Source organism: Rhinolophus hipposideros (genome assembly GCF_964194185.1).
Source record: "Rhinolophus hipposideros genome assembly, chromosome: 6".
NCBI lineage: Eukaryota > Metazoa > Chordata > Mammalia > Chiroptera > Rhinolophidae > Rhinolophus > Rhinolophus hipposideros.
Genome location: NC_138052.1, coordinates 2,260,821 through 2,332,909, shown reverse-complemented (window position 1 = coordinate 2,332,909; position 72,089 = coordinate 2,260,821). Strand labels below are relative to the sequence as shown.

The following is a 72,089-nucleotide window of genomic DNA, read 5'->3' as shown; positions in this document are numbered from 1 at the left end:
CAAAGGAAACATTTAGCATTTCATCGGAAAGTGTATGAAATGCCGCCTCATTACTCATACCCAAATATCATCGTAAGCAAATATGTGCTTTGGCTACCCACGAAAAGAAAGCAATTATAGTTTAACAATTAGCAAGATTTTCTCCTGGTGTTTTATTGTTTTGTGTGTGTGTGTGTGTGTTTTAAATAAGTCACTACACATTTCCCTGCTTCTGTCATGTAGAATCCTCTATGTCCTTTCCTGGTCTACTTCATGTAATTAACTTATCCTGGAGGTCACTCCATAACAGTAAAGAGAGACCGTATTCTTTTTTATAACTCCACAGTTGTCCATTGCATGCACCAGGTTATTTTGCCAGTCCTTAACTGGTCATGCATTATTCCCAATATTTTTCTTTTGAAAATAATGCAACAAAATCTTTGTGAATACCTGGTTTCGTATTTGTGGGGTATGTCTTCGGGATAATTCCTCAAAATAGGATTTCTTGATTAATACATCTGCATTCTTGTGAAATTATGACAATGTCCCCTTCATGCGGTCCAGCCATTTTGCATTTTCATCCACAGTATACCAGGGTAAGGGTTTCTTCACAGTCTTACCAAAGAATGTAATGTCAAGTTTACAGACTTTTTCCAATAGGAGAGAAACCACAATATACTTTTATTTTGCATTTCTCTTATGTGTGAAGAGATATTTAAATGTAACCTGCATTTCTTTTACTGTGACTTGTCCATTCATATCTTTGTTACTTCTTCTAGATTCATTTAACTGCTTTAAGTCAGCCTATTTTAGGCCCTGGCTTTTTTTTTTTCTTCCCCAAGCCGCTACTGGCTCTCACCTTAAATACTGCACCAGCCTTTTACCTGGTCTCCCTGCTTCCACCCTCACCTGTATGACAGTTTATTCTCACACAGTAGCGTCTCTCTCTTTCTCCCCTTCCTTCTTTCCTTCCTTCCTCCCTTTTTCCTTCCTTCCTTCCTGCCTTCCTTCCTTCCTTCCAGAATTAACATCTTTTCCCTGCATGTGATTCCACAATGGTTTCCCATTACAACTAGACTACATTCATTTTTTTGACAAGGCCCACTAGGCAGGAAGCTGACCCCACCACATTCTTCCTGGCATCCCTTTCACTCTGCTGCAGCCATCCCCGTGTCCTTTGCCGGCACCAGTGTACCCATCTGAGGAACTCTGCATGGAAGCCACTTCTCCCACGTCCTCACATGGCTCCCTCTCATTGTTAGGACTGCTCAGTGTCACGTAAAGAGATCAGCTGTCACCAGCCATGTAAACTGCCCTCCTCCCCAGTCCATGACCCTCTGTGATTTCTTCCCGACACGTCACCACCTGACTTTCTCGATGGTTCATGTATTGTCTGCCCCTAGGCTCCTCTAGAACTCAAAGACCTGAATTACGGTAGGGGCTTTGTCTTGTACACCACTGTTTATCCTGCATGTGGAATGGCGTCCAATGAACATCTGTTTCAGTGGACCCCAAACCAGTTAAGTTTCTCCCCATTTTCCCATATTTTCCAAGATGTCAATGAATGCTGTCCTTTGACTTCTCGTGTAAGACCATTACTTTCTGATCTCTTAGAGTAGTGCTTATTGTGAATTAAAGACATGAGACAGGCGACTGAGAAACACAAAAAACCTAAAAGAGAAGTCCTAGTGTTCTGGGAAAAATCAATGGTAACTTTAATTTGGGATAAGAACATTTAATGTTAAAATACCCTAACTACAAAATAGCATTCTAGTTAGCTTATAAGAAAGGATTCCATTGGATCTACAGGGAGGTATAATGTGTTTGTTTTCATCTGTGTCCCCAGAATAAAGCATTAGAATGGGATTACATACAGTGTTACTTTAAAAGATGCCCAACGATAAAGGGTGGGTAAATGAATGACGCTCCAACCATTTGCTGGCACGCTATATAGTTATTAAATGTTACGGAGCGAGTCCCCAAGAAATGACCACGGAGCCGAATTGGACAAATTAACAAGGCCTTTATTACAGATTCGAATCTGGGTTCAAGCCTCCACTGACATAGCAGTGAGCGAGAGCCCTGAGCACTGTTTCCCATCCCTATTTATTCTTTTCTGTTACTTGTCCTTTTTCTGATTTATGTGCCTTGGAGAAAAAAGGGGTGCTGGTTATTATTTTTTAAGGGGATGTTCTCAGGGGTAGGTTTTCCTTAAGGGAATGTTCCCAGGGGTAAGGGGATGTTCTGCTTATCTTTGCTGCAGCAACAGGATCTGCTTATCTTTGCTGCAGCAACAGGATATCTAGTTTTGGGGTAAGCTTAACTGGGTACATGGTTTTAACGGAAGATATGTTCGGGTGGCCGAAAATTTCCCACAGCACTTTTGCTCTGAACTGCTTATCTTCCATTGTTAGGTAGCTTGCCTAAGTTGAATTGAGGCACGGGGTTGTGTTTTTTCTTTTCTTGACCTCCTTGTCACATTCCCTACTGGTCTTACCCGGGAATCAAATCATTGATTCTCGATCTTCTTCTGGGAAGTTAGTGTCATCTAGGGCTAAGTTTTGATAGTGAGTACGAACCGTGAGGACCTTGACAGCTTGGACCCTAGAGTGAACTAGGTTGACCAGAGATGGAAACATGCAGGGTCCGATAGTGACTATTAAGATGAGGAGAACTAGGGGCCCAGCAGCCGTACTGAGAGTAGTGAGGCATGGGGACCAGGAAAATAGGTTCGCATACCAGTTTCCTTGCCTGGCTCGCTCTTCCTCTCTCTCCTTGAGTCTCCGTCTAAGCTGGCTAAGACTTTTTTATGACCCCAGAATGGTTAGTATAGAAACAACAGGCTTCTCCCCAGGGTGAGGCATAGTCCTCCTTGTTTAAGGAAAAGGAGGTCGAGGCCTCTTTTCTTCTGGAGAACAACCTCGGCAAGGGAGCTCAGAGAGCTTTTAAGTTTTGTAACCGTTCCCTCAAGGGTACTGAGGTCTAAGTCCACTTGTCTAGTTAACTCTCAGTAATCTTGGTCTTGTTTTACGAGGGAGGCAGTACCGACCGCAGTGGAACCGGCGACACCCAATGTGATCAAGAGTGGGATTAGGACTGGGGCCCTCCTGGCCCTATGGGGCTCTAATCCTAGATGTTCTCTACCCCCTTCACCAGAATAATAATAGACCTGAGGAAGAATACGGGTAAGGATACAGAGCTCTGGAGAGTTGTTGTTTATGATAGCAGGGAGGTAAGCACAAGGGGTGATACCCTCCGTGCAGGCTCACCAAGTCCCTTCGGGAGCGACGAGAAGGACGTTTTCCCCGTCGGTCTCTGTCTCTGGAAGGATGATGGTCTGAACACAGGAGGATGAATAAGGAGAATCCTCTATGCGAAAGTTGGCTGGGAAAAGGCATGTGCCTTCTCCTTGCAGGTCGTCAAGAGTTAGTTTTGGGTGGGCTCCCCACGGGCAGAAGTGTTCTAGGAGAGTCCCTGGAGAGGGGGTCTGACAGGTCCCCGGGGCGTCTGGAGCCCCCGTGGCGAGCGACCCTCTGGAATCTTAGGTGCTGGTTGGTCGTGGTCCAAGGGGCTAGGGTGACACAGCCCCAGGCAGCGCAGTAGAAGTCGTTTTTTCCCCCACATTCGCTAGGCCCTATAGGCGGCTAGTCGATGTTGTGAGCCGGTTGTCGGGACCGTCCCTTAACCGCAGTCGGGGTGCTCAGGATCACCGTGAATGGGCCAGTCCATCTGGGTTTAAGCTGGCCTGGGTTGAGCTTCTTGACCCAGACTAATTTACCAGGTTTAATAACAGGAGTCCTCACTGGGCTGGAAGTCTCCGGGTCTCTCTCCACACACCGCAGTCTGAGCAGCGTTCCGTGTTACCTGGAGAGCCTGTAAAGACTTAAGAAGATTATGGTTTTTGATGGCCCCCAGCTGTTCTTCCCCAACCGGGGTAGGAGTGGAGGAGGATGCCCAAACATTATTTTATAAGGAGTAAAACCCTGGGTATACGGAGTACACCGGGCCCTCAGGAGGGCGAAAGGGAGAAGACTTACCCAATCACCGCCAGTTTCCAGCTTTAATTTTGTTAGGGTTTCCTTAAGAGTCCAATTTATCCTTTCTACCTGGCCAGAACTCTGTGGTCTATATATGTAGTGGAGTTTCCACTTAATTTTTAAGGTGGAAGCCAATAACTGGGTGACCTGGGCGGTGAACGCCGGGCCATTGTCAGATCCCAAGTATAGCGGTAGGCCAAACCGAGGGAGAATTTCAGAAACCAATTGTTTAACTACTACCTGGGCTGTCTCTTGTCTGGTTGCATAAGCCTCTGGCCATCCTGAGAAAGTATCTACCATGACGAGGAGGTACTTGTACCCTCCTTTGGCTGGTGGCAACTCAGTGAAGTCTAACTCCCAATGTTCACCTGGGGACCCTCCCCTAAACCGGAGCCCAGGTTCCTTGACGGGAGTAGGGTTGGAGTTCACTTGAGCACAAGTCTGACATCTCCTTGCGATGTCCTGGGTCATCTTATAGAGTCCCTTTATGAAAAAATTTTTTCTCAAGAGTTCTGCGAGCTTGGTACCACCTAGATGCATACTTTTGTGGATCTGTTCGGCGATTTGTCTGCCCAAGCTTTGAGGAAGTAAGGTCCTTTTATCTGGGAGCTGGATCCATCCTTTTTCTGTTTCGGTTCCTCCCAGTTTATATCCTAATTCCCTTTCTTCTGGTGTGTAATACGGGCCCGGAGGGAGGGTGACCTCATGGAGGCTCAGGACTTGTAGGGGCCCTACTGGTCTTTTGGCGACGTCTCGGGCTGTCCGGTCGGCAAACCTGTTTTCCTGTGACACTATTGATTTGTCCTTTTGGTGCTGCCGGCAATGGATGACTGCTACTGCAGTAGGACCCCAGATGGAGGCCAGTAGGGTCAGGATTTCCTGGGAGTTTTTAATGTCCTTTCCTCCTGCCGTGAGGTGGGTCTAACAGGAGGACCTGGTATTGGGTCACTCTGGCATTTGACAGCCACCTCTCTGGTGGAGACCGCAGTAAGCCCTCAATACCATGAGGGGCAGTGACCTGGAGGTTCTGCTCAAACGTTAGTTTCAGAGGCTTTTTTTTTTTTTTACCAAGAAGGCAGTGGCAGCGATGGCCCGGAGGCACCCAGGCTAGCCAGCAGCTACGGGATCCAGTCACTTAGATAAGAAAGCCACGGGGCGTTTCCAGGGCCCCAAGGTCTGGGTCAAAACTCCTTTTGCGATCCCCTTAGACTCAGCCACAAATAGTTGGAAGGGCTTCTCCAGGTCAGGGAGAGCTAGGACGGGGGCACTCACCAGGGCTGTCTTGAGTGCGGTGAAGGCTTTTTCTTTGTTTTCTGTCCACTTGAGTTCTGTTTCCTTTCCCCCGGTTGCTGCGTACAGAGGCTTGGCGATCTCAGCAAACCCGAGGATCCAGAGTCTGTAATAGCCCACGGCCCCAAGGAATTCCCGTACTTGCCTCTTAGTCCGTGGCGCGGGGATTTGGAGAATCGCCTGGATCCGGCTCCGGGATAAAGTGCGCTTCCCCTCTTGGATAAGATAACCCAGATAGGTGAACTTCGTCCTGCAGAGCTGGGCCTTTTTGGCAGAGACACGATACCCCAACGAACCCAGGTTTTGGGGAAGGCCCCCCTGAGTAAGGGCTCGGGGCACTCGGAAATAATTAAAAAGGAGTAGGTATCTGTCTTTTCCCCGAGATTGGAGACCCAGGCTGGGGACCACGGATATGATTTGGACTTCCCAGTGGCCCCTCGGATGAGCACCCTTTCTTTCGAGAGGAGTCCTTCAGGTTTCAGCAAAACAGAGTGGGTTGTCCCAGTATCTACCAGAAAGTCAATGGGCTTTTACCCCCACATTCAGCATTACCCGGGGCTCCTGGGGGGTAGGGGAGCCCTGACCCTCCCAGTCTGTCTCTTTTACTAGGATGGGAGCGGCTGTGTCCCTCCCACTCTGGGGTCTCTTAGGGCACTCTCTCTTCCAATGGCCAATCTTTTTGCAGTATGTACACTGGTTCTTCCCCAATTGTTTCCGCTCTTTCCTTTGTTCCTGGCCAGACGTCTTGTCTCTCCCTCGTCCCTTTTCTCTATCTTTCTGTATTGCAAGTAGGACTTTAGCCATTTTTTTTGGTTTAAGACCTGAGATGGGTCTTCTCTATTTTCAAAAACTTTCTGGGCCTCGGCCAGCAACTCAGACAGAGACTTCCCTTCGAAGCCTTCTAACTTCTGTAGTTTGCGTCTAATATCTGGGGCTGACTGGGCTACTAACTGGACTGCAAGGGCCGCCCGATTGGCTGGGGCGTCAGGGTCCATAGGCGTGTAAGTCCGGTAAGCTTCACATAGCCTCTCGAGATACGCCAACGGGCTTTCAGTCAGCCCCTGCCTTACCTCGGTCACCCCAGATAGACTGGTGGGTCTCCTAGCCGCAGCTCGGACACCCGAAAAGAACCTGGCGGCAATGGTTCAAAGCCCCTCCTCTAACCAATGAACTACAGCTTCAGTTACGACAGGTGTGGGAAAGACAGCCTCCACAGGATCAGGGTGAGCGGAAGGCTCCCTGCGGGCACCAAGAACCCGCCTTTTCCCCTCGGTCCCAACTCCCTCCCCCTCCTCTTCGGCGAACAGAGCGCTCAGCAGCAGCCACAATCATCTCACGTGGGCTGGCGGGCGAAAAATACCGATTTAAGGAGAACAATAAGACCCTGGGGGTTCTGGGGAAAAAAAAGGATTCTGATTTTTCCAATTGTATAAGTCAGAAGTGGTGAAGGGAACATAAGTCCGTAGCAGGACCCCTCCCGGACCAGTTTTTCCCACCTCCCGGAGGGGTAAAATAGGAACTGCCTGAGCCTCTCCAAAAAGTGCCCCCGAACGGGTGTGCGAGGAACTTAAAGAATTGCGGGGGCTTAGAGGGCTCCCTTCCCCAGTGGAAGAACCAGGCGAACTCGATTCCCCAGCCGGGCCAGTCGAAATCTGGCTCCCTCGACCTGCGCCCCGGGGTTCCCGCTCCCCACTGAGGCCAGCCAGAGACAGGGAGAGCGGGCCGGGAGGAACCCGGGCGGATCCCGCCCCTCCCCGCTTCCCCACAGCTCCCCCGACAGGCGCCGCCGCTGCACGGGGGTGGCCGCCGATGGGGGACAGGATCCTCCCCTGGGGCTGAGAGAACCGGCGGGGCAGGAAGAGGCTGTTCAGTCCTGGGTCTCTCTGTCTGGCCCAGGGACTTAGCCAACAGAACTGATCGTTTTCGCTTTTTTTTTCCCGATTTCTGGGGAGGGCAATCACAGGCCTTCAGGTAACCTGGATTGTCAGTTACAATATCAATCCAGATATCTATGTAGGGAATTTGTTCGGGGTGGCCGGTCTTCCCATAAGTGATTCGCCGAATTTCGTAACAGAAATCTAGATCGAAGGTCCCCGTAGAAGGCCACCCGACCCCAAAAGTGGGCCACTCTAGTTCACAGAATTTCCGGAGAGAGAAGGCGTCCACGGGCACCCCGTAGCCGTCTGCCCTCCTCCTGAAATCCTGAAAGTTCTTAATAACACAGTCCAGGGGACTCAATCCCCCGGCTTGCGAATTTCCCTGACCCACGTTCGCTTGCGCGCCAAGACAATAGACACTCAGACAACACAGAACACAAAAACAGATCCAGAATCCCAAAGCTGTCCACAAACACGACAGTTGACAGGATTGAGATTGGAGACTGGGGCGGCTGGAGCCCCAATCTGCCCAAACCAGGACCTCGACGGTCGTCACCGTCTAGGCCGTGGACTGGAAGTTCCGCGGCGTCCCGCCTTCCAAACGTCCACCACTCAGGGTACGTACCAAACCAGAAACAAAACAAAACAAAACAGGAATGACAGAGGCCTGACTTACCGGGCGCCGCTAGCTAGTTGGTCCGGAGGGAGTCTCCACTGGTCGTTGATTCAGGAATTTAGGTGGTTACAGGGGAGCCTCTGGGCTCCCTCTAACCTTGAGGAGGGGGCTCCAGGGCGTCCCGGTGGCGATCTCGCTGGGGCCTCCAAATGTTACGGAGCGAGTCCCCAAGAAATGACCACGGAGCCGAATTGGACAAATTAACAAGGCCTTTATTACAGATTCGAATCTGGGCTCAAGCCTCCACTGACATAGCAGTGAGCGAGAGCCCTGAGCACTGTTTCCCATCCCTATTTATTCTTTTCTGTTACTTGTCCTTTTTCTGATTTATGTGCCTTGGAGAAAAAAGGGGTGCTGGTTATTATTTTTTAAGGGGATGTTCTCAGGGGTAGGTTTTCCTTAAGGGAATGTTCCCAGGGGTAAGGGGATGTTCTGCTTATCTTTGCTGCAGCAACAGGATCTGCTTATCTTTGCTGCAGCAACAGGATATCTAGTTTTGGGGTAAGCTTAACTGGGTACATGGTTTTAACGGAAGATATGTTCGGGTGGCCGAAAATTTCCCACAGCACTTTTGCTCTGAACTGCTTATCTTCCATTGTTAGGTAGCTTGCCTAAGCTGAATTGAGGCACGGGGTTGTGTTTTTTCTTTTCTTGACCTCCTTGTCACATTAAAGGCATGCTGTAGGGTTCCAGACAGGTGCATGGAGACAGAGCCTGGGGAACTCTCTAGGTGTCAAGCACAGTTCCAGGAGCTTTGGGTTATTACTCTTCTTTATAATAAAAAGGTATAAAGCAGCACACAAAGAGTGACCTAATTTTCATAAAATAAACCAAATGTGTTTATGCGCATACAAACAATTCACGGAGAGTCAGAACCAAAATATTAATAATAGTTCCTGATGTTCTGAGCATAAGTAAATGACTTTTCTGTATTTCCTAAATTTTTTACATCAAGTGTTTATTGTTACCAAAAGAAGCAAAAGTGAAAAAAGACAGAGGGTTTAAAACAGCTACAGGAAAGAGGAAAGATCTGTTGCTCAGAAGGTTTCCCACATAATATTGCCAATTCCCTCTCTACTCACTCCAGGGGTAGGGGAGGAAGGGGTCACTTGACAGAGCACCTGTAGCCAGCAAATGAGCAAAGCTCATGAGCTCAGAACATAAAGGTTGTATGAAGAATTGATGGATAATAATAAAATTGAGTAACGGGACCTCAGAGTCTTTTTTTGTTACTGATACTACCATCAGGTACATCAGATACAGTCAGATTAAGGCGAGGTGGTAGAAAAGTTCCTTAACTCTATGTGAAATCTACACTAGGTTTTTAGGAGTATCTCTCTGAAATGGCTTGAAGAAATCATGCTCTTCTGTTTCAGAAGAACAAGGCAGAGCATTATTCATGGATGATTTTGTGTCATAATCAAAATAATTCAATTCTCCATTGTAAAAAAGCCAAAATGTTTCACGTGCAAGTAGGTCTTTCGTAGTTTACAGAGAAACCTTAATAAAATTGTCTGAAATACAGTACAAGCAAACTTTCAGAGTGCTTACACTTTATAGTTGGTGTTGTGACCTTGTTTCTACAGAATCTTAGTAATAGGGAAATGCTGACATTGAGGATTCTCCTATCACTTTATTGAATGCCAAAAAAAAAAAAATTGAAAGACAAATTGAAACAAAGTTTTAAGTATCATATAAAACATAAAAAGGTAAATTCTATACTCCCAACTTCTATCGTTTTCAACTTTTCTGATTCACACTCCTCCTCATAGTCCTCTGCTTAATCCTTCTTCCCTTACCTGCCCTCTTGCCAGTTTCTTCTAACGTCCCTGTGTCCAGGGCAGTCTGGGCATCAATTCTAGGTCACCAGAATAAACTTTTTAAATAAGATCAACTCATTTGCCTGGTAAATGGATGCCATTTCATACCTTCTATTTTTACTCTCATCCATCGTAATAAGTTTATAGACATAGAACAAACAGGTAAATGTTGCTTCTGAGTTCTGTACAATCACTTTGAATGGAAAGAATACTGGAGTAAATTAAGAAAGGCCCACTTCAGGGTTAAATGATAAAACATAAGATGCATTCTGAAGAGTTTTGTCAGCACCCTCAGAACTGATTATAGCATGTCCATCATACCCATGTCATCCTCTTCTGTCCAGTAGGCAGCTGCATTACACAGTCATTTCAGATCTCTAAGTCTCGGTTTCTTCACTGGCAATAGCGGGAGACTATACACCCGCCATATTTGTACTTAGAAGGGTGTCGCGTCCCGCGCAACAAGGACAGTGAGGAGGCGAGAAGGGGCGGTTTGGGTTAAGTTTTTAAGAAAGAAACAAACAGAGACTTAATGTTGTTAAATCTCTCAGAAGGCCAGGGGTCTCTCAGTCTCAGAGGACTGGAGCCCTGAATAAAGCTGACTGGAGGCTTTTATTGATAAGTATACAAGGGAGTAGCAGTGTTTTTGGCACGGTCTGTGAGACTCACTTATCACGTTATAGAAACATCACAAGCCAATTATTTTAACCTTCAAACAGCCGAAGCACAAGTTCCCATGATGTCTTACCTAAGGTCTGTACCTTCTCAGGGTCAAGTCTCTCATATTGTAACAGCTCCATAGAAATAAGTGGAGAGAACTGATCTTTGTTGTTCTCTTGACTTCTGTCACAAACAGCTGCAAGGGAAAAGCCAGGGCCTGCAACAGACTTGCCCAGGCAGGGGGAAGGGGAGGCAAGGCCCCTTCCCTTATTCTTTTAAGGTAGCTCATTAGGGGTCCCCACTCGGTTCCGCCTGGCTTAGGTTATATCTCCTGTGAGATATCTTACCCGTCTTTGGCTGCAAACCCTCTTTTGGGGATCAGACAGAGAGACATAAGGTGTAAACACAAGGATGGAACAGAGTCCCAGAAAGGCACAATCTCACAGAGTCTTCTTTCCTTAAGGAAAGACATGGAGGGACAGTGGGCTAGGCTGTTGTGCGACTACAGAAGGGCCAAGTGAGATATATCAAAAATGCATTGTCATACTTAAAATAATTATATAAAGGTCCTATTTTGGTCTGTCATCCAACACTACCCATCTGCTAATCAGTTTGTAAAGTCACTCAGAGGCTTAATTTACAACATCAAGCGGAGCACAAGTTTTCTCAAATACTTACTTGCTTTGTGTTCCAAGGTACAATTACTTTGCATTTAAAGGTACAATTAATCAATTCCCATAATCTGTTCATTTTTTCACAATATTTGAATATTTGAATATTTGAAAAAGGAATACTTCCCAGTTACAAAGCCATTTTCATCATCTGGGTGAATCCACAGGCTTAATTATTCTAACTTTGAAAGAAATTAAGAGCTCAACTAAAGTTTAAATAGAATAAGAGCTGTAAGACATTTCCATGAGATAATGAAATAATGGTTGGCATTTAAATGAAGCAAATGGACCAAAGGTGCCTTAATGTTTCCTACTTCAGAAGACAGTCTTCATGAGCCCCCTTGTATGCAGAATTACTGTAAATCAAAGATTTCCTCTCTTCCTCCCCCTCCCCACCCCCCAGACATTTACCTCAACAATCTTAAGGGAGAACAGAGTTCTATTAGCAGGAGGGGGCATGTTAACTCCCAAATTTTTACATTACAAAGTAAACTCTAAAGGTATGTTTTCTGCCCTTCTAAAACTTTTGACCAAGTCTCAGGAACCACCCCACCTCTCCTTTAGAACAGGCAACGTAAAAGTGAAGTTAAGTCACTGAAGTAAGACTCAAGACATATTTCTGGCAAAGTGGGACTTTTCAAGGAATCGGAACTCCGTCGGTTCTCCTTTGGGTAAAAACCATCCCCCGCGGCGCTGGCAGTAACAGGTCACGTCGCTCAGTTATTTTAAGTTCCCTCTCCCACCATTTTCTTTCCTTCTGTGTTCAAATTATACTCGGAAGGAATAACGAGGCTTCTATCCAGGCAAATGGAAAGAGCTCTCAGTTAAGAACACCATTGGAATCTCCTACGTCATCAATAGCTAGTTTGAATGTCAATAACAAACCCTAAAATGTTTACGTTTGAATGGTCCCGCGGACCATTCAACTAACTACCTTAACGGGTGGGAGCAAGGGTCTTACCCGGATAGGTCAGCACAAGGAAATGGGATGGGTACTTGGAAGCTGGGGTGCTCAAGTTTTCGATGGCAAAAGGGAGAGAATACACCCTTAAGTCTTTAGAAAGTCCCACAGAGCCATAAACAGCAAGGGCCGAGACCTGGAGGGTCTCAGGCTGGGGTGGGGGTGGGAATAGGGCAAATAACTGGGAAAGCACCTGGCGGGACCCGATGGGGATAGAAGAAGGGGAGGGGACGCCAGGCAGAGTGAGCCTTCGTCTCCGGTGCCCAACCCCGGGACAGCCTGCTCCGGGCAGGAAGGAGCCCGAGGCGGCGCCTCCCTTCCGAGGCCCTGGGGGCGGCCGCAGCCGGAGGTGCACCCGAGCGCGGACGGCGCCGCCGCCTCCTCACCTTCGGGCATCTCCGGGTCGCCCCTGTGCCGCAGGCGGCGGCCACGGCCGGCTCCCAACTCCGGGCTCGGCGGGCTCGCGGGCGGCAGGCGTCCGCGGTCGGGCCCTCGCAGACCTCGGCCTCTAGTCCGGCTCCGCCCACCCGAGCGCCGGCCGCGCTGGGGGCGGGTATTAGGGCCGAAGCCACAGGTCGGCGTGCTCCCCACCGGGCGCTTCCACTCCGCGGCCGCTGTGGGCGCCCTTGCTCAGCCCAAGGCCTCGCTGCGCTCCGCAGTCCCCTCTCCCCAAACCAGGGCGCAGCGCCTTTCCCGTCGGTAAAATTGGGGCCAAACACCGTCCCCCACAGCTTGGAAACTCGGGGATTCACCAATTCTCTTTTCTCCCCTGTGTCTCCCTTTCACTGCAGGAGTTGCCACGTTTCACTTTTGTTTCGCCAACAACAATGTACAAATGTACAAAGCACGATTTTCTCATACAAAAAGGAGAACCACAGACTAGAGGACCACGATCCTGACTTGATGAAGATGATGATAGTTAACATGCAATGCGGCAAGGCCTTATCATGCGCCGGGGCCCCTTCCCAGCCCGGTGTTCATTTCACCGTCCAAACAATCCTCAGTTTACAGATTTGACAGAAGAAACTGAGACGCAGTGGTTAGGTAACATCCCCCAAGGTCCCAGGAATGCTCAGGTATGCGCCCAGGATTTGATCCCACATGGTGTAGATTTCTCCACAGGCACTTGATTGTGATTATCAGAAAATAGAGGTGGAAGTCAAACTTGGGAGGTAGTGATGTTGTGTCAGGATTTTTTTGGAAAGAAGAAAAATTTTTTGATGTGGATTTAAAAATATTTCACCTTCACTCTCATGTGCCAGGCACTGTATATGTGAAACACTCCTGACCTCAGTGAGCTCAGGCTGATGAGAAAACAAAGGCTCCGAGAGTCCAACTGTGTGAGGTCACACTGTTGGAAAGTATTTAAACCTGGGACTCAAACCAAGATCTTTCATACCCCAAAGTAGATGTGGGGGTAAAGAGTGTGAATTTTATCCTGGAAACATAAACCAATGGAATGATGTGAAGCTGAGGTTTGGAGTGGAATCACTCTGGACAATAAGGCAGACGGAAGGAAACTACAAGACTAATGAAGACATTTTACGTTCATCCAGGGGAGAAATGAGGGTTCAGACTAAAGGCAGTGACTGGAATGGAGGGAAAGGACTTCAGACCATTGGGGAGGTAGAAGAGAAGTACTTGGTGACTAGATACGGAGTGAGAAGTGATGAGGGGAGGCAAGAATGGCTGCTAGGGTTCTGGCTTGGGGACTGTTTAGATAGCAGTGACTTTCTCCTAGACAGAGAATGTATGAAGAGAAATCGGTTTGTGGAGGAAGATAAATTTTGGCTCTGTTAAGTAGAACATTGAAATGGAGCTCTCTTACTCAAAGTTGGATATAAACCTTTGTCTTAAGTCCGTTTTGTGATATCCCAACATATGGTTTCAAAAACAGCACACATGTTAAATCAAACTATGAAATTATTTGGGCAAATTTTCTATAGTTGACACACTAAGAATATCACATTTTATTTTGATTACTTTCATAAAGCAATTTGGAATATGGGAATATGTTTTTTTGTAATTAGATATCCTATGTGAAATAAAACTGTTAAAACATTTAAAATTGTGTTCTCATTAAAATATGTAGAAAGTAATTGAAGGGTATAAAGTGATTGCTTTGAGAATATACAAACAATAGAATATACGTAACCAAGGAAAAACAAGAGACTTGGAGAATACAGAGATTAAAGTGTCATTTAAATGAATCCTGCAAAAGTGAGCAGTGGAAGTCAAGAGACTTCACCGTTATCAGAAATGGCTCATCAGGTGAACCCCATCAGGGTAAGGTCACACCTGCCTTTCACTCCTGTTACCTGAGCACTTGTCTCAGTGCCTGGCTGATAGACACTACATATGTAATTCCCTAAACAGAATCAAATATCAGGAGGAGAGCAAAGCTGCACATGCTACTGGCTGTGGCACCTGGGTCACTGGGGATGTGTGCCAGCAGGATGGCAGGCAGTAATTGGAGGTGAGAAAGTGAAGACAGGAACTGAGGATTCTCTGCCCAAACATTTCACTGAGAAGACAGATGTGGTGGTAGTTAGAGGGAGATACACTGTTAACATTTTTTATTTTCAGATGGAAAAAAATGTGAGTATATTTCTACATTAAAGGGTGAGAGCCAATGGAGAAAAAAAACAATGTGAAGTCAGAGAAGAAGGGAGAAGGAACAGAGCAAGGTCCTTAAGAAGGCAGAAGGGGATGCTCTCCAGAGCAGGTAGATGAGCTTCAGGCTGATAGAAGAGGAGGAGGGAGAAGGGACCTGTGTGGCCACAAACACATTTCTGGAGGAGGACAGATTTAGAAAGAAGTCATCTGGTGACCTCTATTCTTCCCTATCTTCTTTCTTTTTTTTTTTTAATTAAATTTATTGGGGTGACAATTGTTAGTAAATTTACAAAGATTTCAGGTGTACAATTCTGTATTACATCATCTATAAATCCCATTGTGTGTTCACCACCGAGAGTCAGTTCTCCTTCCATCACCATATATTTGATCCCCCGTTACCCTCATCTCCCACCCCCCACCCCCTTGCCCTCTGGTAACCACTAAATTACTGTCTGTGTCTATGAGTTTTTGTTTCTCATTTGTTTGTCTTGTTTTTTTGTTATTTTTGGTTTATATACCACATATCAGTGAAATCATAGGGTTCTTTTCTTTTTCTGTCTGACTTATTTCACTTAGCATTATACTCTCAAGATCCATCCATGTTGTCACAAATGCTCCTATATCATCTTTCCTTAACGCCGAATAGTATTCCATTGTGTATATGTACCACAACTTCTTTATCCATTCATCTATCGAAGGACATTTTGGTTGTTTCCATGTCTTGGCCACCGTAAACAAAGCTGCAATGAACATTGGAGTACACGTGTCTCTAGAGAAATGCTTTCAGATTTTTTGGGTAGATACCCAGGAGAGCGATTGCTGGGTCATATGGTAATTCTATTCGTAATTTCTTGAGGAACCTCCACACTGCCTTCCATAATGGCTGCACCAGTCTGCATTCCCACCAACAGTGTATGAGAGTTCCTTTTTCTCCACAGCCTCTCCAACACTCGTTACTATTTGTCTTGTTGATGAAAGCCATTCTGACTGGGGTGAGATGATATCTCATTGTGGTTTTCATTTGCATTTCTCTGATGATTAGCAATGTTGAACATTTTTTCATATGTCTATTTGCCATTTGTAAGTCCTCTTTGGAGAAATGTCTCTTCAGGTCCTCTGCCCATTTTTCAATTGGGTTGTTTGTTTTTTTGTTGTTGAGTTTCATGAGTTCCTTGTATATTTTGGATATTAGCCCCTTATCAGAGGCACTGTTTGCAAAAATCTTCTCCCATTCAGTTGGTTGCCTCATTATTTTGTCAATAGTTTCTTTTGCTGTGCAGAAGCTTTTCAGTTTCATATAATCCCATTCTTTTATTTTAGTTTTTACTTCCATTGCCTTTGGAGTCAAATTCATAAAATGCTCTTTGAACCCAAGGTCCATAAGTTTAGTACCTATGTTTTCTTCAATGCAGTTTATTGTGTCAGGTCTTATGCTTAAGTCTTTGATCCATTTTGAATTAATTTTGGTACATGGTGACAGATAGCAGTCCAGTTTCATTCTTTTGCACATGGCTATCCAATTCTGCCAGCACCATTTATTGAAGAGGCTGTCTTTCCTCCATTGTATGTTTTTAGCTTCTTTGTCAAAAATTATCTGTCCATATTTATGTGGTTTTATTTCTGGGTTCTCAATTCTATTCCATTGGTCTATGTGTCTGTTTTTCCGCCAATACCAAGCTGTTTTGATTATTGTAGCCCTGTAGTACAAGCAAAAATCAGGGAGTGTGATACCTCAAGTATTGTTCTTTTTTTTAATATTGCTTTGGCTATTCGGGGTCTTTTGTGGTTCCAAACAAATCTGATGATTTTTTGTTCTATTTCTTTAAAAAATGCCATTGGGATTTTGATGGGGATTGCATTAAATCTGTATATGGCTTTCGGTAATATGGCCATTTTAACTATGTTGATTCTTCCAATCCATGAGCACGGAATGTCTTTCCATTTCTTTGTGTCTTCTTCAATTTCTTTCAAAAATGTCTTATAGTTTTCAGCATATAAACCTTTCACATCCTTGGTTAAGTTTATTCCTAGGTATTTTATTCTTTTTGCTGCAATTGCAAAAGGAATTGTTTTTTCTATCTCTTTTTCTGAGATTTCATTGTTGGTATATAGGAATGCAATGGACTTTTGTACGTTGATTTTGTAGCCAGCAACTTTACTGTATTCATTGATTGTTTCTAATAGCTTTTTGGTGGAGTCTTTAGGGTTTTCTATATATAGCATCATGTCATCTGCAAAGAGTGACAATTTAACTTCTTCATTCCCAGTTTGGATGCCTATTATTTCTTTCTCTTGCCTGATAGCGCTGGCGAGGACTTCCAACACTATGTTGAAAAGCAGACGTGATAGGGGACAACCTTGTCGTGTTCCTGAACGTAGAGCAAAGGGCTTCAGCTTTTCACCATTAATTATGAGATTAGCTGAGGGTTTGTCGTATATGGCCTTTATTATGTTGAGGTATTTTTCTTCTATACCAATTTTAGTAAGTGTTTTAATCATAAATGGATGTTGTATCTTATCAAATGCTTTTTCTGCATCAATTGATAGAATCATATGATTTTTTCCTTTAGTTTGTTTATGTGATGTATCACATTGATGGATTTGCGAATGTTGAACCATCCTAGTGCCCCGGGGATGAACCCCACTTGGTCGTGATGAATAATCTTTTTAATGCATTGTTGTATTCGATTTGCTAGAATTTTGTTTAGGATTTTAGCATCTGTATTCATCAGAGATATAGGTCTGTAGTTCTCTTTTTTTGTGTTGTCCTTACCAGGTTTTGGTATCAGGGTAATGTTGGCCTCATAAAATGAGTTAGGGAGTACTGACTCTTCTTCAATTTTTTGGAAGAGTTTGAGCAGTATTGGTATTAGATCCTCTTGGAAGGTTTGGTAGAATTCACTGGTGAAGCCATCTGGTCCAGGACTTTTGATTTTGGGAAGGTTTTTGATGACTGATTCAATTTTGTTACTGGTGATTGGCCTGTTAAGATTTTCCAGTTCTTCATGATTCAGCCTTGGAAGGCTATATGTTTCTAAGGACGAACTTGTCCATTTCTTCTAAGTTATTAAATTTGGTGGCATATAGTCCTTCATAGTATTCTTGGATAATCCTTTGTATTTTCGTGGTGTCCGTGATAACTTCCCCTTTTTCATTTCTGATTTTGTTAATTAGTGTCTTCTCTCTTTTTATCTTTGTGAGTCTAGCCAAGGGTTTGTCGATTTTGTTAACCTTTTCAAAGAACCAGCTCTTTGTCACATTAATTTTTTCTATTGTCTTTTTGTTCTCTATTTCATTTAGTTCTGCTCTGATTTTTGTTATTTCCTTTCTTCTGCCGACCTTGGGTTTCGCTTGTTCTTCTTTTTCTAGTTTTTCAGGTGTAACATGAGGTTATTTATTTGGGATTTTTCTTGTTTCTTGAGATAGGCCTGTAATGATATAAATTTCCCTCTTAAAACTGCTTTCGCCGCATCCCAAAAATTTTGGTAGGATGTATTTTCATTGTCATTTGTTTCTATGTATCTTTTGAGCTCTCCTCTAATTTCTTCTTTGACCCAGTCATTCTTTAAAAGTATGTTGTTTAATCTCCATGTATTTGTGTCTTTTCCTCCTTTCTTTTTGCAGTTGATATCCAATTTCAAAGCTTTGTGATCAGAGAATATGCTTGGTATGATTTCAATCTTCTTAAATTTGCTGAGGCTGATTTTGTGTCCCAATATATGGTCTATCCTTGAGAATGTTCCATGTACACTAGAAAAGAATGTATAGTCTGATGTTTTAGGATGAAGTGCTCTATATATGTCAATTATGTCCAATTCATCTAATGTGTCATTTAGGGCTGCGATTTCGTTATTTATCTTCTGTTTGGATGATCTATCCATAGCTGTCAATGATGTATTTAAGTCCCCTAGTATAATTGTGTTTTGGTCAATTTCTCCCTTTAGTTCTGTTAGTAGTTGCTTGGTATATTTCGGTGCTCCCTGATTGGGGGCATAAATATTGATGACTGTTATGTCTTCTTGTTGTATAGTCCCCTTTACCATTATGAAATGTCCATCTTTGACTCTTGTTATCTTTTTCACCCTGAAGTCTGTTTCATCGGAAATCATTATGGCTACACCTGATTTTCTCTGGATACCATTTGCTTGAAGTGTCAATTTCCACCCTTTCACTTTGAGTCTATGCTTGTCCTTGTAGCTGAGATGTGTCTCTTGTAGGCAGCATATGGTTGGGTTTAGTTTTTTGATCCAATCTGCTACTCTGTGTCTCTTTATTGGTGCGTTCAGTCCATTTACGTTTAGGGTGATTATTGTTACGTGAGGATTTTCTGTCATTCTGTCTTTAGTTTTCTGGTAAGGCTGTGTCCCCATTGTTTCTTTGCCTTTTTTTGTTGTCTATTATTTCTGTGTGGTGGTATTCTATGATGTTTTCCTCTGTTTCTTCTTTTATTACAGTATATATTTCAGATCTGGATTTTTTTGAGTGGTTACCCTTGAGTTTATGTAAAAGAAAGTTTGATTTTTAGAGTATTCCAGTTTCTTCAGTACGCTTACTTTCTCTATTCCCATATTCCAGTTCAGGCCTTTACGCTCCCCCTTTTTATGTTTCGGTTGCCACAAGTTGTCCCTGTTGATGGTGGTCTAATAGCCTCCTTTAGTATTTCTTGTAGTGCAGGTCGTGTATTAGAAAATTCCCTCAGCTTCTGGATGTCTGGAAAGGTCTTTATTCCTCCTTCATATCTAAAGGAGATCTTTGCTGGATATATTATTCTTGGCTCATAATTTCTCTCTTTCAATAGTTTGAATATTTGGTTCCATTCCCTCCTAGCTTGTAGAGTTTCTGCTGAAAAATCTGATGATAATCTAATGGGCTTTCCTTTGTAAGTTACCGTCTTCTTTTCCCTGGCTGCCTTGAGGATTCTTTCTTTGTCATTGATTTTAGACAGCTTCAATACAATGTGCCTTGGTGAAGGCCTGTTGGGATTGAGGTAATTAGGTGTTCTATTTGCTTCTTGGATTCGAGGATCCAGTCTTTCCACAAGTTTGGGAAGTTCTCATCGACAATTTGTTTGAATATATTCTCTGTTCCCTTCCCTTTTTCTTCTCCTTCTGGTATGCCCATTATTCTTATATTGCTCTTTCTGATGGAGTCAGAAAGTTCTTGTAGAGTTCTTTCATTTCTTTTAAGTCTCAAGTCTCTTTCTTCTTCCTTCTGTGTCATTTCCAGGTTTCTATCTTCAATATTACTGATTCTTTCCTCCATCTGGTTAACTCTACTACCTAAGCTGTTTATTTCATTCTTAATTTCTTCTATTGCATTCTTAATCTCCAGAAATTCTATTCATTTTTTTTTTAAATTTCAATCTCTTTCGTAAAATATGTTGTTCTTTGATTGTGTTTCTGAGTTCATGAAACTGCCTGTCTGTGTTTTCTTGCATCTCATTGAGTTTTTTCAAAACTGCAGTCTTGAATTCTCTGTCATTTAAGTCACATATTTCCATATCTTTAAGTTTGTTTTCTGGAGACTGTTCACTTTCTTTCTGAGCTGTCCTGTTGCCTTGGTTATTCATGGCAATTACTGATTTATTATTTCTCTTTCTAGACATCTACAGGAGTGGCTTCTGCAATAGGTTGATAGAAAGAGGTCTTACTTTTGTTTTCCAGTTCTTGTTGGTAGAATGTTTTATTTTTTTCTCTGACTGCAGCCTTTTTTTTTTCTCTCTCACACGGTAGTGCTATGTTTTCTCTGCACTATTCCAGCTTCTCACACAATGGGGAGATTCCCTGGGATACGGGCTTCTCCTCTGTTAATAGTTCGCCTGGGTCACAGGGCACAGTGACTGTGTGGGTATGCAGAGGGCTTTTTGAAGTTCCAAAGCTCTTCTTGCACCAGATTCAGAGCCCGTATGTTTCAGCAGTTCTGTTTACTCTTGTAGGGATCTACCCAGATAGTTGGGGTGGGGTGAGTTGTGAGACGTGGCCCAGAGTAATAGCGGTGACAACCACCACAGCCAGTACTGCTTACACAGCTTCCTTCCCTTTGCCGGAACTAGTTGGGCTGTGAATCTGTGTCTTCGGTCCACAGTTCTCTGAACGGCAAATATTCTGGTCTTTTGATCTGCCACTGCTACTGTTCCACTTCTAGCACTGAGCAGGTGGGGGCAGGGCGAGCTCTGGGAGGGTAGGGAGGGGGCAGCTAGTCTCAGTGCCTAAGGCTTCCGTTCTCTGCTCGGCAGTGAGGGCTTAAAGCACAGTTTTCAGCCTCTTCCCTCAGTCTTTTCTCCAAAGTCTGTGCCATGAGTGTTGGGTTCAACCGTGTTATATGCTGCCCCCTCAGTCCTGTGTTGCCATAAGTGGAGCCCTAGCAGTCCGAGTTCTTCCCTCTCCCGCAGCTGCAGTAGTTCCAGGATGCAGCAAGCTTGGAGCACTGAGCTAGGTCTGCATCCTGCGCCAGCGCAGCTCCGTCACTGCACTTCTCCCTTCCCTTTTCCCCCGCTCACGTGATTCGCCCACCTTTAGGTGAATTCAGTAGTGGGCCTCTTTGTCTTGCCTGTCTGATGTGCAGGGAATCCTTTGTGGAGTTATTGTTGTTCAATTATTTGTAAATTCTAGGGGAGCTTTACAGAGGCTCACCTCACGCCACCATTTTGATGACGTCACCCCCTACATCTTCTATATGCTCACTATCTCTTGGTTGAAGTTTTCACTAAGGTCCTTAAGCATTCTTATAACCAGTGGTTTAAACTTTGTCTTTGGTATGTTGGTTGCCTCAAGTTCATGTAGTTCTTTTTCTGGGTTTCTCCCATTCTTTCATTTGGGACATGTTTCTTTATTGCCTCAGTTTAGCTGCCTCTCTGTTCATTTTTATGCATTAGGTCAATATTCTATGTTTCTCAGTCTTTCCCGGGTGGCATTAAGTAGTATGTGTCCTGTGTGGTTCATTGGTGCAGTCTCCCTGATCACCTGTGCATATGTTTCAAGAATGTCCCTTGTGTGTGTTGTGTGTATTCTTCTGTTGTAGCTGAGTCTTGATTGCTTTTGGCACATGAGTCGGTGGGATTTACTCCCAGGCTGAATGGCTGTAAGAAATGGCTTCACTCATAGTGTATGAGCTGCTGTGTGGAGGCTGATCCTTCAGAAGGGAATCACCGCAGCAAGCTCTTGTGCCTATTGTGGCCATCTTTTGGGTGTGCTACTTGTGGGCTGACTGGGTAGTGCCTTTGTGTAGTCTGAAGCCAGGCTCTGGGTGTGTTGTTTCTGGTGTATCTTGGGAGGAGCTCCTATGCAGGCTAATTTCAGCCTTGCCTGTGACGAGCCCAGGGCTACCTGGGAGGAGCTACAAAGATATATGTGGTTTATTGCTACCTGCACTAGACTTAAAGACATTGGTGGGTGGCCTCGCTATGAATTGAAGACCCCTGCCCCAGTACTGAGACTGGGGAAGCTTAGCAAAGGCCCAGAGCCCCCCTATAGTGTTGCCACCTGCTGGCTTCCCATAAGGCTCAGTGCCCTTGAAACAGTCTTCCAGGTTGGGCTGGTTGACCCAGTAATGAGTGTGTTCCTGGGCAATGCAGCACTAGCAGGGTGGCATAGGCACCAAGGGCATCACCAAGGAAGTTTGCATGAACACATTTTACCACACCAAGTGGTCTCAGATTTGGCCCTTTGGGGGAGGGTGAAACTTAGAAAAGACAGCATCCTCCTGTAGGTTACACATGAGGCAGGCTCCACATAGGGACAATGGCTGCTATCCCTCCAAGCTCTTACCCTATATGCCTCTGGCACCTGTTGTATTGCCGTCCCTCCAGCAGAGCCCCAGTGAATGTTTGCAAGCCAGTGAGTCTGTATTCAGGCCCTTTAAGAAGATGTCAGGGTTTCCCACTGTCTTCCATCTCACTGGGCCAGACGGACAGTGTCCTCACTGATTTTCAGTGCCAGATGTTGTGAGGACTGCTCTTCTTGGCACAGGACCTCTGGGCTGGGGAGCCTGGTGTGGGGCTTGGACCCCTACCACTCCAGGAGGGACGTCCACCACTGATGAGTTCACCCACTCCCTGTGAGTTTTGGGGTCAGCCTGTTTTGCATCTCTGTCCTCTCATGTCTCGATGTGGCCTCTTCTTTACATCCTTAATTATAGGGATTCTGTTCAGCTAGTCTTCAGATGATTCTTGAGTATGATTACTCTGTAATTTAGTTGTAATTTTGATGTGCTCCTGGGAGGTAGTAGGCATAGCATTTACCTAATCTGCCATCTTTGACATTCTTCCTGGTCTAACTTAGTTTCATTGTAAATGAGTCTGTTGAAGAGACTTGTCTAGAGGTCACATTCACCTAAGAACTCAGCAGCAGAATCTGATACCTAATGTATCACAGTAAGAAGCAAGGTCCCTGAGGTTTGGTTGCTACTCAGAAATTTGACTCACCTTGTAGAATCATGGATTTAAATTCACCCTCTCTGCTCTGAGTTAGACTTGAAACCCTAATGTATTAAACCCCAGTCTAACAAACTTTCACTACGTTGTTCTCATGTTAATAACTGTCTTAACGGGAATGGATTAAAAGTATAATTATTATAGAATTATTATCTGAAAACAGGGTTGACTTGGTTTTATTTAAAACTAACCATCTGAAAACTGTCTACAATCCAAAAAGTAAACATTCTTATATTTTCATTTATTCTTTACCCTGCTGTGAGTCTTCCATTTTATGACTTTCTTCCAGTTAATAGGTCACAGTAATTTAATGAGGCTGTGTCATCATTTTGTAGAGCAAAGTGGGTGGTAAAGAATACTGTTTTGTCAAAAGACTCTGTGGTAAACTTTGGGGTGAAAAAAGCAAATGTTAGTCTTTTGTTTTGTTTTTCAGGCTTGAAATTGTGAGAGTATTCATGGTATGCAACATGGACACATGTGTCACGATATTCTCTTAAACCTGTTTAATTTCCAGGACTTTGTTTTGCTTTGCTTGCATTGTGGAGAAATTTAAAAAAACTTTGGAAAACACATTTAAAGAGATTTTATTAAGCAAGATGGCAAATTCTAAAACTATATACACTAGGTATACACACAATGAATACTAAATCAACACACTATTTTTAGTCAACATTATTAAAAGAGATCCAGCAATTTTGTATGGCAATTTGATAGTTTTTCTCCCCAGTAACAAGATGTATGTGATCTTTTTTCATGGAAACCGTTTTTTAAAAAGTTACAAGCATTTTTAATTTAATGTACTTTGGTGTCTTCTCAGAACTACAGTATGATAAAGAAAACACAAACTCTTTTAGAGACACTCTCATCTTCTGGGGATTAAGTGAAACAGCTTAGAGAGAAGCTGGGTCCTTGTGTCAGCAGTGACTTGTTCCATGGTCATTATCATCTCATCACCACACCACCATTGGGCTGGATGCTGGAGAAACAAACTATGAAAATGTGCCTTGTGTCACTTATAGCTTATAGTCACAATGCTTCAAAGAACACACTTTTATTTAGTGCCTCCTTTGTGTAAGATGGTAATGCTGGTACATTTTCAAGATATGCAAACAACAGAAAAGCAACATGTACTAAATATAGTACTTGAATTGTTGTGAGACATTTAAATTTTCCCAGGAAAAATTCTTGCTCTTTACGATAAAAAAGGAAAAAACAAGTAGATCATTTTGGATAAGATAAATAAAGTTTATGGTAATAAATCTACCTTGAGAAAGTAGAACACAATACACAGGCTCCAGGCATTCCACCCTCAAAACACATTGCCTAGTTTCTTTGCAGTGTGCACTTGCTCCCCTCCCCCATGTCTGCCTCTCCCCTCGCTCCTGCTCCACTCTTCTCTATCACACTCACACACACACACACACACAAATACATTAAAGAAATGCTGCATGGCAGGTTGCACTGGAACTAGGGATATAATGGTAAGTTTTAAAAAAGAAGTCATTTTCCCACTCTCATTAAGATTATAGCTCAAAAAGGAGAATGCAAACACTAACCAAAGCCATATAAACAACTATAATAGTGCAATCAATTAACCATAACCACTGGGTAAAGCTAAGCAAGCCACCATTGTCAGCCCTCAACATTCAGTAAAGTGTGTTCCAGGTGAAGGCCTTGACTGAGTCATATTCTGTTGTGATCATGGAAATTGTTCAGTCTCCCACATCCAAAATTGTACAGTTTGGACTATCATGAACGAAAGTGGGGGCAGACCACTCAGAATTGCAACTAACAAGTCTCTCTCTCTCATGGATCCAGTGTTCACTCCAGTTTCCCTGGCCTATTCCCAAATCTGACAAAGTGGTCCCTTAAATGTAACCCTGATTTGTCACTCCCTACTCAAAATCATCCAGTGGCATCCCACCTCATTATTAATCCAAAATCTACACTTGATGTTAGCCAAAAGGCCGAGAAGCGATAATCCAAAATCCTACCTGTGCCTCAAGGTCCTGCCCGATCTCCTCCCCTCTCCATGCCTCTTGCTTCACCAGTTTCCCTCCTTGCTTGCTCCAATCCAGCAAAATATGTTTTCCCTCCTAGATTTTACTCAAACACTACAGGTAAAGAACTCTCACGAATTAATAGACAAACAATTCAATTAAATTGGGTAAATGATTTAGCAAGACACTTCACCAAAGAAGATACATGACTGATCAACAAGCACATGAAAAAAATGCTCAACATTATTCGTCATCAAAAAAATTAAAACCACAATGAGAATAACTTCACACCCACCGAATAACTACAATTAAAAAGATTACACTAAATGTTAAGGATGTGGAACAACTAGAACTCTTATCTATTGTTGATGAAAATGTAAAATGATATACTACTTCATAAAACAGTTGGCATTGATTTATGATACAACTCCAAAAATCTCACTCCTAGGAATTTATACAACAAATAAAAACCTATGTCCACAAAAAATTTGTACACCAATGTTCATAGCAACAACTTTATTCATAATTTCCCCAAACTGGAAGTAACCCAAAGTCAATCAACAAGTGAATAAATAAATACATTTTGGTACATCCATATCACTGCTCACAATGAAAGGGAACGGAAGTTGATACAACAGCATGGCTGAATCTCGGATTACGCTGAGTAAAACCAAATGGGTCCTGAGTACACACTGTGATTCTAGTTACATGAAACTGGAGACGGGAACATTAGTCACTGGAAGCAAATCACTGCTTTGCTGTCATATGTAGGTGGGGATTGATCACAAAGGGGCCTGAGGGAGCTTCCTGAATAACACAAATTCTGTATCTTGGTTGTGGTGTGATTACACAACTATATACATGTGTCAAAATTCACCTAACTGTCCTGTACACTTAACATGAGTGCCTTAAACTGTATGTAATTATAACCCAATAGAGTTGATTTGAAAAGAAATTTATATGACATAAATGTGTTTACATATATTCCATACATTTCATCACAATGGAATAATATCTGTTCTTAGTGGTCAAACTGCCACGTAGCCAACATCCGGAATACTAAATATTCATATCTTTCTCCTGGTTTTCCTTTCATTACCTTCTCCTAGAAGCATCATATTGAGTATAGCCACATCAACATTATTGATTATATTTGCAATGACTTGAAAACACAGAAAACATTCCCTGTAAAAATAGAAACAAAAGATTCTTCCTGTGCTCTCTAGATTTTTATATTCTTAAGTCAAGTTATTTACACCAATTGATCCACTGAGTTATGCTTTCATTTACTTTTTCACAAATCGTTGTTGTGCTTCTGCTAGTTCTGTGTTAAGGATATGACCTTGACCAAGACAAATATGGCTCCTGCTTTCACAGTGCTCACTTATTGTGGGGAACAGTCAGAACACAAGTACACAAGCACAAATAGGAAATAATTCTAAAGTCTGCTGGATGTGAGGCAATAGGAAAGATATTGGTAAAGAAACAGGACTCTTTTTGAAAATGAAGTCTGAGAAGGTGAGCTCTTCTGAGGGCAAAGGCAATGTCTTTTCTTTCTCCCTTTTTCTCTCCCCACCACGACTCCAACAAAAAGCTTAGGGTGGAATTGCACTGAATAAATTACTTTAAAAACTGATTTTTAAAATATTTATAAAGCATATGTACGTGCATTAAAGTATGGGAGAACATACATTTGGAGCATGGAAACTCTACCTGATGGAAATATCAGATGAATGAGGAATATGAAACTAATTATATAATAAGAAAATGTTTTTAAAAATCAGGCTGGCTAGACAATAAATTAAAGAAACACTAGCATTCATAAAAGCAGAATAGTTTGGCATTTGAGTTTGAGATTTTTTTTTTTAAATAGATAAAAAGAGTAAGAAATGGGACCTTTAATATGAATGAAGGACAGAAGGGAAAGATGGCTTCTTTTGTCCAAGATCTGCCTTTTGTAGGTGGAGCAAATATGAGTTTTAAAAGGAGGTGTGGTTGCAATGTATTTGTTTGCTCAAAGTGTTAGAATGAGGACCCCACACCCTCAGTTTTGTGGTAATACTTTACTCATAACCTGTCTTTCATGTATTTGCCTAAATTCCTATAGAACACAGCTGGACTTGCAGTTCATAAATATAACCCTCTCATGTGTTTTAAACACCACTGGACTGGACTCCATTTTTATTTACATCTTAGAGTCTCTGGGTTATAATTGTTTTATTATTTCAATATTTAAAATCCCTTTATTTTATGAAAAACAATGTACTGACAGATTGTTAGAATAGCATATTTTTGTTTATTTGCATGACTTTGAGAATCGAAGTTGTATTTGTATTAGTCTTTGAAAAATTGAGCCACTCGCAGGGGTCATTTCCCTGAGCCACAGACCCCTCACCTTACAGCCTTGAGTGCTGATTCTTGGATGGAGGAGGCCACAGGATCCGCCCATCTGCCTGCAGCAGATTTGGAGGTGCAACCTTGGAGGAGACACTGGGTTGGGGGGAAGACCAATGTTACTTCCTGGATTCCTTGAGATGCAGCCTCTGACTGAGTTGGAGAGGCCTGGACAGCCGAAGGTATTTGCTGTCTGTTTCAGCATGGAGGTCAGCTGATCCCCAAATTGTGTGCTGTTCCTCATGAAGCCCAGCTTCGTCAGGGAGCCGTGGCAGAGTGGTCCTCCCACGGGGCTCCTGGTACCAGGCACATCTGGTCAGCAGCCACAGTGCCTGTTCAACGCGGCTCTGAGTGGTGGATGGAGCATCCAGGGTGCAGATGGGGCTGCAGTGGGCCAGGGCAGGGTTGGGGGTTAGTAGTTTTGCTTAGGCTAGGCTCTGACAGGGTCTAGGTCATGCCGGTGGAGTCGGCCCTGGCACAGCAGCCTCTCCGCATCTTGGAGAGCACAAGGTCTTGGTGGCCCTCGGCCTGGGGCCCTGCATGTCCAGGCAGGGACATGCCAGAATCTCACCGACCAAGATTCCCATGTGCACCCCTGGACCTGCTCCAGCCCAAGTCTTCGAACAGGACAGCAGCCCTCCAGGGTACCAATATGGCTTTCTCCTTTTTGGGGGAGGGCAGTTCGGTCCTAAGGACATGTCCACACATGGGTGGCTCTGTTTTTGGCCACACTGTTTCTCCTTCAACGGTTCTAAGATCATTTTGTCATTTAGCAGAGAGCTAGTCACACAGGACCTGCTGCTACTCCTACAACTGATAAATGCCTGGGGAAAGAATAGCCAAGGTCTTGTATTCTTACCATATCCAATCAATTTACTAAAGGTTTTTATTAGAAATAGACATGGGGTTTTGGCAAATGATTTTTTTAGATTTTATTGGGGAAGGGGAACAGGACTTTATTGGGGAACAATGTGTACTTCCAGGACTTTTTTCCAAGTCAAGTTGTTGTCCTTTCAATCTTAGTTGTAGAGGGTGCAGCTCAGCTCTAGGTCCAGTTGCCATTGTTAATTGCAGGGGGCGCAGTTCACCTTCCCTTGCGGGAGTCGTGGAATCGAACCAGCAACCTTGTGGTTGTGAGCTCACTGGCCCATGTGGGAATCAAACTGGCAGCATTTGGTGTTAGGAGCACGGAACTCCAACCGCCTGAGCCACCGGGCTGGCCCCGGCAAATGATTTTTGTGTATTTACTCAGATTGTTTTTTTTTCCCCATTTAATCTATTTATAAGTCTAATTATATTGATTTGTTTTAAAGATTAAACCAACCTGGCATTCCTAGGATGAACACCATTTGTGCATGTTCTAGACTTTTTAGATATTGGTGGATTAAATTTGCTAAATTTGTGTTAAGAATTTCCCCACTTATAGCAATAGTAGAGGGGTGCTGGTCTGCAGCTTTTTAAAAATGTCTTTGGTTTTAGAATCTGGGTTATGCTGGCCTCATAATATAAGCCAAGTAGTCCCATCTCTTCCAAGTTTCGCTTTAGTTACGGACAATTGGCATAATTTCTTCTTCAATATTTGGTAGAATTCACCAGTGAAGACATCTAGACAGTTTTCTTTGAGGGAATGTTTTAAACTAGAAATTCAACTTCTTTAATGAAGGACTATTCTGTTAGCTATTTAGTGAAATTAGATAGTCTTTTGAGGAATTTGTCCATTTCACCTTGGTTATCAAATCTGTTGGAATAACGTGTTCATAAGTTTATTTTTTTATATCTGTAGAAGCTATGTTACTTCTCTTATTCCTGCTATGTTGGTTTTTATTTCCTCTTTTATTTTCTCATCAGCCTGAACAGATGTTTATAAATAATATGCAGTTCTCAAAAAAGATTTTTTTTGTAATTTTCTTGCTTGTTTTCAATTTGTTAATTTCCAGATATTTTTTATTTCCTTTATTCTGTATACTTTTAGTATTCTTCACTGTTCTTTTTTCTGCTTTTTAAGGTGGAAGCTGATGTTGATTTGAAATCTTTTCTAATATAATCATTAAGCTTTATGCTAAGTATTCAATGAGGTAGATCCAAATAATCTTGAAATATTTTTTTCATTTTCACTCAGCTCAAAATACTTTTTAATCGTTTGGCTCTATCTTAACTCTTGAGTTACATATACATGTTTTAATTGGTTTCAAGTATGTGAGGAAATTCGAGAGATCTTTCTGTCATTGGCTTCTAATTTAATTCCACTGTTGTTGGACTGAAATATAACAAATCTTACTAAATTTGAGAGTAGTATCTCTTTTACAGTGGCAGCCAGTACTACATTGATACTGTTATCCCAGGTAGGTTATAAGATCCACATGGGCAGGGTATATTCCCAGTACTTTGTATAATGTCTCCTATGTGTGTGTTTAATAAATGGTCATTATTATAAATATTCAAAGGTCCCACACTTCAAATACACTCACAATGGGAAGTCAGTCTTCAAAATATGAATTTGGAGTGACACAGTCTATATAGCACAGGGGATGAAAAAGGAATTCAGAAAGAACACATCCCTGTTTTCCTTTTCAATACCAGCTCTGGAAGCCCTAAAATGGGACTCAAATTAAGGTCTAAGAATCTGGAAACATTCCAAAACCAGAGACTGTGTCTATTACTTTGACCAATGCCAACAGTACCAAAAGGATTCATTGGATGGCTAATCTCTCTGTATTTTTCCAACTTGGGTCTCACTATGCAAATGTTTTGTTGCCTAGTGCTTGGGATAGCCATATTTCTCTGTACTTATCCAACCCAACTCTATGCGACTGGAAATGGACCCAAAAGGAAGCCCTGGTCATTTCATCCTGCTACCATCACGATCACTGACTTCAAGAGAAAAGGCTGATTTTAAAATTAATGTAAATGGGGATCATGTGAGATTTGTTACTGAGTGGAGGGGGAATCAGAGATGCCTTTTGATTTTCATTTCCCTTTTGGTTGTGCAATACGCTTATGTTGTATCAAGGTTTGAAGAAACTGAGAGGCAAACATATTCTCTTAGCTGCTGGAACTGTCCAGCCAGAAGGAGTGCTGATCCAGTCTGTGGTGTGCGTGCCAGCTCCAGAGGTTCTATGATAGAGACTTCATTCAGTGGTGGGCTCTTACTCCTGGCTCTTTCCTTTGACAGGGAGGCCAATAAGTTAAATGCTGGTAAATCAGTGTCAAACAAATATCTGTTCTCCATTTAGTGCTAAAGTTATACCATCATTTTCCCTCACACCGTATCAACACAAGATAGGAAATAAAAAACTTACTCAGGGAATCAACTGACCTGACATTTTCCACATTCTGAATCTACCAGATCATACTTGCAGAAAGCAACCTGCCCGGGGTTGAGAGAAGTTTTTAGTCTTCTAGGTTTTAAAAACGAGAATTTCAGTTACTGCTTTCTCTGTGCTGACCAAACCATGTAGCCTGAAATGACTGACCAAATATTTCCTTGCTAAAGACTACACTATACTATATTGTTTCCCCAAGATGTGAGTCTTTTTCAATACCAATGTGGTGCTTGTGACATGAAAGTAGCCCTGATTTTATTCCAATTTTAAAACCTGCTATACAAGAAGCGTAGCAATTAAGTGGTTTGCAATGCTGCAGTGTGAGCAAGCACCACGGGGTTGGGAAAATATCATAGACAGGATGCTCAGGCTAAATGCATACAAGAGGGCTAAGAAGAGTTGCTTTTTATTTATTAGTTGCAGGTGTACAAAACAATGTAATAAATAGACACCCCTCACAAAGTGATAACCCCTTCACCCCAAAGACTTGCTTTTTAATTACTCAGCACAAAATGAACCACTAGCTGGCATAAAATAAAGGCTGAAGAGCATGTAAGAATCACCATCCACTACACACACAGAAACACGCACGCAGAGGCACACACACTAGAATCCTTGAGAAATCTCATGGATCAACAAGGTCCTAGAAAAATGGGGCCAGACCAATATTCAGACATAGCACGCAGGCCAAAGTCTAACAGCATCAAGCTGAGAGAAGAAACAGAAGCAGCACATAGACTGTCACTCGTACTAGAACCAGTAATGAAATTTGTTACATACTCATACAGATGTACCACATAGCTTACACACTAGTCACAAACATTTACTGTTGTCCACAGAGTTCACATTATTCTTCCATCTTAAAAACTTCACATTCCACAGTGTTTGTGCATAGGTAAATATTTTCCTCTACAGTTGCTATAAAACAATATTACATATAAATCACAAGTTTTGGTTCATCAGTTCTAGGTGAAGAATTTATCTTCAATTTTAAAACTGATACATTAACTCAGAAAAAGTTATTTGATGCAACTCAGTATATGTTCAAAAATTAGTTATCAAAATACAAGATTTTAGTATAATCTGAATTATTTCATGTTTAGTGAAGTTCACTTGGTGGTAAAGGCTTTTGTGTTTTTTCCCTAAGACTTCTGATTTTTAATGAAGTCTGATTATTCAGGGACATTGACAGAAGTTTTCTTCCTTACGTGAAGTCTCTAATGTACAATGATAGGCTGAATTCTGGTAGGTCTTCTGACATTTATTATATTTATAGGATTTCATCCCAATCTAACAGAAAGTTGCCTAAACTATATGCATTTAACCAAAAGACCCAAATCTGTACAAGCTCAACAGAGTAAAATCTTAACTGTTGCTTAAAACAACAAAACAGTGAAGATCTGTTAGTGGCGAAATCTGTTTCAACCAATTATTCAGACTCTAGCTTCTTTAACCTTGTGTTCTATGTTCAATACACAGCACCCAAGTCTGCCATGGAAATTTCTCCATTCCAGTACAACACAGATAGGAACATTATAGGGTAACTTTTTAAAGACAGACTTAGCTTAAAAGTAATAACATCATATTCAAAGACCAGACCCATGTGGACTGGAATTTAGACAAGTTATGTGCCTAGCACAAAATAGTTGAAGGAAACAATTTGCAAGTCTATGTGCCATGAGCTTCTCCACTGTGTTGTATGAGTTCCTTTAGGGCATCCCAGATTCATTACATACAAGGGTTTTCTCTCTACTGTGCCTTCTGTTGTGATGTACTCTAAGGGCTGCCTTACGGACATAAGTTTTCCCGCATTCGGTACATCCATAAGGTTTCTCCCCTGTGTGAATTCTCTGATGTGCACACAGGTGTGTCCTTTGGGAGAAAGTTTTCCCACATTCATTGCATTCATAGCGTTTCTCCCCTGTGTGAATCCTCTGATGTGCTCTGAGGTTTGAGTTGCGGGCAAATGGTTTCCCACATATACTACATTCATAGGGTTTCTCCCCTGTGTGAATTCTCTGGTGTACTCTGAGAGTTGAATTTTGGGCAAAAGTTTTCCCACATTCATCACACACATAAGGTTTCTGCCCTGTGTGAATTCTCTGGTGTGCAGTAAGGTGTGACTTTTGGGAGAAAGTTTTCCCACATTCATTACATTCATAGGATTTTACACCTGTGTGAATTCTCTGGTGTACTCTGAGAGTTGCATTGTGGGCAAAAGGTTTCCCACATTCAGTACATTCATAGGGTTTCTCTGCTGTGTGAATTCTCTGATGTTCTTTGTGCTGTGTCACACTGGAGAATGATTTTTCATATTTATTACTTTCATAAGGTTTCATCTCTGTGTGTAAGAGGGCAGGTTTCTTGTATGACTTCCCACATCCATTGTTATCATAAGGTTTCTTCTTTGTGTGAACAGTCAGATGTTCACTGAGGTTTGACGTCTGACAGACAGTTTTCCTACATTCATTACACTCACAGATATTGACCCCTATATGAGTAGCAGGATAATGAATAGTGTGTGAATTTGAACAAAAGGATTTCCTGCTTTCCTCACATTCATGCATTTTCTCCCCTGAGCGGGTCCTCTGATGCTGAATGAGGTATGTTTTCTTGTAAAAGGATCTGCTGCATTCATTACTTTCAAATGATTTCTCTCCTGTGTCACTTTCTTGACGTACACTGGGAAGTGAGTTTTGATACAAGCATTCCCCATATTTAGTACACTCATAGAATTTCTCTTCTGCTTGAGTTCTCTGATGTATTGTTAGGTCTAGTTCCTGGCAGTAGACATCTGTACATCCATTAAAAACAACAGAGAAATTATCTCCATTTTGTGTCTTCTGATGCACTAGATAGGCTGAGCTCTGGCTCAAGTTTTCTTCACATTTACTGCTTTCAAAAGCACCCTGTCTTGTGACAGTTCGCTGAGGTTGAGTGCGAGGTGAATTCTTGCTGAAGTTATTTCCACTTTCATGACATTCACAGTTTGTCGTAGCCCTGTGAACTTTACTGTATTCTACAGTGTTAGTTTTGTCACAGGATCTCCCACATTCATTAATATCAAAGCATTTCTCTCTTGTTCCAGCTCTCCTTTGGTTAAATACAACTGCTTTATCACAGTTTTTCCTAAATTCGTCATCCTGACAGGATTCCTCTCCTGTTAGACAACTCTGAGCTGTAACAGAGACACCAGTCCTATCATGTAAAACTCTTCCAAGTTCATTACATTTGAAAGGCTGTTTCAGAGTTTGAAATATCTGATGATCTTTCTTATAACTGAGAGCTTTCACATTTTTACTATATTTGTAAGACCACTCTCCAGTATGAGTTTTCTCATGTTCAATATCAAGCTGCAACTTTTCACATACATTTATGTTATCAGCCTTCTTTCTTGAACAGTATCTACTACTAACAATCAATTCAGAAACAAGTGGCAAATTGATTCTACATGAATCACATTTACAGGGCACTTTTCCTGAAAAATTCGGAGTTATATCCAGATTAATTGGTTTTTCTAAAACTTTCTGCCCTTCTTTACTCAATGTTTTCTTGTCACTGAATATTACTTGCCACAGAGGTTTCTCTTGTTTTTCCTGGTTCTCCTCAATGTGCACATCAACTTGGTAATATCCTAAAATGACAAAAATTGAAAACATCGTATGAATCTTATATTTATCATTGAGAGGAGCCCACAGCCATATGTTTTGTCAGTTTATAGTTTGGGATCATGTTTCCAAAATTAATAATTCATGCACAGACAGAAAGACAAAGACAATCAGTCTCTCTCTTTCTCTCATTCATCTTTGTTTGTTTGTTTGTTTGTTCTTTAAAGAACAACAAAAAGACCATAAATGTTATTTCCACTGCTAGCCAAGACAGAGCAGGCCATTCTTCCCAGGTCCTCCGCCTTACAATTGGAAACCCCTGGAAAAATAATTAACAAAGAAATAAAGTTGCTATAAAATGGAAAGAAGGTGGACTCTTGGACTTAAAAAAATGACATGGAAGAGAATCCCAAGATTTTCTTTCTGTTTCCCATATATCTTATATGGGGTGCTCAAGTGCTGGAGAAGATTGCAATCCGAAGCCAATAAGGAGAGGTAAAACCGCCACAAGAAAATCCTGTTTCTTTTAGACAAAGATGTGAGAAAAAGGTGCTCTAACAGAATAGAAAATCTTTTAGACAATATCCCTCATACTCAAGCTACCCCCACCAAAAAGAAGAAAGATTAAAAAAAAAAGAAACATTCTTCTCTGCGGTTCTACCACAGATATACAGGGTTAGTACACACTTGCAATATTTTCCTTAAGCCAAACCAAGAACTCATAGGAAAGATCATGAAGAATCCTGAGAAATTTCCATGCATAAGATATTCTGGGAAATGGTCACAGCGGCCACTGCCCAAATTCCACCTGGAAACATTCTTACCTACTCTATGAAATCTGCATGGGCAAGAGCAACAAATCTATTCTTTTAGGGCACTTGTGGCCAACTTATAGCACACAGAATGACAAAAAGAATGAAAACATAAAAACAGAGGAAAGAAAAAGAGGCAGGAAGGTAACAGTAGGCCAAATAGTACAGTTAGGATGAACTAGCACTTGTAAAAATCATACCCTCAAAATCCAAACATACATTAAATAGCACTTGAATTCACGTTATCCTCAAATGCACATGAAGTATTCATCAAGACAAACCACATTCTGGGCTGTAAGACAAATCTTTACAATTATAAAGAAGAGAAACCATATAAAGTGGTATCTCAAGCCATGGAGAAATTATACTAGAAATCAATAACACCAAGTTATCTGGAAAAACACAAAATAATTCTAAATTCATACAGTTCCAATTAAACCATGGGTGAAAGATGACGTCTCACAGAACATTAAGATATTTTGAAATAAATGAAAACAAAAACTGTTCAAAGCATAGAAATTTGTGGCATACAGCTAAGAGTACTCAGAAATAAATTTATATGGTAAATTATTCACATTAGAAAAAAAAGAAAACAAGACCTCCACTAGTTACCTACCTTCCACTTTAAGAAATTATACAAAGAGAAGATAAATCTAAAGAAAGCAAAAGGAAGAAAAATAATAAGGATTAGAGAATACAATGAAATTGGAAACAGAGGAAAACCAATCAAGCCAAAGCTTACTTCTTTGAAGAGATTTTTTATTTTATTTTAATTTTTATTGGGGAACAGTGTTTTTTTCTCAGGACCCAAGTCAAGTCATTGTTTTTCAATCTAGTTGTGGAAGGCGCAGCTCAGCTCTAAGTCAAATCGTTTTCAGTCTAGCTGTGGAGGGAACAGCTCACTGGCCCATATGGGAATTAACCAGAGACCTTGGTGTTATGAGCACTGCGCTCTAACCAACTGAGCCAACTGGTCGCCCGATAAGATTTTTCTTTTTTTAAATAGATATAAACCAACACAGAAAAAAAACGAGAAGACACATTATCTATCAGAAAAAGAAGCAAGAGGGGATATAACTACTGATACAACAGACATTAAAGAGATAACGAAGAATACTCTATGCCCATAAATTTGACAGTTTACATGTAATGGACACACATTTCTTGAAAACAAAAAACTAACAAACTCACTCATGTAGTAAGAATAACCCAAATAAATCTATTTAAAAAATTGAATATGTGGTCAAAAATACGTAGTTCAAAAAGAAGCTCCAGGAATTGGTGGTATTAACTAGTGAATTCTACCACACATTTTAAGAAGAATTAATATGAATTTTACATAATCTCTTTGAGAAAATACAAGGTGAAGATGTTGGAATTTTTCGTAAATCATTTTACAACGCCTGTGTTATCCTCAGAGCAAAACGTAAGAAACAATTCAAGGGAAAAAAAACAAACCCTACAGATCAATATTCCTCAAGATATAAATGTAAAAATAATGAAAAATAGTAGCTGAAAGAACACAGCAATATATAAAAAAATAATAAATCAGGGTCAAATGGGATTTACCCCAAGAATGCAAGCTGTTCAAACATTAAAAATCAAAAATGCAATCTATCATATTAATCGTCTAAAGAATTAAAACCACACAATCACATAAATTAAGGTAAAAAAATTTTCATGAAATTCAAAATCCACTTATTAACCTAATAAAAGTAATTTACAAAAAGCCTATAGCTAAAATCATACTTAAGAGTGACAGACTGAATGAAATCCTTAATCCTAAGATTGGGAAAAAAGACAAGAGCGTTTACTCTCACCACTTCTACATAACAGTGTAATGGAAGTTCCAACCAATGCAATATGACAAAAATAAAAATGAAAGATACAAAATAAGTCTATATAGAAAAATCACAAAAAGATCTTTAAAAGCTCTTTGAACTAATAAGTGTTTTCAGCAAAAGCAAAATACAAAGCCAATATACAAAAGTGAATATACAAATAATGATAAACTGGAATTTGAAATCTGATAAACATAATTTACCATATCACACATATGTGCATGTACACACATACACTTGGTATCTCTAGGCTGAAAACTTCTGATGAAAGAAATCATAACCAAAGAAATCAAAGAAATCCTAAATAAATGAAAAGTATATGTTATTTATGGATTTGAAAGCCATAAATTATTAAGACATCAATTGTCTTTAATTTCACTTATAGATTCAATGCAATCCCAATTGAAAGTCATTGTCACGTCATGCATTTTTTTGTAAATATCAAGAAGCTCATATTAAAATTGATAAAGAAGAAAGCTGGTGAACTCATACTATTTGATTTTGAATATTAATAAGCTAGTGTAATAAAGTTAATGTGCTACTGGCATAAGGATATGTTGATGAATAAAAAAAATAGAGATGCCACAGAAATATACAATCTTAGACATACAGAAATACGTAAAATATATACATATGCCGAAATATGCAAATATACTCCCGTTTTATAAGGTCTAGCAAACGCTGTTCAATGGAAAAACGATAATCTCTTTAACATACGATGCTAGAATAACTGGACCCCCTCTTCAAAAATTTAAATTTGCCATATGACTCACACTTCCTACAAAAATTAACAGGAAATAGATTACAAAGTATAAAATGTAAAATTTTAAAATATCTAAAAAAACCATAGGAATAATCTGTGTTCCTTTGGTTCTGATATTTCTAGACACAACAAAACAATCCTGGTCCTTAAGAGAAAATTAAAGAATTGGACTTTATCAAAGTTGATGTTCAGTTTTAACCAGCCTCCTCTGAAACCACGCCAACAGAAGAAGTAGGGTGTAGCTTCACTACTGCCAAGTCAGGAGAGAAGTCCAGATTCCCCACCAAACCTCTGTTGACACCTTGGGAGTTGGAGAAGATGCCACCTTAACACTGGGCAGGGGTAAGAGATCAGGCCCCCACAAGCCTCCTATTGGCACCCAGTGTTTCATCAGGTGCCAACATCTGTAGCTCATCTTCACTCCTTTCCGTATTTCAGAATCTTTATACACACACACACACACACACACACATTTGTATAGATGTACTATATGTACAAGCACATATTTAACTGAACTTAGTGGGTGAAGTAGGAGGGAATATATTTACTCCATCTTTCCCCTGGTTAAGCCCTTTCATATCTTATTAATTCCTTCCGTAAACACACTCATGAATATGTTTTCCTTATAATCATATAGAATATTTCTAGTTTTGCTTTGAAAACCAGAACGTTAAGGCACCTGAATCCAATTTTTTGGTTTTGATCCATAAGGGTACCTCAGCATTCTTTTCCCATTGCTCTGTGGGGATAGTGCCTGTGTCAAAGACCAACTGTCTATAAAAGCACGTGTTTTTTCTTGAGATTTTCTGTTTCACCAATTTATTAAACTATCCCACCCCCAGCTGCATGTGACTTAACTACTTAGAATTTTACATAAATCCTTGACATCTGGTAGAGCAAGTTCACTGTATTTTATGAATAGGATTTAGTCTGTTAATGTATTAAATCTTTACAAATCTATCCCCATTTGTATTTTTTATACAAAAAGTGTTTTTTCTTTTGTCTTTGTTAGGGTTAACTAAAGTTTCACCCGTTTTATTATTTTTTTATTCTAAGAACATCCTACAATTTCTCATTTTCCAGTTTATTAATTTCACTTTTAAATTCTTCTTTCATTAGTAACTTTTGTTATTCTTACTTATTAGTATACTACACATTTACCTCTATTCCCGAATTTAGCTATATCCTAAGATTTCTAATACGTATGTTTATTCTTATTATTTTATAAATGTCATCTAATTTTGGAATTGATTTCCTTTGCTATACATTGTTTAAAAGAGATGATTTTTTACATTTTCATATTGAAAGTGTTGGTTTTTTTTCACTCATTTTATGATTACTAGATTTATCAAACTAGATTGAGAGAATATTATTTGTGGTGATTCTCATTAGTTGCATTTACTGTTTTCTTTTTAGACTAAAATTATATTTTCACAATCTTATTATTCCATGGGAATTTGAAAGGCTTGTCCTTTGAGTTCAGCATACATATGTAACAAATATATATTTAACTTTAATACAAATATAATTTGTATCCTCTATAAACATACTATTTAAAATTCACAGTATTTATTTCATCAAATGAGGTACAGCAGGTCCTCAAATAACTTCCTTCATTAAACATTGTTTCAAGACAATGTTAGTGAGAACAAAAAAGCCAGTCCCAAACAGGGCCACTGTCTGTGCTGTGTTGGCACCTTCTCCCCATGTCTGTGTGGGGTTTCTCCGGGTACTCTGGTTTCCAATCAACCCCAAGATGTGCATGTTACGTGAAGTGCCGTGTGTACACTGCCCCCAGTCTGAGTGTGGTATATGTTACGTACCCTACGATGGAATAGTGTCTTGTCCACAGTGGGTTCCCCACTTTCAGCCCTGAGCTGCTGGGATAGGCCCTGGCCACCATCCATGCTGAACTGGCATAAGCAGGTTGGGAAATAAGGATCAATTTTTCCTAAACATATGTATACCTCACATTTACATGAATGTTTAATGTTAGAACTGTTTTGGATCTTTATGTAGATGTTCAGTGATTTTTGCTATAGGAACTTAAATACTGTTTATATCAATTAGCCTGTGATACAGGTGGGTTCATTATGGGTCATTTCGCTCAGTTAGTTTTCAAGAACCTATCGACAATGTTAATGGAAGACTTAAGGTCTATTAAATAGGATCTCCCAATTCAAGTGAATTTTAAATTCTTAGAAACCCATTACTTTGTGTTTTATGACCACTGACATTATATAGTTTGGTGCAGTCTTTCAAATGTTTACAGGTTCATGTTAACCTGTGCCACTACACTAGGAGCCTTCTTTAAGCTAATGAATTTATTGTCAAACCTGAACGACAATAGAACATTAAATCCTAAAGAATTTTTTTTTTCTGTTGACTTAATAACTTTAGCATTCTTTTATTACAATCTATCTAACATACTTATTTGTGGATATCTTTTTTAGCCGATCAGTATGATTCAATCATTTACATTTAATGACCTGGAAATATGCATGATCTAAATTATGTCATATTTTATGTTACCCTGTTTAAGTGGCTTCACAACAAAAAGTTTCAGTGAGAACATTTACTAGAGATGATTTTAATTTTTTACTTGAGGGATTACATTGAAACTTCAATTTTTGAAAATCCTGGAATTGTTTTATTAATTTAGACAAAGACCAATAAGCACATGAAAAAGTGCTTCACCTCATCAGTTATCAGGAAAATTATTATGGAATGAACTGTCTTCCCCAAACTCCTATTTTGAAGCCCTAATCCCCAATGTAATTATATTTGGAGATGAGACTTTTAGGGAAGTAATGAAGGCTAAATAAGGTCAGAAAAGCAAGGCCCTAATTCCACAGAACCGGAGTCCTTATAAAAATAGGAAGAGACATCAGAGCTCTTTCTCTCTCCATGCATGCACAGATAAAGGCCATCTGAGACATGGTGAGCCAGGAGGAGAGGCCTCACCAGAGAGCAACCATGCTGGCCCCTTGATCTTGGACTTTCAGCCTCCGGAACTGTGAGAAATAAATTTGTTATTTAAGCTACCCAGGGTATGGTATTATATTATGCCAGCCCAGCTGACTAATACAGCAATGATATAGCACTTCATATCCACTAGTATGGCAAAAATCAAAACGTCAGATAGTAAGTGCTGGTGAAGATGTGGACAAATCGGAACCTTCATACACTGTCATTAGAAATGTAAAATGGTACAGCTCTGCAAAACAATCTGGCATTCCACAGTTAACACCTATCAATTCCACTCCTAGCTAGGAACTCAAGGGAAACAAAAGCATATGTCCATGCAAAAAATTGTAAATGAGTGATCATATCAGCTTTACTCAATAGTAGTCAAAGGTGAAACCCCAAAGGTCCAATGACTGATAGACAAACAAATGTGGTATATCAAGACAATCAAATATTATTCTGCAATTAAAAGGATGAAGTACTAATACATCCTATAATATGAACCTTGTAATGCAAAGTGAAAGAAACCAACCACAAAAGAAAACACACCTAATTCTACTTATATGAAATGTCCAGAATAGCCAAATCTAGAGACAGAAAGATCAATGGTTGCTAGGGCTGCAGGGGACAGGACATAGGGCAATGACAACTAAACAGTATGGGGTTTCTCTCTGAGATGGAGAAAATTGACTGTAGTGATATTTACATATTATCTATGAATATATTAAAAGCCAGTGAACTGTACACCTTAAATGGGTGAAATGTGTGATATGTGAATTACATCTCAAAGCTGTTTAAAAAGAAAAACAACTTTCAGAAGTGTTCCCTCTAAGGTCTAACTACCCTGGTGAATCCTTCTGTCCGTGCTCACTCACCTGGGTACCTCTGGATTAGGAACTCTTCCTCTAAGGACCACAGTTCCTCCCCTTGCTCCAACTTGAAGATCACCTGTGGTTTGGTAATGCAATACCCTGTGAATGTAACAATTGAGGATATATTCAGACAAAATCCACTGGGTTTCTAGTTTCTGACTATGGAGAAAGATGCAGCAGCAACAGCAAAATAAAAGCACCATTTGCTGCTTTCAATGGGAAAGTAATGATACAAACGATGTTTATTTCTCTAAAGGTTTCAGTTACCTAGGCCTCTTACTCAAAAGCCTGAATAACACTACTCTCCATAAAGTGTGAATATGATTGATAATTTTAAAAAAGCAATTGTACTGCAGAGGGAGTCAGATGGTAAGGTCAGCTCACCCACGGAGACCAGGTGGCTGTAGTTCTCCAGCATCACATCTCTGTAGAGGGCCCTCTGCGCGGGGCCCAGGTACGGCCACTCCTCCTGGCTGAACTCCACAGTCACATCTTCGAATGACAGGGATCCCTGTGGTAACACACTTTGTTTAAAAGGTCAGAATTTAGGTGACAGTGAAAATACCTTTGAGAATTACTGTTTTCCTGTTTACACTTAAGACTCTAAACAAATACATACAAAGAACGTCGATTTTTGACGTAATTTGTCTTGATCTTTGGAGTTACTCAATTAGCTAAAAAGCTTTTTAATGTAACATACTTAAGTTATATAAATATATGAATTGTAGATTTTTAAGACAAAAACAATTTCAGTACAAAGAGAAATCCTGCAACTCCTCTACATCCCAAAAGACTGTCCTAGAGAATTCTAGGACATTCAATCCCTCCATGGACAGCACTGCCATCAATAATCGGAGCCAAGAGATACATGGAAGCTGTGGAGATAACATACATGCCTGAACTTCTGTCTAAATGAATGCATAATGATATATAAATCTAGAGCTTATGAAGAGCAAACCACAACTTACCAAGGAGTTGGACTCACAGAGACCTGTATAAGAGAACTGTGTACACTGAAGTAAAAGCAGTGGATATAAGGGTAGGGAGGAATCACAGAGCAGAGGCAGCACCCAGTGTGGTAACTACTTTCTCATACAGCTGCCCAGTTAAGCAAATGAGCAGCTTCTTCAATGCTGGGGTCAAATACTGATATCGGGGACACAAACAAACGAAAAAACTGTGGCAGAATTTTTAGTGAGACAGATCTGGTCATGTTGCTCCTGAATGTCTGTGGAACATGAAGCTGGAACTGTCCCTTAAACTAGCACACACATGGTTGTAGAACACAGAGGGGTGTCCAGGATGAAGACAAGCATTAAGGAGTTAGGAGCAATTTGGGTGGTAACTGAAGGTATCAGAGGCCATCAGACAGCACCTTGAGCGCACTGGGAATGTGGAAAGCAAAGTACCAAAACCAGCCTTGGAGGCACCGTGGATATTAAAGAGCCAGGAAGAACGCGTATAGGTCACAAAGCCAGAGACGAACTTTTCTAAAAGGTCATAACAGAACTGTGAAAGGTGAGAGTCTTGGAAACTGAGAAAGGGAAAGTTTCCACAAAAACAGACTTCAAAGGGGCTGGGAGAAGGGAGAAGTGGGGAGTTGCCATTCAATGAATATAAAGTTTCACTTGAACAAAATATTAATTTCTAGAGAAGTGCTGTAGAACCTTGAGCCGCTAGTTAACAATACTGAAACGGACACGTAAAAATTTGTAAGAGAACAGATCTCATGTCAAGTGTTCTTATCACAACAAAAAAATAAAAAGCAGATTAAGAAATAAGAGGACAGAAAGAAGTGTTTTGTTCCAGTGTTATGTATCCAATTATATGTTCATTAATGTCTTCAGTATTACTGAGTGAATACCTTCTTTCTTTGAAGCTCAGTGCTAGTAGCGGGGAACTAAAACAAATGAACAATAGAACAGGAACTCATCTCATCAAATTTACTTTGGTCCAAAAAAATAAAGAAAATTTAACTATATTTTCCGGAACTAAAAATTAGTGAGAAAAGGAGCATTGTTCTTTTTTTTTATTTTTGCCGATTTCTTTTATATCTGGCTTAATAAAAATCACCTGGATTAAAAGAAGTTAAGCTAGTAAGTGATGGAGATGAAAATGCTGAAGTAGGGGTCCCGGAAAATTCTCTCCTCTACAAAAACAATGAAAAAAACTGAAAAGAAATATAGAAGTTAACATAGGCAATCTGTGGAAATATGAAAGAAAAAGGCTGAATCATACTACAAACAGTGATACTACATCATTTTAATTTACCCCGTTCCCATCACTCTCCCTCTTCAACTCTGCGGTAATTTGAGAACCAACGGTCTGCAACTAGCAGCCTGGCAACTACAGGAGGGGCAGCACTGCGTTCAGGTCCATCACAGCCTCACTCCCAGAAAACTGGCATCATTTCGCCTGTTCTTGTTTCTCTGAAAGATCCTACTTAACAAGGATGTCATTATTTGAGCTAACTTGGAGTGTGTAACCTGAGTATTACATAGTATGTGTGAAAAGACTTCTCTCAGAAGTATTTGTCAAAACATTTAAAGGTATTTGTTTAACTTAGGGGCTACCTGCGGTGCTGGTAACAGCAGGGGCAAAGAATGGCGTGATCAAGAAGCTTAAAAGGAAATACTGGTGAATGGGATGTTAATAAAGATTTTGAAAAGCTCTGATATATTTGTGAGAATCTACAAGGCTCCACACATGCATACAGCTGTGCATGTACCCAGGGCTCAGACCATGCTCAGAAAACACGTGAGATGACCCTAAGCTGTCACCTCTAGGTGACCATGAGCTTTGGCATAAGGAGGAAGTGAAGGTTACTGCAGACGTGTGAACTGCCTGACTGACCGCTGAAGGAATGCCCTGACACGCACAGAGCAAAGACTTGCGAGACTTAGTGATTCCAGGCATTGAAGGACATTTCTGACGAGACTTCAACTGCGACAGAGCACAGGAAATAGAGGCTCTACGCAATTAGTTCAGAAAGATCACTCAACAAATACATTTCAAGAGTGACCCCTGTGGAGAATAGAAATTCTGATGTCTGAAGTTGCCATGTTATTTTATTTAAAATGTCCAATTATCAACAAAAGCGGCTAAGCAAGTTGAAAAAACAAGAAAGTAAGACCCACATGCAGGAAAAAGTGTTATCAATACAAACTGCTCCTGAGAAAGATGTTGGACTTACTAGGCAACGACTTTAAATCAGCTGTTTTAAATATGGACAAAGAAGTAGACCTTGAGGAAAGAATATCAAAGGACTAAAGGCAAATATAAGAATAATATTTCACTAAATAGAGTATGAATAAAGAGATATACAGTTCAAAAAGGAACTAAATACTCAAGAGTTGAAAAGTACAATAACTGGAAAAACACACAAACTTTCACTAGAGGTGTATTTGAGCGGGTGAAAAAATGAACAAACTGTACAATATGTCCATTGAAGTTATGCAGTGTGGGAAACAGAAAGAAAAAACAATGATGGAAAATAAGTACAGGATAGCATCAAGTTTACAAATATATGCATAATAACAATCCCAGACAGAGGAGAAAAACAGAGGGCGCCAAAAAAATGTATACACATTTTAAGAAGGAAGAAACTGTATTAAAACTGTAACTCTATATATACCAGTAACAAAAGATGAATACAGAGGAGATCAAAAAAAAATGGCGGCGTGAGGTGAGCCTCTGTAACGCTCCCCTGGAATTTACAACGAATCGGACAACAATAACTCCACAAAGGACTCCTTGCACAGCAGACAGGCAAGACGAAGAGGCCGACTACTGAATTCACCTCCAGGTGGTGAATCGCGCGAGCGGGGGAGGAGGGAGAGGAGAAGTGCGGAGACGGAGCCGCGCGGGCGCAGGACACAGACCTAGCTCAGTGCTCAGAGCCCGCTGCGCCCGAATCTTCCGCAGCTGCGGGAGAGGGAAGGACTCGGACTGCTAGGGCTCCGCTTACGGCCCACAGGGCTGAGGGGGCAGCATACAAAACCGATGAACCCAACGCTCGCTCACGGCAGACCTCGGAGCAAAGACTGAGAGAAGAGGGCTGAAATCTGTGGTTTAAGCCCTCACTGCCAAGCGGAGAACGGAAGCCTTAGGCACTGAGACTAGCCGCCCCCTCCCTCCCCTCCCAGAGCTCGCCCCGCCCCCACCTGCCCTGTGCTAGAAGCCATAAAGTAGCAGTGTCGGATCAAAGGACAGAATATTTGCTGCTCTGAGACCTGTGGACCGCAGACACAGATTCGCAGCTCAACTAGTTCCGGCAAAGGGGAGGGAGCTGTGGAAGCAGGACTGGCTGTGGTGGTGGTCGCCGCCATTGCTCTGGGCCACCTCTCACAACTCACCCCGCCCCTGGCCCCACCTATCTGGGCGGATCCCTGCAGGAGTAAACAGAACTGCTGAAACAAACGGGCTCTGAATCTGGTGCAGAAAGAGCTTTGGAACTCCAAAAGCTCTTCGCATACCTATCAACCTGTTGCAGAAGACACTCCTGTAGATGTCTAGGAAGAGAAATAGTAAATCAGTGATTGCCATGAATAACCAAGGCAACAAGATAGCTCAGAAAGAAAGTGAAAAAACTCCAGAAAAGGAACTTAAAGATATGGACCTTTGTGATTTAAATGACAGAGAATTCAAGATCGCAATTCTGAAAAAACTGAACGAGATGCAAGAAAACACAGAAAGGCAGTTTAATGAACTCAGAAACACAATCAAAGAACACCATGAGCATTTTACAAAAGAGATTGAAATCTTGAAAAAGAACCAAATAGAATTTCTGGAGATTAAGAACTCAATAGAAGAAATTAACAATAAAATATCCAGCTTAGGTAGTAGAGTTGACCAGATGGAGGAAAGAATCAGTGACATCGAAGATAGGAACCTGGAATTTACACAGAGGGAAGAAGAAAGAGACTTGAGACTTAAAAGAAATGAAAGAACTCTACAAGAACTTTCTGACTCCATCAGAAAGAGCAATATAAGAATAATGGGTATACCAGAAGGAGAAGAAAGAGGGAAGGGAACAGAGAATATATTCAAACAAATCGTCGATGAGAACTTCCCAAACTTGTGGACAGAACTGGATCCTCGAATCCAAGAAGCAAATAGAACACCTAATTACCTCAATCCCAACAGGCCTTCACCAAGGCACATTGTATTGAAGCTGTCTAAAATCAATGATAAAGAAAGAATCCTCAAGGCAGCCAGGGAAAAGAAGACGGTAACTTACAAAGGAAAGCCCATTAGATTATCATCAGATTTTTCAGCAGAAACTCTACAAGCTAGGAGGGAATGGAACCAAATATTCAAACTATTGAAAGAGAGAAATTATGAGCCAAGAATAATATATCCAGCAAAGATCTCCTTTAGATATGAAGGACGAATAAAGACCTTTCCAGACATCCAGAAGCTGAGGGAATTTTCTAATACACGACCTGCACTACAAGAAATACTAAAGGAGGCTATTAGACCACCATCAACAAGGAGAACTTGTGGCAACCGAAACATAAAAAGGGGGAGTGTAAAGGCCTGAACTGGAATATGGGAATAGAGAAAGTAAGCGTACTGAAGAAACTGGAATACTCTAAATATCAAACTTTCTTTTACATAAACTCAAGGGTAACCACTCAAAAAACATCCAAATCTGAAATATATACTGCAATAAAAGAAGAAACAGAGGGAAACATCATAGAATACTACCACACAGAAATAACAGACAACAACAAAAAGGCAAAGAAACAATGGAGACACAGCCTTACCAGAAAACTAAAGACAGAATGACAGGAAATTCTCACATATCAATAATCACCCTAAATGTAAATGGACTGAACTCACCAATAAAGAGACACAGAGTAGCAGATTGGATCAAAAAACTAAACCCAACCATATGCTGCCTACAAGAGACACATCTCAGCTACAAGGACAAGCATAGACTCAAAGTGAAAGGGTGGAAATTGACACTTCAAGCAAATGGTACCCAGAAAAAATCAGGTGTAGCCATAATGATTTACGATGAAACAGACTTCAGGGTGAAAAAGATAACAAGAGACAAAGATGGACATTTCATAATGGTAAAGGGGACTATACAACAAGAAGACATAACAGTCATCAACATTTATGCCCCCAATCAGGGAGCACCGAAATATACCAAGCAACTACTAACAGAACTAAAGGGAGAAATTGACCAAAACACAATTATACTAGGGGACTTAAATACATCATTGACAGCTATGGATAGATCATCCAAACAGAAGATAAATAACGAAATCGCAGCCCTAAATGACACATTAGATGAATTGGACATAATTGACATATATAGAGCACTTCATCCTAAAACATCAGACTATACATTCTTTTCTAGTGTACATGTAACATTCTCAAGGATAGACCATATATTGGGACACAAAATCAGCCTCAGCAAATTTAAGAAGATTGAAATCATACCAAGCATATTCTCTGATCACAAAGCTTTGAAATTGGATATCAACTGCACAAAGAAAGCAGGAAAAAACACAAATACATGGAGATTAAACAACATACTTTTAAAGAACGACTGGGTCAAAGAAGAAATTAGAGGAGAGCTCAAAAGATACATAGAAACAAATGACAATGAAAATACATCCTACCAAAATTTTTGGGATGCCGCAAAAGCAGTTTTAAGAGGGAAATTTATATCATTACAGGCCTATCTCAAGAAACAAGAAAAATCCCAAATAAATAACCTCATGTTACACCTTAAAAAACTAGAAAAAGAAGAACAAGCGAAACCCAAGGTCGGCAGAAGAAAGGAAATAACAAAAATCAGAGCAGAACTAAATGAAATAGAGAACAAAAAGACAATAGAAAAAATTAATGTGACAAAAAGCTGGTTCTTTGAAAAGATTAACAAAATCGATAAACCCTTGGCTAAACTCACTAAGATAAAAAGAGAGAAGACACTAATTAACAAAATCAGAAATGAAAAAGGGGAAGTTATCACGGACACCACGAAAATACAAAGGATTATCCAAGAATACTATGAAGGACTATATGCCACCAAATTTAATAACTTAGAAGAAATGGACAAGTTCTTAGAAACATATAGCCTTCCGAGGCTGAATCATGAAGAACTGGAAAATCTTAACAGGCCGATCACCAGTAACGAAATTGAATCAGTCATCAAAAACCTTTCCAAAATCAAAAGTCCTGGACCAGATGGCTTCACCAGTGAATTCTACCAAACCTTCCAAGAGGATCTAATACCAATACTGCTCAAACTCTTCCAAAAAATTGAAGAAGAGTCAGTACTCCCTAACTCATTTTATGAGGCCAACATTACCCTGATACCAAAACCTGGTAAGGACAACACAAAAAAAGAGAACTACAGACCTATATCTCTGATGAATACAGATGATAAAATCCTAAACAAAATTCTAGCAAATCGAATACAACAATGCATTAAAAAGATTATTCATCACGACCAAGTGGGGTTCATCCCCGGGGCACAAGGATGGTTCAACATTCGCAAATCCATCAATGTGATACATCACATAAACAAACTAAAGGAAAAAATCATATGATTCTATCAATTGATGCAGAAAAAGCATTTGATAAGATACAACATCCATTTATGATTAAAACACTTACTAAAATTGGTATAGAAGGAAAATACCTCAACATAATAAAGGCAATATACGACAAGCCCTCAGCTAACCTCATAATTAATGGTGAAAAGCTGAAGCCCTTTGCTCTACGTTCAGGAACACGACAAGGTTGTCCCCTATCACCTCTGCTTTTCAACATAGTGTTGGAAGTCCTCGCCAGAGCTATCAGGCAAGAGAAAGAAATAATAGGCATCCAAACTGGGAATGAAGAAGTTAAATTGTCACTCTTTGCAGATGACATGATGCTATATATAGAAAACCCTAAAGACTCCACCAAAAAGCTATTAGAAACAATCAATGAATACAGTAAAGTTGCTGGCTACAAAATCAACGTACAAAAGTCCATTGCTTTCCTATATACCAACAATGAAATCTCAGAAAAAGAGATAGAAAAAACAATTCCTTTTGCAATTGCAGCAAAAAGAATAAAATACCTAGGAATAAACTTAACCAAGGATGTGAAGGATTTATATGCTGAAAACTATAAGACATTTTTGAAAGAAATTGAAGAAGACACAAAGAAATGGAAAGACATTCCGTGCTCATGGATTGGAAGAATCAACATAGTTAAAATGGCCATATTACCCAAAGCCATATACAGATTTAATGCAATCCCCATTAAAATCCCAATGGCATTTTTTAAAGAAATAGAACAAAAAAATCATCAGATTTGTTTGGAACCACAAAAGACCCCGAATAGCCACAGCAATATTAAAAAAAAAAAGAACAATACTGGAGGTATCACACTCCCTGATTTTTGCTTGTACTACAGGGCTACAATAATCAAAACAGCTTGGTATTGGCGGAAAAACAGACACATAGACCAATGGAATAGAATTGAGAACCCAGAAATAAAACCACATAAATATGGACAGATAATTTTTGACAAAGAAGCTAAAAACATACAATGGACGAAAGACAGCCTCTTCAATAAATGGTGCTGGCAGAATTGGATAGCTACGTGCAAAAGAATAAAACTGGACTGCTATCTGTCACCATGTACCAAAATTAATTCAAAATGGATCAAAGACTTAAGCATAAGACCTGACACAATAAACTGCATAGAAGTAAACATAGGTGGTAAACTTATGGACCTTGGGTTCAAAGAGCATTTTATGAATTTGACTCCAAAGGCAATGGAAGTAAAAACTAAAATAAACAAATGGGATTATATGAAACTGAAAAGCTTCTGCACAGCAAAAGAAACTATTGACAAAATAATGAGGCAACCAACTGAATGGGAGAAGATTTTCGCAAACAGTTCCTCTGATAAGGGTCTAATATCCAAAATATACAAGGAACTCATGAAACTCAACAACAAAAAAACAAACAACCCAATTGAAAAATGGACAGAGGACCTGAAGAGACATTTCTCCAAAGAGGATATACAAATGGCAAATAGACATATGAAAAAATGCTCAACATCGCTAATCATCAGAGAAATGCAAATGAAAACCACAATGAGATATCACCTCACCCCAGTCAGAATGGCTTTCATCAACAAAACAAATAGTAACAAGTGTTGGAGAGGCTGTGGAGAAAAAGGAACTCTCATACACTGTTGGTGGGAATGCAGACTGGTGCAGCCGCTATGAAAGGCAGTGTGGAGGTTCCTCAAGAAATTACGAATAGAATTACCATATGACCCAGCAATCGCTCTCCTGGGTATCTACCCCAAAAATATAAAAGCATTTCTCTATAGAGACACGTGTACGCCAATGTTCATTGCAGCTTTGTTTACGGTGGCCAAGACATGGAAACAACCAAAATGTCCTTCGATAGATGAATGGATAAAGAAGTTGTGGTACATATACACAATGGAATACTATTCGGCGTTAAGGAAAGATGATATAGGAACATTTGTGACAACACGGATGGATCTCGAGAGAATAATGCTAAGTGAAACAAGTCAGACAGAAAAAGCAGAGAACCCTATGATTTCACTGATATGTGGTATATAAACCAAAAAGAACAAGACAAACAAATGAGAAACAAAAACTCATAGACACAGACAATAATTTAGTGGTTACCAGAGGGTAAGGGGGTGGGGGGTGGGTGATGAGGGTAAAGGGGATCAAATATATGGTGATGGAAGGAGAACTGACTCTGGGTGGTGAACACACAATGGGATTTATAGACGATGTAATACAGAATTGTACACCTGAAATCTATGTAAATTTACTAACAATTGTCACCCCAATAAAATTAATTAAAAAAAAATACAAAAAAAAAAAAAGATGAATACAAGTCACGTGTATAAATTTTTTTGGCACACCTGGTAGGCTGAAAAAATATTTACAGAAATAATGGCAAAGAAGTCTCCAAATTTGATGAAAAACATTAAACTACAAATCCAAGAAACACAACAAACTTCAAGTAGGATAAACTTGAAGTAAGAGAGCGACACCTCCAAACAGATAATGAACCTGTCAAAAAGACAATTTTAAAAGCAGCAAGAAATAGTGACTCATCATGTGCAACAATAGTAACAGCTGTTGGCTAATCAGAAATATGGACAACAGGAGGCAGTGAGATGACATATTCAAAGTGCTGAAGGAGACTTCAACTGCTACAGAGCAAGAATTCTTGTCAAACGAGAATTCTATACACAGCAAAAATGTAAAAATTAAAACCTTCTGAAGGAAACAAAAACACAATTTGTCAAAGGCAAAACTGCCCTACATGAAATAATATAGACAGTACTTCAGTAAATCTAGAGACAGAAAGCAGATTAGTTTTTGCTTGGGGCTTAGGAGGGGAAATGGGATGATGGGAAAGTACAGTTAAGTTTATACAGTTGTGTTTTAAGGTGATGAAAATGCTCTACATTGACTGTGGTGACGTTTGCACATATCTGTGAGTACACTTTTAAAAATCATTGAATTTTACATTTTAAATGGGTGACTGGCAAGGTACATGGATTGAATCTCAATAAAGACGTTTTAAAAAAATGAGAGGACGAAATCTGTACAGGACAATAGAACAGACTGAAGGGCCAAGGATGGAAACTGGGGGTGAGCCGTGTGAAAGGAAAAGGGAGAGAGGATGACTCCATGAAGACGGCAGCAGGAGGAGGGCAGTGCCAGTGGAGGGTGTCACAGACACTAACAGACAAACTTTCCAGAAGGAAAAGAGAAGTAGAGGCAAGTGATACAGAAAAGTCAAGTAAGGAAAAGATTAGACAAGCCTCAATGTATTTGATTATAATCAACTCTCTGATCACAAGATCAGGCAAGTGGAGAGAGAAACGAATGCATCATGCAAAGGCTTGAAGTATCAATGGGAAATGATGAATTATTTGAAAGAGAACAGAATTTTAAACTGTCTGCCGAGGAACCTGAATATCATAGGTACTCGAAATATTTATGCACTTGATTCGTGAGAAAAATGTCTTAATTCAACCTATGTTTGGGTTTCTCAAAAACAGTATTGACAGAGTTCATATTTATCATTAAGTCTTCTATTTTTATTGTAGAACAAGTAGAGGCAAATTTCTATATGATTTTAGGGTTATTACTGAAAGGTTGTTAACTAAATCGCCTACTTGAAATCAACAAAGATTTTTTATCTTCAATTGTCCATACATTCCATAAGGAAAGAGTTTGCTTTATCTTCTCACCAATGGCAGCCTTTAAAGAAGTATTTTCTGACGTTGATATGGACATGAAGTCTCACAAATAAATTTGGAGCTCCAATTTAGTAAATTTGTAGGATTACAGAATCTGCATCTATCAACATGCCACTTTGCTCTGCTGCTCATCTCTATTTCTACAAATTCTCTGACTGCATGATCCATTTCTATTTCTACTTTTCCATGTTAACATACAGACACTTGCAACTTTTTAATTTGCATTGTTAAATAAAACGGATATTAAGAACTGAACTCACCTGAACCATGTTCATTTTCTGCTGCTCCTAGAAGAAGGTAAAATACTTGAAGGTTCCACTGGGGAGGAGGAAAGAGAAATGAACTCATGAGAAACCTGGTCTTCCTATAACTCCTATATTCACCTGCCTACAAATCTCCTAACACCACCTGGAGGAAAAGCCTCCGTGTGGGAGCACGTCCCTCTGACATTCTGGAGAAGTCACAGGAAAAAGAGCAGAGGCAGCACCACCTGGTCACGTCTCTGACATAAGTGCAGGGGCTTCACCTTGCATATTCACCAAGGGAGGTCAACTGCTTTCTGTCAAGGAATTCACAACTGATGTTCCCTTCTGACTAATTAAAACAAAAAAATGAAACATACGTAAAACAGAGGATTGGTTAAACAAATTCTGCCAGAGGTCCCCCTACCTTCATTAAAACTAATGTCAAAACACGACTCTGGCTGGATTGTTCATCAAGTTCTGTCTTTACACATTAAAGAGTTTCCCCCAGAAAACTGAAATAAGATGGGATACTTTATGCAAGAAGCATACTGTTTAACTTTTTGTTCTAAATTGGTTGCGGTTTCTAAAAAACATCTGTTGGTAAGATGTTTATGGAACTTGCCTGTAAGAGTAAACAGCCCTGTGCTGCTGGCTGGGTTCAGCCCAGGGTGACTACGAAAATCATTCACTTGGAGCCGAATATTTTGGGGCTCCCCTAAATGTCCAAAACAGGAAACCTTTCTTCTAGTCTCATCTTGTTAAGTCCATGTTCAGGAAAGAGGGAACATCAGCATAACTCTAGATACCACATGAGGTATCCACATGAGGTATGGTATGAGAGCTGCTCAGATTCTGGCAAGAGTGAGGGCAGAACAAAGAAAACAAAGTGCTGTTTAGGATTTCATCAGTTCTGTCTGCTTACACCTTCCCTGGACATCAGTCCTCATCAGCCATCCAGTCAGGTGCCCTTTCCTGTGCAGCCTGGCAGGCACCCATCCCTCTCAACCCCACGTACCACCTTCTGCAAGTTGGTCCACAGTATCCACCGTCACACAGTCTGTGATGACTTCTGGGTGTGGTAACATCCCCGAGTCTGACTCAGGCTTCCCCCGGGGATCAAGAACTGCTTCTGGAGGAGCAAATCAGGACCTGCTCCTTCTAGACACTTCTGCCTCTACTCTAAAGTTCTGGTGAGGCATCTGTCAGAAGAGCCGTTCCCCCAAGTAGCATGTGTTCCTGGGGATCTTTCCTCTTTCCAGATTTAAAAGAGTTACTTTGCTCCAGAGGGGCAGGGATCTGAGCCTGAGAAACAAATTCACTTCATTTGACACCTTCATCTAACACCTAAACCTGACCCTTTTGGAATGCACGAAAACTGGACTATGCAGCACTGTACCCATTACCTGCATGCAGCTGCTCCGCCGGAAGCGTGGCTAGTGCCACGAGTCAAAATAGGACTTTGATGCACTGAATTAAATGCACCAGTAAAATTAACTTCACCTCCTTTTCTTTTTACTGCTGCTTGAACATTTTTCAATTATGGTTTATGTTATATTTGCATTACCTCGCTACCGGCCAGCACTGCATTAGTTTGTCAGACTGGGCCTCTGAGCATGGGGACAGCCTGGACAGTGCAGGAAGGTGCAAGAGCCTCACAGTCCCACCCAGGGGCTCTGGAGAAAACCCACACACCCAGGATATGTTTACCACGTGGTAAGATTCTGTCCGCATTTACTTCACAATCATGTCTCTGGGAATTTGAGGACCGGCTACTGTGCTAAGTGCTCCAAAGGTTGGCGCTCTGGGTTTGGGGCGGGGAGGACATTAGGAAGAGCAAGAGATGGGTAGTTAAAATCTGTATTTTAGTCCTCCCTCTCTCGCCTACCAGCCTGTGCCCCTGGGGTACATCATTCCACCCCACGAAAGCTCTTTCACTTTGGGAAATGACATGTTTCTATCGCTAAGCAGGCCTGTTGTGACGGTTAAATGAAATAAACGAAGGGAACAAAGTGTCTTTTGGTAGCAGCTCACACAGTGATTACAAGCATTTGAGAAAATGTTTTGCACATCACACCTCATCTAATTCTCAGAATAACTGTGCGAACCCCGATTAGTAGCCTCAAGTTTACCGTGAACGTCCTAAAGGTGCATTGCCCTCGGGCCGCCGTCAGCCCCCGCACCCCGGCCGCACGGAGCACCTCCTCCCGACCAGGACTCAGCCCCACCGCGCCGCAGGGTCCGCCCGGGCCGACCCCGCACGCACACGGGGCAGGGGGAGGGGAGGACACACTGGAGACGCCCGGGACTGCCCCTCCCGCGACGCCGACGGCAGCCGACCTGACCGCAGGGGCCCCGCGCACTCACCCCCGGGTTCGCAGCCTCTGCTCCTGGGAAAATCCCAGCGACGCTGAGACTGACTGTTTCTGAGGCCGAGAGAGCGGATGTGAGGAAGCGATACGAAACTCACATGCGCAGAGCAAGCGCCGAAGACCCGTTCCCAGAGGGCTGCGCGGTGGACCCACACTTTGAAGACTACATTTCCCATGAAAGCTTGAGACCGCAGGAAGTAACTTCTGCAGCGTTTCCGATTCATCAGCTAGTTGGTGGTCGTGACGACTGCACCTGAACCATGAAAAATTTTCCAGGTTCTGCAGAGGTTTGGGGTTAGACTTTAACCTTAGGACCTAACACACGTTGTAAATCGTTGTCCTCGATCGTATCCTTATTGGAAAAACAACAGCTGCAAGAGACAGTTGGGGAAGCATGAATATGGACTAGATACTAGAAATGTTGAGGAAAATTAACCATTACCTTGGAAAGTGCAATAATATTTGGACGATGTCGGAAATTGTTTTTTAGAGACTTATACTGATATTTTTACAATTATGAAATCGTGTTTGTAATTCAGTTTTTAAAAATTAAGCAAAAACGGAAAGCAAATATGGCAACAGGTTAAGAATCGTTAAATGTAGGTAATATGTGTGTATAATGCTTATTTTACTATTTCTATTATTTGGAATGTTTGAATTTCTTTTTAATACACAGGAAATGACTTAGAATGTGCAGGGATGGTGGGAGGTTAGAGAGTTTAATGACCCTCCAAAAATGTACCTTTTAAAATCAAGCTGACAAGAGAAGTAAAGATACACTCAACTATCTCTTTCACAGCTATGAAATAGAACAGATACTACAAAATGGAGCCAGCATTAACATAAATGAATAATTAACATCTGTGACCAGCAGGGTCATGGTGGGGAGGCAATAATCTAGCTGTTCAAATGACACAAGTAATACATGAAAACACATACAACTCCAAATAAGGAAATTATTGTATCAACTTTGCATTACCATAGGTAAACCTTCCTTGAAACTTAATGTGTGCAACCATAGGTAATCCTTCCTTGAAACTTAATGTGTGCACACATCAAATTAGAGACATATGGACACAATAACATAATTTTTCTTTCTAATAGACATTTTTAGAGCAATTTTTTTTAAAGACTTTATTGGGGAAGGGGAACAGGACTTTATTGGGGAACAGTGTGTACTTCCAGGACATTTTTTCCAAGTCAAGTTGTTGTCCTTTCAATCTTAGCTGTGGAGGGTGCCGTTCAGCTTCAAGTTGTCCTTTCAGTCTTAGTTGTGGAGGGCGCTGCTCAGCTCCAGGTCCAGTTGCCCTTGCATCTGGGAGCTCAGCGGCAGCTCAGCTCAAGGTGCCGTGTTCAATCTTAGTTGCAGGGAGCGGAGCCCACCATCCCTTGTGGGACTCGAGGAATTGAACTGGCAACCTTGTGGTTGAAAGCCCACTGACCCATGTGGGTATCGAAACCGGCAGCCTTCGGAGTTAGGAGCACGGAGCTCTAACTGCCTGAACCACAGGGTTGGCCCTAGAGCAGTTTTAAGTTTACAGAATAATTGAGCAGAACGCATAGAGAGTTCCCATATAGCCCCTCTCATCACCCCACACACAGTTTCTGCTGTTATTATCATCTTACTTTAGTGTGGTATATTTTGTATAATTAAGGAATTTTAAGTTATTACTAATTAAAGTCCAAACTAGTTTAAATTAGCAGTCACTCTTTGTGCTGTACTGTTGTATTTTACCTAATGTATAGGTAAATGGTGTAATGTCCAGCATTCCATTATCATACAGAGTAGTTTCACTACCCTAACAATCTCCTATGCTGTCTGTTCATCCACTACCCACTTGCTTTCCCATCCTGAACTCCTGGTAGTCACTCATTTTTTTTACTGTCTCAATAATTTTACTTTTTCTGGAACGTCATATAGTTAGAGTGGTATAGTAAGTAGCCCTTTTAGACTGGCTTCTTTCACTTAAAATATGCATTAAAGTTTTCTTCGTGTCTTTTTGTAGCTTGATACTAGATCATTTTTTATCGATGGATAATATTCCATTGTATGGATGTATACAATTTGCTTATTCACTCATCTATTGAAGGACACTTAGTTGCTTCCAAGTACTTGCATCTGTGAATACAACTATAAACATTTTGTGCAGGCTTTTGTGTGAACATAAGTTTTCAAATCAATTGAGTAAATATCAAGGAGTGGAATTGTTAGATCGTATAGGTTTAACTTTTTTTAATTAAAATTTATTGGGGTGACAATGGTTAGTAAAATTACATAGGTTTCAAGTATCAATATATCTATCACATTGTGTGTTCACCACTGAAAGTCAGTTATTCCATTACCATATGTTTGACCCCGATTACTCTCATCTACCATCTTCTCTCCCCATACCCTGTGGGAACCACTAAACTATTGTCTGTGTCTATGAGTTTTTGTTTGTTTGTTTGTTTTGTTCCTTTATTGCTTCTATTTTATATTTCACATATCATTGAAATCAAATCATTCTGGACTTTTTCTGTGTGACTTATTTCACTTAGCATAATAATCTCAAGATCCACCCATTTTATTGCAAATGGCACTATTTCATCTTTGTTTATAGAGTAGTATTCCATTGTGTATATATACCACATCTTCTTTATCCAATCATCTGTTGAAAGACATTTTGGTTGTTGCTATGTCTTGGCCACCATAAATAAAGCTGCAATGAAAATTGGAGCACATATATCTTTTCAGATGTTTTCAGTTTTGGGGGGTATACTCATATACATAGTAGAAATATTGCTGGGTCATATGGTAATTCTATTCTTAAATTTTTGAGAAACATCCACACTGCCTTCCACAGTGGCTGCACATATCTGCATTCCCATCAACAGTGTATGAGGGTTCCTTTTTCTCCACAGCCTCTCCAACACTTGTTACTATTTGTCTTGTTGATGATAGCCATTCCAACCAGTGTGAGGTGATATCTCATTGCGGTTTTGATTTGCACTTCTCTGATGATTAGTGATGTTGAGCATGTTTTCATATGTTTATTGGGCATCTATGTATGTCCTCTTTGGAGAAATGTCTATTCAGGTCCTCTTCCAATTTTTTAATTGGATTGTTTGTTATTTTAATTGGATTCTTTGTTATTTTGTCATTGAATTTTATGAGTTCCTTATATATTTTGGATATTAACCCCTAATAAAAGGCGTTGTTTGCAAATATCTTCTCCCATTGGTTGGTTGACTCTTTATTTTGTCGATGGTTCCATTTGTTGTGCAGAAGCTTTCAGTTTGATTAATTTATTTTAGCTTTTACTTCCCTTGTCTTTGGGATCAAATTCATAAAATCCTCTTTAAACCCAAGGTTCATAAATGTAGTACCCATGCTTTCTTCTATACAGTTTATTGTTTCAGGTGTTATGTTTAGGTCTTTAATCCATTTTGAGTTAATTTGGTAGATAGTGACAGATAGCAATCTAGTTTCAGTCTTTTGCATAACTTCATAAGAAACTGCCACACTGTCTTCCAAAAGTGAATGTATCATTTTGCATTCTCACCAGCAATGAAAGAGTTCTTCTGCTCCATATTCTCTTCAGCATTAAGTGTTGCTAATGTTTTGGGTTTGGGCCATTTTAATACGTATGTACTGTTGCCTACTAATTTGCCATTCTGTAATGACATCTGTTGCTGGGCTTCTTTTCATCGCCTGTTTGCCGTAAGTATATCTTCTTTTTTGAGGTGTCCCTTCAACTCTTTCACCCATTGTTTATATGACTGTTCACTTTGTTATTGTTAAGATATAAGAGTTATTTGTACATCTGGGATAAAATTCCTTTATCAGATATGTCTTTGACCAATATTTTCTCTCAGTTTGTGACTTCTCTTTTCATTCTCCTGACATTCTTCCACAGAGCAAAAGTTTATAATTTTAGTGAAGTCACACTGATTAGCTTGTTCATTCATGATTGTGCTCTTGATGTTATCTAAAAACTCATTGCCAAACTCAAGATCACCTACGTTTTCTTCTATGTTATCTTCCAGAAGATTTATACTTTTGCATTTCATATTTAAGATGATTGTGATCCATTTTGAGATAATATTTATGAAAGTGTAAGATCTGGATCTCTTTGTTGCTTTTCTTTTGTTTTTTTAACTCAAGAAAATGCCTTAATCTACCATCCAATATTCCCATTTCTCAGCAAAATATAAATGCTATGTCTATTTTCCAATTATTTCACAATTTCTTCATGATTTTTCTTTCTTATATATTTCTGTTCCTATAGGAATTGTAAGAAAGAAAGAAAATAGCCAAATAGCCACACACTCTTCTCTTACTATGTCACATTAGCATACTTTTGTATGTCCCCTTTTGACTGATATAATTTTAGAACTAATACTTTCTGATTTGGGTCAAAGTAATATAGTTGCTTAAAATTCTGATACCATCACTGACCATCCTAAGAAGCTCAGGGTAATAAAGGGAAAAAATACTTTGTATTTTATGTTAATTTTATGGCTGCAATGGAACCTTTAATATTTAACTTCTTTTTTTAATGTAAATTATTTTGTACAGTTTTTTTGAGGTAGAATTGGCATATAATACTATGTAAGTTTAAAGTGTACAATGTGACAATTTGATATACATATATATTGTGAGATTATTGCCAAAATAAGGTTAGTGAACACATCCACGACCTCACATAGTTACCATTTTATTTTTGTGTGGTGAGAACTCTTACGATGTACTAAATTTCAGTTTTAAAAATAATCAAACGTCCACTTATCTTTATTTACAGGTTTTTTTTTTTAATTAATTTTATTGGGGTGACAATTGTTAGTAAATTTACATAGATTTCAGGTGTACAATTCTGTATTACATCGTCTATAAATCCCATTGTGTGTTCACCACCCAGAGTCAGTTCTCCTTCCATCACCATATATTTGATCCCCTTTACCCTCATCACCCACCCCCCACCCCCTTACCCTCTGGTAACCACTAAATTATTGTCTGTGTCTATGAGTTTTTGTTTCTCATTTGTTTGTCTTGTTCTTTTTGGTTTATATACCACATATCAGTGAAATCATAGGGTTCTCTGCTTTTTCTGTCTGACTTGTTTCACTTAGCATTATTCTCTCGAGATCCATCCGTGTTGTCACAAATGTTCCTATATCATCTTTCCTTAACGCCGAATAGTATTCCATTGTGTATATGTACCACAACTTCTTTATCCATTCATCTATCGAAGGACATTTTGGTTGTTTCCATGTCTTGGCCACCGTAAACAAAGCTGCAATGAACATTGGCGTACACGTGTCTCTATAGAGAAATGCTTTTATATTTTTGGGGTAGATACCCAGGAGAGCGATTGCTGGGTCATATGGTAATTCTATTCGTAATTTCTTGAGGAACCTCCACACTGCCTTTCATAGCGGCTGCACCAGTCTGCATTCCCACCAACAGTGTATGAGAGTTCCTTTTTCTCCACAGCCTCTCCAACACTTGTTACTATTTGTTTTGTTGATGAAAGCCATTCTGACTGGGGTGAAGTGATATCTCATTGTGGTTTTCATTTGCATTTCTCTGATGATTAGCGATGTTGAGCATTTTTTCATATGTCTATTTGCCATTTGTATATCCTCTTTGGAGAAATGTCTCTTCAGGTCCTCTGTCCATTTTTCAATTGGGTTGTTTGTTTTTTTGTTGTTGAGTTTCATGAGTTCCTTGTATATTTTGGATATTAGACCCTTATCAGAGGAACTGTTTGCGAAAATCTCCCATTCAGTTGGTTGCCTCATTATTTTGTCAATAGTTTCTTTTGCTGTGCAGAAGCTTTTCAGTTTCATATAATCCCATTCGTTTATTTTAGTTTTTACTTCCATTGCCTTTGGAGTCAAATTCATAAAATGCTCTTTGAACCCAAGGTCCATAAGTTTACCACCTATGTTTACTTCTATGCAGTTTATTGTGTCAGGTCTTATGCTTAAGTCTTTGATCCATTTTGAATTAATTTTGGTACATGGTGACAGATAGCAGTCCAGTTTTATTCTTTTGCACGTAGCTATCCAATTCTGCCAGCACCATTTATTGAAGAGGCTGTCTTTCGTCCATTGTATGTTTTTAGCTTCTTTGTCAAAAATTATCTGTCCATATTTATGTGGTTTTATTTCTGGGTTCTCAATTCTATTCCATTGGTCTATGTGTCTGTTTTTCCGCCAATACCAAGCTGTTTTGATTATTGTAGCCCTGTAGTACAAGCAAAAATCAGGGAGTGTGATACCTCCAGTATTGTTCTTTTTTTTTTAATATTGCTGTGGCTATTCGGGGTCTTTTGTGGTTCCAAACAAATCTGATGATTTTTTTGTTCTATTTCTTTAAAAAATGCCATTGGGATTTTAATGGGGATTGCATTAAATCTGTATATGGCTTTGGGTAATATGGCCATTTTAACTATGTTGATTCTTCCAATCCATGAGCACGGAATGTCTTTCCATTTCTTTGTGTCTTCTTCAATTTCTTTCAAAAATGTCTTATAGTTTTCAGCATATAAATCCTTCACATCCTTGGTTAAGTTTATTCCTAGGTATTTTATTCTTTTTGCTGCAATTGCAAAAGGAATTGTTTTTTCTATCTCTTTTTCTGAGATTTCATTGTTGGTATATAGGAAAGCAATGGACTTTTGTACGTTGATTTTGTAGCCAGCAACTTTACTGTATTCATTGATTGTTTCTAATAGCTTTTTGGTGGAGTCTTTAGGGTTTTCTATGTATAGCATCATGTCATCTGCAAAGAGTGACAATTTAACTTCTTCATTCCCAGTTTGGATGCCTATTATTTCTTTCTCTTGCCTGATAGCTCTGGCGAGGACTTCCAACACTATGTTGAAAAGCAGAGGTGATAGGGGACAACCTTGTCGTGTTCCTGAACGTAGAGCAAAGGGCTTCAGCTTTTCACCATTAATTATGAGGTTAGCTGAGGGCTTGTCGTATATGGCCTTTATTATGTTGAGGTATTTTCCTTCTATACCAATTTTAGTAAGTGTTTTAATCATAAATGGATGTTGTATCTTATCAAATGCTTTTTCTGCATCAATTGATAGAATCATATGATTTTTTCCTTTAGTTTGTTTATGTGATGTATCACATTGATGGATTTGCGAATGTTGAACCATCCTTGTGCCCCGGGGATGAACCCCACTTGGTCGTGATGAATAATCTTTTTAATGCATTGTTGTATTCGATTTGCTAGAATTTTGTTTAGGATTTTATCATCTGTATTCATCAGAGATATAGGTCTGTAGTTCTCTTTTTTTGTGTTGTCCTTACCAGGTTTTGGTATCAGGGTAATGTTGGCCTCATAAAATGAGTTAGGGAGTACTGACTCTTCTTCAATTTTTTGGAAGAGTTTGAGCAGTATTGGTATTAGATCCTCTTGGAAGGTTTGGTAGAATTCACTGGTGAAGCCATCTGGTCCAGGACTTTTGATTTTGGAAAGGTTTTTGATGACTGATTCAATTTCGTTACTGGTGATCGGCCTGTTAAGATTTTCCAGTTCTTCATGATTCAGCCTCGGAAGGCTATATGTTTCTAAGAACTTGTCCATTTCTTCTAAGTTATTAAATTTGGTGGCATATAGTCCTTCATAGTATTCTTGGATAATCCTTTGTATTTTCGTGGTGTCCGTGATAACTTCCCCTTTTTCATTTCTGATTTTGTTAATTAGTGTCTTCTCTCTTTTTATCTTAGTGAGTTTAGCCAAGGGTTTATCGATTTTGTTAATCTTTTCAAAGAACCAGCTTTTTGTCACATTAATTTTTTCTATTGTCTTTTTGTTCTCTATTTCATTTAGTTCTGCTCTGATTTTTGTTATTTCCTTTCTTCTGCTGACCTTGGGTTTCGCTTGTTCTTCTTTTTCTAGTTTTTTAAGGTGTAACATGAGGTTATTTATTTGGGATTTTTCTTGTTTCTTGAGATAGGCCTGTAATGATATAAATTTCCCTCTTAAAACTGCTTTCGCGGCATCCCAAAAATTTTGGTAGGATGTATTTTCATTGTCATTTGTTTCTATGTATCTTTTGAGCTCTCCTCTAATTTCTTCTTTGACCCAGTCGTTCTTTAAAAGTATGTTGTTTAATCTCCATGTATTTGTGTTTTTTCCTGCTTTCTTTGTGCAGTTGATATCCAATTTCAAAGCTTTGTGATCAGAGAATATGCTTGGTATGATTTCAATCTTCTTAAATTTGCTGAGGCTGATTTTGTGTCCCAATATATGGTCTATCCTTGAGAATGTTCCATGTACACTAGAAAAGAATGTATAGTCTGATGTTTTAGGATGAAGTGCTCTATATATGTCAATTATGTCCAATTCATCTAATGTGTCATTTAGGGCTGCAATTTCGTTATTTATCTTCTGTTTGGATGATCTATCCATAGCTGTCAATGATGTATTTAAGTCCCCTAGTATAATTGTGTTTTGGTCAATTTCTCCCTTTAGTTCTGTTAGTAGTTGCTTGGTATATTTCGGTGCTCCCTGATTGGGGGCATAAATATTGATGACTGTTATGTCTTCTTGTTGTATAGTCCCCTTTACCATTATGAAATGTCCATCTTTGTCTCTTGTTATCTTTTTCACCCTGAAGTCTGTTTCATCGTAAATCATTATGGCTACACCTGATTTTTTCTGGGTACCATTTGCTTGAAGTGTCAATTTCCACCCTTTCACTTTGAGTCTATGCTTGTCCTTGTAGCTGAGATGTGTCTCTTGTAGGCAGCATATGGTTGGGTTTAGTTTTTTGATCCAATCTGCTACTCTGTGTCTCTTTATTGGTGAGTTCAGTCCATTTACATTTAGGGTGATTATTGATATGTGAGGATTTCCTGTCATTCTGTCTTTAGTTTTCTGGTAAGGCTGTGTCTCCATTGTTTCTTTGCCTTTTTGTTGTTGTCTGTTATTTCTGTGTGGTAGTATTCTATGATGTTTCCCTCTGTTTCTTCTTTTATTACAGTATATATTTCAGATTTGGATGGTTTTTGAGTGGTTACCCTTGAGTTTATGTAAAAGAAAGTTTGATATTTAGAGTATTCCAGTTTCTCAGTCTGCTTACTTTCTCTATTCCCATATTCCAGTTCAGGCCTTTACGCTCCCCCTTTTTATGTTTTGGTTGCCACAAGTTGTCCCTGTTGATGGTGGTCTAATAGCCTCCTTTAGTATTTCTTGTAGTGCAGGTCGTGTATTAGAAAATTCCCTCAGCTTCTGGATGTCTGGAAAGGTCTTTATTCCTCCTTCATATCTAAAGGAGATCTTTGCTGGATATATTATTCTTGGCTCATGATTTCTCTCTTTCAATAGTTTGAATATTTGATTCCATTCCCTCCTAGCTTGTAGAGTTTCTGCTGAAAAATCCGATGATAATCTAATGGGCTTTCCTTTGTAAGTTACCGTCTTCTTTTCCCTGGCTGCCTTGAGGATTCTTTCTTTATCATTGCTTTTAGACAGCTTCAATACAATGTGACTTGGTGAAGGCCTGTTGGGATTGAGGTAATTAGGTGTTCTATTTGCTTCTTGTTTTCGAGGATCCAGTTCTGTCCACAAGTTTGGGAAGTTCTCATCGACGATTTGTTTGAATATATTCTCTGTTCCCTTCCCTCTTTCTTCTCCTTCTGGTATGCCCATTATTCTTATATTGCTCTTTCTGATGGAGTCAGAAAGTTCTTGTAGAGTTCTTTCATTTCTTTTAAGTCTCAAGTCTCTTTCTTCTTCCCTCTGTGTAAATTCCAGGTTCCTATCTTCGATGTCACTGATTCTTTCCTCCATCTGGTCAACTCTACTACCTAAGCTGGATATTTTATTGTTAATTTCTTCTATTGAGTTCTTAATCTCCAGAAATTCTATTTGGTTCTTTTTCAAGATTTCAATCTCTTTTGTAAAATGCTCATGGTGTTCTTTGATTGTGTTTCTGAGTTCATTAAACTGCCTTTCTGTGTTTTCTTGCATCTCGTTCAGTTTTTTCAGAATTGCGATCTTGAATTCTCTGTCATTTAAATCACAAAGGTCCATATCTCTAAGTTCCTTTTCTGGAGACTTTTCACTTTCTTTCTGAGCTATCTTGTTGCCTTGGTTATTCATGGCAATCACTGATTTACTATTTCTCTTCCTAGACATCTACAGGAGTGTCTTCTGCAACAGGTTGATAGGTATGCGAAGAGCTTTTGGAGTTCCAAAGCTCTTTCTGCACCAGATTCAGAGCCCGTTTGTTTCAGCAGTTCTGTTTACTCCTGCAGGGATCCGCCCAGATAGGTGGGGCCAGGGGCGGGGTGAGTTGTGAGAGGTGGCCCAGAGCAATGGCGGCGACCACCACCACAGCCAGTCCTGCTTCCACAGCTCCTTCCCCTTTGCAGGAACTAGTTGAGCCGCGAATCTGTGTCTGCGGTCCACAGTTCTCAGAGCAGCAAATATTGTGTCCTTTGATCCGACACTGCTACTTTATCGCTTCTAGCACAAGGTAGGTGGGGGCGGGGCGAGCTCTGGGAGGGTAGGGAGGGGGCGGCTAGTCTCCGTGCCTAAGGCTTCCGTTCTCCGCTCGGCAGTGAGGGCTTAAACCACCGATTTCAGCCCTCTTCCCTCGGTCTTTGCTCCGAGGTCTGCCGTGAGCGAGCGTTGGGTTCAGCGGTTTTGTATGCTGCCTCCTCAGCCCTGTGGGCCGTAAGCGGAGCCCTAGCAGTCCGAGTCCTTCCCTCTCCCGCAGCAGCGGAAGATCCGGGCGCAGCGGGCTCCGAGCACTGAGCTAGGTCTGTGTCCTGAGCCCGCGCGGCTCCGTCTCTGCACTTCTCCTCTCCCTCCTCCCCCGCTCGCGCGATTCACCCACCTAGAGGTGAATTCAGTAGTCGGCCTCTTCGTCTTGCCTGTCTGCTGTGCAAGGAGTCCTTTGTGGAGTTATTGTTGTCCGATTCGTTGTAAATTCCAGGGGAGCGTTACAGAGGCTCACCTCACGCCGCCATTTTTTTTTTCCCCTCCCAGGTTTGTTTTTAATTGTAATTTTTTTCATTCTTTTCACCATGTGCTATGTTCTAATATTCTGGTGGGTTCTTTTCTTTTCAGGAGTTGTTAACATATTAATGTCAAAGGATAATTCTTAGCATATTTGATAAAATTGCATTATACAAAAAAAAATTAGACAAGTTAGTGTGAATTTCTTAGAAGGCTGTAGGGTAGATGTTGAGGGAAATTTGTCTTCATTGGTTGATGTGAGCTTTTGTCTATTAGCTTTTATCTGTTCCTGTATGTGAGGTGATTTCTGTGTTGTGATCAGGGGTTGAGTAAATTCCCCCTTTGGTCTCATTCTCCTGAGCAGGGGAGATATGAGATGATGTTGCTTTCTGGGTCTCATTCTCCCGTGCAGGGGAGACATGAGATGAGGTTTTCTGTTTGGTCTCATTCTCGAGTAGGGGAGATATGAGATGATGTTTGTTGTTCTGTCCTTGTTGTGAGGTAACGGTTAGCTTAGGGTTAAAGAAATTCTTGATGAGGAGTTGAGAAAATTCCTTCTTTGTTCTGTCTGTTTTGCCCACATCAACAGATAAAGTGAAGAACTAGCTAAGTTATATCAGGACTATGTGACAGGCACATTGCCAGGCTTTGGAAGACTTTGGGCTGATGGTCCCAAGCAAGACCAGTAGATATTGCTTATCCGGATGAATTGGCCCTTTGGCCGGACAGGCAACATTCATATGCCGGACCCTCCCAAAACTGGCCATTCCCAGAGGGAGAGGCAGGAACAAGGAACTTGGCTATAAGGTACATCTGAGAAAATATATAAGACAGACCTCAGTTGACAGTGTTATTAATTATTATTTCATCATTTGGTCATTTTGTCATGGGAGATTTCTCATCATTCTAACATTCTAACATTTTGAAGACTTCCGGCAACATGCAGCTTACAACACCAGGGGATGTCGTGACTTTCAGCTGCGAACTTGGTGAGGGCTGGCTGGTTCCCGTCCTCTGCTATGTTGTTCCCCAGGGTTAGCCTTCTTGAGAACTTGTTAGCATCTAGAAAACTTGTATGCAGCTTGCAGCTTGCTGTATCAGAAGGCATCTTAACTTCCAACAACAACAACAACAACAGCAACATCTTTCAGATTGTTAACACCTTGAAAACTTATATGCAGCTTGAAGCATCAGCTTATAGCATCAAAAGATGCCTTGACTTCTAACAACAACAAAGACCGCAACAACATTCTTGGGAAATAGCAACCAGTGGTGTGGGAGACGCCTGAGTTTCTCTCAGCTGCAGACCTGGCAAGGTTTTGATTTATGACTTTTCCAGTACTGTTCTCCCCCAGTTTGGTGAGCTTTTGACATCTACTGTAATAGTTACTATCCTATAGAGCTTATTACTGCTTTTGGATACTCCTTACTGATGTTATTTGTGTATTTAGCCAAATGATTTTTGATCGATAGTCAACATATGTTGAGATCTCTTAAACTTATATGTATGTATATTCCTTTGACCTGATATTGTTATCAATGTATATAGTTTAGTCTTAACCACCTTTACTTTTTGTCGTTAGCACATTCTATTAATCGCCCTTGTCTTTTGCTATTGCATATTGCTAAATAAATTGATTAGATATTACTAAATAAATTCATTAGCCCCAATCTACCGTGTGTTCCTACTCCTTTTCCCAGCTCGTTATTACAAAGGCTCAGTCCAATCTTTATAACAATCTATGTGGAAATATTCCCAAACACACATATACACACTCACGGAGATTTAACATACTTTATAGAGCAATGAGAATACATGGTACATTTTCAGTTTATACACTAAACAAGTTATAAATACATCTGGTTTGTAATTTCATTTCCCATTTTAAATCCATATACATTCTAACTTCTTTCACTTTAGAACTTTCTATATTCCTCACTCCAGATGTTATTCTATATTCTACAAATACTAACTTTTGTTCTTATTGTTTCCAATGAATGGTTTTGTCTTCTCACAGTGTTTAGTTTCGAAAAACCAATGCTCAGGTTTACAGAAATGCAGGAAAGCAGCTTTCTGACATAGTATGCAAACTTTTGTAATGTCTCTGTCTACTCATTCAGGCTGTCAGGAAAACAGCTCTGACCCTTAATATAAAATTTCCCTGGGGGGATTTCAATGTACGCTCATCTCCACTGGCAACAAGGCAGTGGATCTCATCTTAGTACAGCAGAGGGCTTAGGGCATATCAATGACCTACAGATAGACTCCTTGGGCATCACAGACAGGTAAGGCCTATCCCATGTCTTTATTATGGCATACTTCTTTTCAAACTGTTGATAGTAGACAAAAATAAAAAAATACACAGCATATCTATCTCATTTCTCTCTCTCTCTCTCTCTCTGATCTCTTTTTCTCTGTTATCTACCATAGACAATTAAATATTTATGAAATACTTATGTTTACATTAAATCCAGAAAATTGCTTCTATATAAATTCTTTTCAGTTTTTCCCTGGTGGTTATATTTTATATAACTTTAGTGCAATATCAATGCTAGGAAATTGGGTTCAGAACGTATGTGTGTAATCCTTTCTGCTATTTCATCACAGGTTTGTGTAACCACAACCACAATTTCAACACAGAACCATTCCATCACCTAAAGATCTCCTTCGTGCTATCCCTCTCTTTTCTCCATCATACGTAACTCCTGGAAACCAGTAATTTGTTTTCCATCACTGTAATTTTGTCCTATCAAGAATTTTATATAAACAGACACATGCAATGTGTGGTCTTCAGAGACTGGCTCTTTACTCAGCATTACACTTTCAAAATCCATCCAAGTTGTTGCACGTATCAAAAGTTTGCTTGTTTATAGCGAGTACACATGGTACACATATACCCGAGTTTGCTTCAACATTCATCTATTGAAGGACATTTTGGGCCTTTCCAGTTTTGGGGAAATACAAATAAAGTTGTTATGCACATGTTTTTGTATGAATATAAATTTAAATTTCTCTATTATAAATGACTGAAATTCAATGCTGACTCATATGTAAATGTATGTCAAACAATTTTTTTAGAGAAGCTGTACCATTTTACACTCCCATCAGGAATGTATAAGAGACCCAGGCTCTGTGCATCACCACCATTATCTGTGCTCTCAATATTATTTTATTAGTTGTTCCTGTCGGTGTGTAATGATAGCTCACTGTGGTCTAATTTGCATTTTACTAGTGGCTACTGATATGGAACCTCTTTTTATGTGTTCATTTATTTGCCTTCCATATATTTTCTTAGTGAAAAATATATTCATGTTCATTGTCCATTTTCTCATTGCGTTGTTTTCCTATTATTGAGTTTTGAGAGTTTTTTTATGTATGCTAGATATAAGTCCTTAGTTAAATATATAGCTTGCAAATATGTTTCCCAATTATGAGCTTATATTTTCATCCTCTTAAACACGTTATTTGCAGGGCAAAATTATATAATTTGGATGAAGTCCTATTTGTCATTTTCTCATCAACAAAGCTCATGAGACTGGCATATTTACCATAATGCCATATCAAGTGATGTATAAAATAACAACAATAACAAATATTTAAAGGCCCATTTTGTGTGCCACATACTATTGTAAACATTTATTTATCTAACTTAACTATCACAAAGTACTACAAACTAAAAACTCATACATTCCTATATTATAAATGAGGAAAAAGAGGCACAGATTAACAAAATTGTCCAAAGATCACACAGCTAGTAAGAGCCATAGCTAGGATTTAAACCCTGGCAATCTGACACCCAGCTTATAGTGTCTGAAAAAAAAGAAATGTTATTTATTCCAATGAAAAAAAAATATGATCCACAAGGCTAGAGAGATGACACTCTGGTCCATGCATTCTTTCTTTGTTAAGATAGCAACATGGCAGCTAAGCTGTAATCGAAAGAAATCTTCAGGAACAATGATGTGGTATATTTGCCAAATATTTAAAATGTGTCAGTAGCACCTGAAGGATGCTGGGCCAGAGTGCACAGTGTCCTAGTCACAGATTCAATGGGCACTAACAACATTAGTTTGAGACCAACCTTGTTTGAATGGTGTTTCTTTTCTTCATGTACAATGACTTTACTAGGGTTACAGCCAGGCCACATCGGCCTAGGATTACTTTCTGTAAATTTTCTCATCATTGGGAAAATCTCAGAGGGAAATGTTATTTCTGTGATTTCCAAATACCTAGGGGCAAGGACGACCATTTCAATACAAGGTTCATACGCTCTCCAACAAAGGAAAAGCATATTCTGAAGATCAAATGATGTTTTAATGTATCAGGTGGTACTCCCTAATTATTAAAGCAGGAAGTGTGAATATATTTTTAGTGTGTTTGATTTTATTTTTTATACAAGTATAATTTTACATAGCTGTTAAAGTGTTATCACTTTCACTTTTCTAATACATTATTATTTTTCTTTCTATTTGATTGCTTTTTCTCCCAATATCACCACTCCCACAAGAACCTTGTTCTATAAAACCAGGTATGGGGGAATTTATGATCAACATGGCAGAGGAACGCTGTGCTTGCCTCCTCTCCCAAACACATCAATATTAAAAAGTAAAATACAGAGTAGCCATCATTGAGCATTGTCTCAGGTCTAGCTGAACCAAAGTCCCACCTGTAAGGACATTCAGAAGATGCCACCTTACGACTGGTAGGAGGAACAGAATGCAGAACAAGCTGGGCCCACACCCACCTGTGATTTTTAAAAACCAGGAAGGATGTCTCGGCTGTGGATGTCCCCCTGGATGAGGAAGTGTCCCTGCCCCTCACTAGGCTCCACATCCCAGGTTTCTAGTTCCAAGAAGGAAAGTCCCCATTACTTCTGGCTGTGAAATCCAGCAGTGATTGTGGCTGGGTGAGATGAGGGCAGCTAGAGTTCCAGGGAAGCCTCATAAAGAGCCCACATAGACTGACTTGCTGAGAGACTCACTCCCTCTAAACTCCAGCACCGGGGCAGCAGTTGAAAAGTGCTAGAGACATATGGGTAGGAACTTATTTGTCTGGATTTAAGGCGAGGTCTGGAGGGACATCTTTCTTCCAGGAAGATGTGGTGGTAGAATTCATTGTGTCTTTATTGATCCCTCCCTACTCCTAGCATGCAGATGCTGGAAGCTATCATATCTGAGTCTCCACCAACCTGGCAAACACTGTTCCTCTGATCTGCTCTAGTGATTCCCTGAGACCCAACCCCAGCCAACTTTCAAGCCCACCCAAACTGCTTCCAGTGCTTTTCCATGTCTCGGCTCATGCTGTGGACTTTGCTAACATCTCTCAAAGGGTCTCATACTCCAAACAATCAGCATCTAGCTTCATCATGTCCCATACCTCTTGCTGAGCAGCCTTAAGCCCGGCATTAGTTGCAGCTGGCCTTGATTTGTGGCTTGACCTCTCCAGGAATCTCTTAAGCCCAGCGCAGGTGGCTCCATCTATGGATTGTTTTCTGGCTCTTGCCAGGTGACCCTAGGCAGTACACAAGCTGTGGCTGAAGTTGACCTGTGGAGAGACACCTCCTAGGAGGCCCCAGGCCTGGCATTCCCAATGGCTAGCTTCGGACTGAACCAGAGAATCAGCTTGTC

The 72,089-nt window shown here is 40.2% G+C and overlaps 1 protein-coding gene across 2 annotated transcripts; it reads right to left on the bottom strand.

Annotated features, from left to right (window-relative positions):
• Window positions 1-31,125: 31,125 nt before the first annotated feature.
• Window positions 31,126-55,596, bottom strand: LOC308499098 (uncharacterized protein). Of its 2 annotated transcripts, none has more exons than XM_081051938.1 (5): window positions 55,488-55,596; window positions 53,139-53,196; window positions 41,983-42,122; window positions 41,602-41,697; window positions 31,126-34,369 (listed from the first exon to the last, which is right to left on the bottom strand). In XM_081051938.1, exons 3-5 carry the CDS (start codon window positions 42,014-42,016, stop codon window positions 32,445-32,447), a joined length of 2,055 nt encoding a protein of 684 aa, XP_080908064.1. In that variant the 5' UTR covers window positions 42,017-42,122; window positions 53,139-53,196; window positions 55,488-55,596; the 3' UTR covers window positions 31,126-32,444. The 2 variants fall into 2 exon arrangements, with proteins under 2 accessions (XP_080908064.1, XP_080908063.1); XM_081051937.1 differs by having other exon boundaries at window positions 41,983-42,109.
• Between the last annotated feature and the right edge of the window lie 16,493 nt (window positions 55,597-72,089).

Coding starts and splice junctions, on each gene's coding strand:
- LOC308499098 (XM_081051937.1), bottom strand. Junction 41,698..41,982: donor CAGCCACCTGGTCTCCGTGG/GTGAGCTGACCT, acceptor TTACATTCACAG/GGTATTGCATTACCAAACCA. Junction 34,370..41,601: donor CCTAATCCAGAGGTACCCAG/GTGAGTGAGCAC, acceptor TTGTCATTTTAG/GATATTACCAAGTTGATGTG.